The sequence below is a fragment of the Gobius niger genome (genome assembly GCF_951799975.1).
Source record: "Gobius niger genome assembly, chromosome: 5".
Lineage (NCBI taxonomy): Eukaryota > Metazoa > Chordata > Actinopteri > Gobiiformes > Gobiidae > Gobius > Gobius niger.
This window is the reverse complement of record NC_136856.1, coordinates 36808945-36881033: the sequence shown is the minus strand read 5'-3', so window position 1 is coordinate 36881033 and position 72089 is coordinate 36808945. Positions and strand designations below refer to the sequence as shown.

The 72089-nt window shown below is 44.5% G+C and overlaps 1 protein-coding gene across 2 annotated transcripts; it reads left to right on the top strand.

Moving 5' to 3' along the window:
• The first annotated feature begins 29064 nt into the window (after window positions 1–29064).
• pcdh10b (protocadherin 10b) lies at window positions 29065–59069 on the top strand. Of its 2 annotated transcripts, none has more exons than XM_079556108.1 (5): window positions 29065–31839; window positions 36134–36192; window positions 38626–38732; window positions 49481–49810; window positions 58268–59069. In XM_079556108.1, exons 1-5 carry the CDS (start codon window positions 29347–29349, stop codon window positions 58285–58287), a joined length of 3009 nt encoding a protein of 1002 aa, XP_079412234.1. In that variant the 5' UTR covers window positions 29065–29346; the 3' UTR covers window positions 58288–59069. The 2 variants fall into 2 exon arrangements, with proteins under 2 accessions (XP_079412234.1, XP_079412235.1); XM_079556109.1 differs by having other exon boundaries at window positions 29070–31839; window positions 49481–49635.
• Window positions 59070–72089: the final 13020 nt, after the last annotated feature.

Here is a 72089-nt window from a genome sequence, read left to right as displayed (position 1 = left end):
CAAAACGCTGCTTGTTTTGTGAAAATCCGACGCATTTACATCAGAAACCTGCTGTAAAGGTAATAAGTGGTGGCTGTAAACAAAGAATGTGTGCGTGTTTGTGATATACAGCAAATTCTGCAATCTGGCAAATGTGAGAGGAGTTTGTCTGTGTGTGTTTGAGAGGAATACCCACTATTTAACCAACTTCATTTGTGCAAGACAAGAGACATTTATTTAGGGGGTATAGCTAACCTAAATGAGATGTAAATGAGCCCTATTGTCGCCCCAGCTGCAGAGAGGTGAGCACTGCTTTTCTTTGAAAGCCATTTACTCCCTTCAACCTTTGTTGAGCATCTACAAAAATGGTCCAAATATTCTCAGATTTCCATGTGTTACACAGGGGGTGGGTACCGTTCGTTTTTTTTCGATACCACTACTTTAACGATACCTGATTTTCGGTACCGGTGCTTTAACGATACCTGATTTTTTCGATGCCAATGTTATTTTAATTGAGTTAAAATAATGTGCATAGGAAAAGTATCGTTCAGGAGGAAGTACAAACACGGCACAATAGAAATAGGCGCAGCAGCGTCACCTGTAACTTCATTTTTTGAGCAGAATTCCCACAAAAGCCGTGATAAAAAGAGAGAAAGGACATTATTACCTTCTGAGCTGAAGGAAACGACCAGATCAGGACACGTTTTCTTTCAGATAAACTTTTCTTAACACTGCGCTGTTCGACGAAGTGAAAGCTCCTCACACGTCAAAGATCTGTTACATAGTGAGAGCGCTCACTCTGTCACTAACAATGCACCATAACTGTTTCAAAAATGGCTAATGCAGAGTGAGCGCTCACCTTTTCCAGAAACAATCTTTGATCCCAAATGCTCCAGTGCAGCTGGAGTTGTAAACAACAGCAGTAACTTCAGGCTCTGCGGGGCTAAAGCTAAAGGTAAAGCCCATGTGTTTCTGGTTGTCACTACCGTGTTGTCACTGCTTTTCTATTTGTCTAAGAGCTCTAGTTTCTTATTCAGTCCAGGTTTAGTCCTGGTTTTTAACCAGTTTAGTCCATCTCTGATAATGACTGAAGTGTGAGTAAGTTACAGCTTTGCTTCGCTTCTGGATTTGCGCTGAAGCTGCTCATGAGTTCAGGCTTTTTTAGACTCATTGTGGATCATTTATTGACGTTTGGAGAGAAAAAGTACCAAAAATTAGCACCGAAAAAGAAACGTTTTTCGATACCACCTCCTACCGGAGCTTTTCGGTCGGTACCAAGTAGGTACTGTTTAACGGTACCCAGTCCTAGTTGCACATCGCTGGAAAACTTGGAGACGACACTTTAACAATCTGCGAATGACTCAAAATGCCCCAGAACTGATTTGTGTCCCTGGTTCTAGTGACTGGTCACAATTGCTTCGAGTAATATGAGAGTTACGAGGATGTTTTTCTTTCTTTCGACTGTTCGTCATTTTCCATTCTCCGCATCATGGGGCTAAAGCTACAAAAGGATTCTCTGCAACATCCCCCTGTAGAGCCATGACAGTGAAGTGCAGCATGTTTGGTTCCCATGGTCACCAGTGGAGCTCTCGCCTGCCTCATTAGGTGAGATAACCAGCTCTTCAGGTTACACGTTTGTTTCAATGATGAAGTTGCTTTCCCGGGATTTTCTTTTCCTCGCAGTGGAATGATTTTATCTTTTTGTCCTTCCGTATAATGGAATAGCTGACATTTGTGGGGGTGAAGAGTTGGAAATAAGTTAGGAATGAGTTTGGGATGAATGTGCAGATGAGCTGGCTGTGAATAAAGGTGAACAAAACCAGATTTCGTAACACCATGAAGGAATGAAAGGGGGCATAAAGCTTTCGGAGGCCCCTGACTGTATGCCACGCTGGTGTTCTGTCACTGCCACTCTGAGAAAGAGAGAGTGAGGGTATGAGGATTCATAATTAAAGTGTCTCACAGGACCCTTGCTCTGGCTGCCCCACTTCCATATTCACTCAAAGTGGCTCTTTCTGTTTCCACAGTCAGGAGAATCTGCTTTAGAAGATGTGTGTGCGCCTGCTGAGCTCTGTTCTGCTGCTCCCGATGTGGCCTTTCCAAAGTTTCACCGCTCTCCACAACTGACCCAACTTTAGAGAAAACAGGGACCAGACCCAAGCTCGGTCGGCCCAGACTTGGACTGAACACAGGCCCTTTTTATGCAGCTATGATCACCTGCAAACGCAATAGTCTTGTTAGTTTTTTAAATGGCACATTGCATCATTGTGTTGTGTTAAAAGCACTTTCAGCCGCTGCATTTATCATTTATGTATTTCGTGTGTATACGGCGGAACTGAACCAGTGTGCACATGTTCATAAATGACCAAAATACACCAAAATATACATACATACTGCATTCAGACTGAAGGCGATGGAGACTTTTCTGTTCTGTTTTATTGCCATAATGGTTTGTGCAGCCCTGTGAGGAAACCCCTGTTGTGATATCGGGCTGTACAAAACCACTGATTGATTTAGACGTCAGGGGCGAGTGATTTTGAATGTGCTCTGAAGCGTAGGAAGGAGCTCTTGACTGAAAAAGAACTGCTGTTATGGTTCTAACTAGTCCCTCTTTGTTACTGCCATGTCCTCTGGATCTTCAACTATAGCTATACACACGATCTACACAAGGATCTCCCTAGTATTTAAGCACATATCCAGCCCATACGTCCGAATAAAGGACTATTATTTGTGCCAGTGGACAATGGTTGTTCCAGGTTAGCCGCGCTAGCTTGTTACAATCGCCTACAGCTCATTGTTGATGAAAAAGTCTGCAATAAACCACAAATGCATCAAGCCCGGCTCAGTGTGTGATCATCTCAAAGGCTGCTTTATATAGTTACCGACTGTATTGACGTTATTAGTGCATAATACTTGTTTTCAACTGATCTATGCGCTGCTAAGGAGCTAGTTAGCGGGTTAGCAGCTCGGCTACAGACTTATTTTTTGACATGGCTGATGTTCTCACGGTGAAAACACAGACTCGATAAAGTTGTATTGGGCAGAGAGATAATCAGAGGCTGTCAGTGCTTATGAAATGGCTGCTTTTTATTATAGTCTCCCAGGGACAGCTCACGGTTAGCTATCCCGCCCGGCCTTCGAGGCTCCGAGCCGGGCGGGAGACCGTACAGCGGGGCAGTGCGTGGCTAAAAGTGTCCGCTGAAGGCAGGAGGGGAGGCGGGAGGCACGAGCCCCAAATGTAGGGAGTCGGAACAGTCGAAGTCTGCATCATAAAATATCAGCTACAGAATTGTATTCCTCTCTTAGCAGAAGATGAAGCCAGCAGAGTGAGCGAAAACGCTCCGGCAGAACCGGAACTTGCGAAAACGATTGTTACCCATAATGCACCGCAAAATTCAGTCACTCCCCCGCCCATCGGATGAAATTTTGGGAGAGCAGAACGCCCGAACTACTATGCAGCCATGTTCTCTCACAAAAATGGGAAGGAAAAAAACTCTGAAGAAGTCACAAATTGTTCATGGCTGGTCCGAGGGAGGCAGCCCTCTTGAAATTTCCAAAAATATTGGGACGGCACCACAGAACCAAGAAACATTTTGTTGCCAACAGTCAACATGGTCTTAAGAAGTGAGTTTACAGAAAAGTAAAGGGAACGGTCAAAGACTGAATAAAAATCAAGCACAAGAACCACCAGAAAGCCTTTATCTACCGATGCCGCCATTTTCAGCAGCTGTGACCGACCTGAAGTGGCCAGAAGTACAAGTGTTCAGTGTCATTATCACTGTGAGAACACTGTAAACCTGACCACTATTGATCAAAACCCATAAGCTGAAATCAATGGGCGAAGAACTGGTGGCCAGGGACGACTTCAAGAGACACTCGGGAGCATTGATTTGAATGAGACTTCAAACGTCCCAAGAACTGCTTTAAAGCCTGACTCCAAAGAGTTTTTCTTTTTCTAAAAATCGCTATGACCCATGTGACTGCGCTGGGGTAGGTGCCATATTTTTAACCACGCTGTTTTTGTTTAAAAGCCCAAACATTGGAAGCCTTTTCAGTACATTGACAGAGCTCCAGAGACTGTAAATCAAGCTCTGGAGCTCTGTGGAGGCTCCGCCCACCCCGTGAGTGCAGGACTTCCCGCCTTTTTGCCCTTTTAAGGAACATGATTAGGAGACAGAGTGGCCATTAAGGTTCCCACACGACTCGGGAACCTTTTTCAATGACTGGAGCTGAATGGGACCCGCTCATCTTTATTACATTATATCTATGGCGGAAATGTTCAGACTGGGTCAGGAATGATCTAATGAGTCACTGAGTCCACAAAACCTTTGAAACATCTGTCTTTAGAGCATTTCGGATCCAGTCCAGCCAAACATTTTAGTTCATGCGTCTTGATCAATGGCGGTTGTGTTTACACTTTTCTCACATTACTTCCCATCTTGTGTGAGGGAACATGGACGCATAATAATTCTGCACTTTATTCAGAGCGTGGACCTGCTTTCATTGCAGTCCCGTATTATTACAACAACAAAAAATGCTCCTCTGCCCCTCCAAACTGAACTGTGTCACTAGCCTTGCAAGAACTGCCCCCCGCAGAAGCCGGAGGGGCAGTTGTCGCGAGGTTGCGTATCTGCTGGCCGGGAAACTACAGTATCTTGACTTGTCTTAGAGCTCGGTTGGGCTGGTGGGGACGCTCACAATGGGGGCTGGAAATGTTCTGTATTTTCAAATCCAAAACTCGACAAGCATGCCTGCTTTAACCACACCTGCTTTCTCTCATCACAAACATCGGCATCGCCTGGGACGCTTCAATCCAACAGCCTTTCAGTTTTACACCGTTTGAAGTCTGAAAATGTGAAGAAAAAACAATATGGTGACAAAACAAAACAATTGTGCACACTGTGTAGTGCTTTCCCAGAGGCCGATCTGTCTGTCGGGGGGGCCTGGGTGCACTGCAGGCCGGGGGGGAAGGGCTACATTCTGCTTTTGTTTGCCCATCTCTGCTTTAGCATCAGGTCACACTTACAGTATGCACACACACCAGTGTATTCAGTGTCCCCAGAGACAGAGGGACAGAGCCGGGACAATGGGCCGAGTGGTCAATACGTCTGTGAAACATACCTCATGTCCGCCGCCATCCTCTTATTCTCATTATGTGTGCACACTCTGACGTGCACTGTCCCATGTGGGCGCTCCGCGGATGGAATGTAACAGCTGGTGAAATGTCAGCCTGGCCTTTTCTCTGAAGCCGCCTCAGAAGAACATTTCTTTAGAGAACAGGCATGTTTGTTTGGAAAGAAATGACTTTGTCTACACATGAAGCGTGCAGATAGTCGGAGCACAGACGGACAGGAAGTTACTAATGTGGGCCTGTTCTTTGGTTCTTTCAGTGTGCATGAAGAAGGCTCTGTTCTTCAGGACATCACACACTTCTTTTGCTCTGAGTGTAAAGCTGTGGTTTTTTTAACTGCTGCAGCTGCAGGATCCACTTCATTTTTCTCTTTTTATTAAGGTTTTTATAATGTTGAGAAGAAAACTACAAAAAACAAAACCACTCCACCCTCCCCGCATTTTTCTCTAGGGTTGGGATTATAAGCAATAACGTTGCTAAATGCAATGAAAAGAACACACCATTAATTGATTGTAACATTTCTTCATAATCAGGATCATTGTTTATGAAAATGATCGGCAAAAAGAACGTGCCCCAGAGCACATGGCTAATAAACAAAGTGTGCACTGGCACTACTCGGAAATAAATGAACAATCATCCATGAGGTGATGCAGACACTGTTTCTGTGATTGTTAGTGTTTGTATTGTCTGCAGAGCTGTCACACTCAGTGTTGTATATACTTAGCATCTTGTAGCAGCCACATGCAGCCCAGCGTCTAAATGGTAAATGGTAAATGATCTCAACTTATATAGCGCTTTTCCACCTACATTAGGCACTCCAAGCGCTTTACAGCAAGGATCCACTCACCCATTCATACTCCAGTGTACGCAGACACTGGAGGCAATGTGGGTGAAGTGTCTTGCCCAAGGACACAACGACAGTGTGCATTTTCAGGAGGTGGGATTCGAACCCCCGACCTTCCGATCATGAGACGACCCGCTCTACCATCTGTGCCACTGTCGCCCCCAGTCTACAAGAATGTGGTGAGCCTAGCTCTTACCTCCGTCATCATTTTGTCCAAGACTAGCTGGTTTGAGAGTCTCCATCCTGTGACTTTGGAGCTTGAGTCGTCCCTTTCCTGGTCGCGCAACAGCACCATTTATTTATTGGGTACGGTTTCCCCTACCAATAAAAACATGTACAATAGGCCAGGATGAATCATGTGTGTGTGTGTGTGTGTGTGTGTGAATGAATGATGGTGGTCAGAAAGATGGTTAACGCAGATGTGCACAGTTGCGACAGCACTTCTGTCAGTCTCCCCCAGGGGGAGCTGAAGCTACAGTGCCTCTCGTGAGTATTCATACACCTTGAACTTTTGCACATTTTGTCATGTTTACAACCCTAAACATAAAGATTTTATTTTTATTTTTTTACTGAACGTTCACACACAAGTAACAGACAACTGTGAAGTGAAAGCAAAATGATACATGATTCTGTTAATTTTCAAAAAATAGAAAAGTGAAAAGTGGGGCGTGCATAAGTATTCATACAGCATAGAGTGCATTAAATTGCCTTTAAAACATTCCTAATGACTCCAGAATGTTCACACCTTGGCCTAACGGTTAAATAGAGGCCACCTGTGTGTAATCTACTCTCAGTATAATTTCAGCTGTTCTTTTAGGCCCTCAGAGCTGTGGTCGGAGTGTGCCGGTCACTAAACAACATCATGAAGGCCAAGGAGCACCAGAGAGGTCAGGGATAAAGCTGTGGAGAAGTTTAAAGCAGCGTTAAGTTATACAAAGATTTCCCAAGATTTGAACATCTCCCGGAGCAACTGTTCAATCCATTGTTCGGAAATGGAAAGAGTAAAGCACCACTGCCAACTTACCAAGACGTGGTCCTCCACCTAAAATATTAGAGCGAACAAGGAGAACACTGGTCAGAAAGGCAACCAAGTGCCCCAAGATAACTCTGGAGGAACTGTGAAGTCCTGCCGCTGAGCTGGGGGAATCTGTACATGGGACAACTATAAGTCGTAATCTTCACAAATCTGGCCTTCATGGACGAGTGGAAGAAGAAAGCCATTATTGAAAGGAGGCCATAAGAAATCCCGTTTGAAGTTTGCTAGAAGTCATATGGAGGACACAGCTCCATGTGGAAGAAGGAGCTTTGGTCAGATGAGACAAAAATTGAACTTTTTGGCCCAAATGCAAAATGTTATGTATGGAGCAAACCTGACACTGCTCATCGTCCTGAATGCACCATCCCCAGTGTAAAATATACGGGGGGGAGCATCATGCTGTGGGGCTGCTTTTCCTCAGCGGGGACTGGGGAGACTGTAAGAATAGTTGAGAACATGGATGGAGCCAAATATAGAGACATTTTGGAGGAAAACCTGTTGGAGTCAGCAAGAGAACTGAGGCTGGGGCGGAGATTCACCTTCAGCAGGACAATGACCCTAAACACAAAGATAAATCTACAATGGAATGGTTTAAAGACAAACATATTAATGTGATAGAATGGCCCAGTCAAAGTCCTGACCTAAATCCTATTGAAAATCTGTGGAAAGAATTGAAAACTGCTGTTCACAAACGCTCTCCTTCAAATCTGACAGAGCTGGAGTTGTTTTGTATAGAGGAATGGGCTAAAAATTCAGTTTCTAGATGTGCAAATCTTGTACAGTCATACCCCAAGAGACTTGCTGCTGTTATTGCAGTAAAAGGGGGTCCCACAAAGTATTCATTCATGCTGTATGAATACTTATGCACGCCCCACTTTTCACTTTTCTATTTTAAAAAAAACAACAGAATCATGTATCATTTTGCTTTCACTTCACAGTTGTCGGTCACTTGTGTGTGAACGTTCAGTAAAAAAATCAAAATAAAATCTTTATGTTTAGGGTTGTAAACATGACAAAATGTGCAAAAGTTCAAGGTGTATGAATACTAACGAGAGGCACTGTACATACGTGGCTTCCTACCACCAAGTGTGGAGTGAATGGAGTAATTGTCTCATGTAAAGCGCTTTATATATAAAGCTGTATAAATAAAGTCCTTTCCTTCCTTTTCTATTTAAGCTTGACTGTGGTGAAACTAATAATATTTTCCATGTCCATGAACACAGTGAACACAGAACATTTGAACATTTCCATTTGTCGTTCAAGGAGCTGACTGTGGTCATCAGTTCGAGCACTGTGTTACCTTAACCCTGGAGATCCAGATGAAGTTCATTTAGAGGAGATGTCCTGTCCACTGAGAGACAAGCTCCATACTGTCATCATTACGAAGAAAAGTCTATTGGCTTTGGCATTTTTCTGTTGGGTAAGAAAAAAATCCAGGTTGTTAGATGGCCCAGAATCGTTCCAAAAGTCTCCCTTTAACATGTCTGCTATCTGCCTATCATTATCACGATCATTGTTTGGCTGTTAGTTAGTTTTTTTCGCTCTCTTTTATTGCTATAATTATGACTTTTTTGGTTTTACTGCCTTTGAAAAGCTCTTTGAATTGCCAAGTGGTACAAAAGATGCTTTATCATTATCATTATCCGCCATCTCACATTGTTTTGGAGAAGGTCATCATGGGCAGCATTTACTTTAACTGCAATAAAATGAATTAATGCTAAATACACTATGATCAACAAGTAATGATTTGTTTTTACACCTCCCTTGGTCAAGAAAGTTCACAATAGGTGTTGATGATCATGTATTAATAAAAAAATTAAAGCGTCACAGAAGTCATCCTTACCTTAGCATTAATCAATAACTATGAAATAAATGACTTCACTCCACCACACTACTACACTTTTCAGCCGTGTGTTATTTCCATCCGTGCCATTACTGTGCTGTCAAAGGAAAAGTGCGCCCTATACTGAAGATACTATTGATGTGAGTTTCCCTGAGACCCCCCAGCTCAGCCCCCCCTCTGCACAGTCGCTATGTGGGCCGTGGTTCTGTGCCAGTGTGGAGGCTGAGAGGAGGGGCCTCTACCTGCTGACCCTGTTCAGTTAATTAAGCCCGGCGTGTGATAATGGAGGAGTGATGAGGCCGAGGGCTAACACACTCCGCTTATTCAATTAGTGCAGCTCTCGGAGGAACCGTATTTGTGAATCTCTCGGAGGGACGTCCCGGTGCTGGGCAGGACTGAGCTAAATCTTACATCAGACTCTGCATGGAAGGATGACTTCATACCTGTAGAAGAAGTCTTCATATATGTACAGGAAGTGTTCATACATGTACAGGAAGTGTTCATACATGTACAGGAAGTGTTCATACATGTACAGGAAGTGTTCATACATGTACAGGAAGCGGCTTTCCACTTTCCAACCCAGTTACGCCATGATCCTGCCCCCACATTCTAACTCTAACCAAATACTTTTTCCCGAACCTAAACCCTAACCTTAATCCTAGCCATAAACATTTGTAAACAACTATATTAACTTAATAAAGCCAACTGAAAAAGCTGCATTTGGAATGACATCAAGTCAGAATTTGCGGTGGCGTGACTTAGGGCTTCACTCGGTTGGAAATCGGAATGAGCCGTACAGGAAGTGTTTCCACATGTACAGGAAGTGTTCACACATGTACAGGAAGTGTTCACACATGTACAGGAAGTGTTCATACATGTACAGGAAGTGTTCACACATGTACAGGAAGTGTTCATACATGTACAGGAAGTGTTTCCGCATGTACAGGAAGTGTTCACACATGTACAGGAAGTGTTCACACATGTACAGGAAGTGTTCATACATGTACAGGAAGTGTTCATATATGTACAGGAAGTGTTCATACATGCGCAGGAAGTGTTCATACATGCGCAGGAAGTGTTCATACATGTACAGGAAGTGTTCATACATGCGCAGGAAGTGTTCATACATGTACAGGAAGTGTTCATACATGTACAGGAAGTGTTCATACATGTACAGGAAGTGTTCATACATGAACAGGAAGTCTTCATATATGTACAGGAAGTGTTCATACATGTACAGGAAGTGTTCACACATGAACAGGAAGTCTTCATATATGTACAGGAAGTGTTCATACATGTACAGGAAGTGTTCATACATGCGCAGGAAGTGTTCATACATGTACAGGAAGTGTTCATACATGTACAGGAAGTTTTCATCCATGTACACATTACTTATTAACAATACTGGCTTGTTATTATGTTGTTCATTTGAGAAAATCCTCAGTCCGTGATGCTCACAGCAGGGCTCTTGGATTACTTTTTACAGAATAATAAAGAGCCTAATAATAAAGTAGGACTACGCAGAACTAAACCAGGATTAAGCCAGGGGAAAACACATGCAATATCAGGACTAAGGCAGGACTAAATCACATCTAAACCAGGCCAAAGGCCAAATACAGAATGAGAGAGTTACATGTGAGGACCAACTGAACCAAGACCACATCTCAAACAACATGACTATCTCCTGCTCAGCCACTACTCCTCTCAGCTGAGTGGACAGAGGACTGACCATAGACATAATATTAAGGATTGACCAAACATCTGAGCCGCTGTTCTGTCCAGACCTCGTGCTTCATGAAAAAAAGCCCCTTGGAGATGACGCGCTCACATTCATCTCCAGCCTCTCTCTTTTACCTGTTAACTTCACAAAGTGCATCCGTGCGCTTGTACATTTCCCACAAAGACGTACCGAGTGAAGTCAGAGCAGAAAGGAAGCAAAAATGCACCTGTCAGATTCATGATTCAGATGTTGTTTGGCTAAATTAGAGCCCAGAGAGCGAGGTTTAGTGTATTTACCGGTTGAACACGGGCGCTGTTGGTGCAGAGCAGTTTTCCAAAACTCACGCACCATCAGTTTTATCGTCCACTTTACAAACATCCACAACTGAACTGGTGTTCCTTACCTGAAAGTATCAGGTCAAGCCCTTTACACCGGTGAACACACGCTGCATCTGCTGCGGACCGCGAAGAGTCCTGCTTCTGCACAGGATAATCCGACCAAAAGTCCAAAAACACTGTCCTTGTGCTTCGTTTTAGAAAATCTGTCAGTCCGTCCAACGATCAGCTCCTGTTTTCTCTGTTTACCGTTTTACAGAGCCATGTTTCCATTTGAGCCCGCGCTGTAGGAGATGATGGTACCGGAGCCGCAGGCACTGCTACGCAATGTGACGCGAACTCGCCGCGGAGCGACGCGAATGCGGCGCGGATAATGCCGAATTTTTTTTTTTTTTATGGAAAATGAGGCGCGGGTTAGATTTTATTGTTTGAGTTAGCCCGAACTAGTATTTTTATTGCATCATGTGTGCCTGAAAATGACAAAGTTGCAATATTTTTTTTTTTTGGCCATGCAAGGTGGGGGAACACCGTTCCCGCCCACTTTAACCCCTGTGTACAGGAAGTGTTCATACATGTACAGGAAGTTTTCATCCATGTACAGGAAGTGTTCACACATGTACAGGAAGTCTTCATGTATGTACAGGAACTCTTCATACAAGTAAAGTTCAAGTATAGTTTATTGTGTCCATAGGGAAATTTGTCCTCTGCATTTGACCCATCCCTTGATGCCGCGGGGGGAACCCTTCTCCAAATGTGGAGCCAGGGTGATGGTCAGGATCACCTGGCTAGAGGATTAACCTATTGTTCATGTTTTGGATTGATGGGGGTCATTATTTGTATTGGAAACAATTTGAACATGGAAATAATAACACACATGTGGCTCATGGCTGCTCAGCCTGTGTGTGCATGTGTCCTGAAACATGCCTGTTGAACACAGTTAGCACTCGGCCTCACAGTGAACAGGGGTCTGGTTCTATCCGCAGCAGTAAAATGGTTTCTGGCCTTGAACCCCAGTTTGAGGAGCATGTCTGCCAACAAGAGATGCACTCGCACTTTGGTTCCTGGAGCGACGCTAATTAGCGCCAAAGCAACACGAATTAATTTAATAAAGCAATATTTCAATTAATTATTGATCAGGGTAATTAAGAGTGGGGGAACAGGGGGGAGGGTGATTAAGACCACAGTAAATGAGTTTAATTAGGCTGAGCTGAGCACTGAGGCGGCAGGCGCGCTGCTCCGTCTGAACCTGAGCCTTTTAGTCCGTGCGGGCCCACGCTTTTAAAGGCCTCCCGTGAACCTACTGGAGATTTTGTTTTCCATCAATTTTGCATTTTTAACCATTTTCTAAGATCGTGATAAAGATGTGTTCAAACACCAGCCAAAAAAGAAGAACCCCCCTCTTTAAGAAGGGGAACGACCTCGAGCCCACAGTCTTCTTTATTCTACATACAAATAGTGCAACAAATAAATGTACGTGGAGGGTCACCACTAACTCTACAGAGAAAGGTTCTGTCTGGTCAAAACACCACTGAGCCGTGTTGTGTATTTCTTTGGCCGCTCTTCCATTTGCTCCACAAGCTTCAGTTAAGGCGAGACATGGCAGGTGAAAGCATCAATATTTCACACAGTGGTCAACTTTTGCTTGGTTTCTCCCTTAACATCTACAGTATCTACAGTATGGGCTGGAAAGGCTACAGCAGCAGCCTGACAAAAAGGCAAGGCAAGTTTATTTGTAGAGCACAATTCATACACAAGGCAATTCAAAGTGCTTCACAGTTGCATGAATACAAGAAAGAAAATAGAATCAATAAAAACATCAACATAAAATTAATCAATTACAGTAAAAGGCAGGGGTGCAGATAAAATACTTTCAGTCATATGCATCGGTAAAAAGAACTGTTTTCAGCCTGGATTTGAACATTGTCAGAGATGAGGCCTGTCTCACATCCTCGTGAAGACTGTTCCAGATTTTAGCTGCATGAAACTGAAACGCAGCCTCAACGTGTTTATCATTGACTCTGGGAACCACCAGGAGGCCCCTCCCTGAAGTTCTCAGGGCCCGAGATGGTTCAAACGGCTCTAACATGTCAGAGATGTACTTTGGAGCTAAACCATGAAAAGACTTGTACACAAGCAGAGCTGTTTTAAAGTCTATTCTCTGAGTGACAGGAAGCCAGTGCAGAGACCGGAGCACTGGACTAATATGGTCGTATTTCTGTTTTTTGTCAGGACTCGAGCAGCAGCGTTCTGGATGTTCTGCAGCTCTGACAGTGAGCAGCCGTTACAGTCGTCTAACCTGCTGGAGGCAAATGCATGGATAAGTCTCTCTAAGTCTGGTTTTGACACGATTCCTCTGATCTTAGCAATGTTTCTCAGATGGTAAAAAGCTGCTGATGTTATTGCTTTGATGTGGCTGTTTAAGTTCAGGTCTGAGTCCATGATTACTCCTAGATTTCTAACCTGATTTTTTGGTTTTAGAGAGAGAGACTCCAGGTGACTGATATAACTTTGTCTTTGTGCCTGTGGGCCAAAAACAATGATCTCAGTTTTGTCTGAGTTTAGCTGGAGAAAGTTGTTTTGCCTCCACAAACTGATCTGTTGGATGCAGTGACAGAGAGTATCTACAGGCCCATGTTCACCAGCCGTCAGTGACACGTAGATTTGATCTGCATAGTTGTGGTACGACACATTGCTGCTGACACATTGTCAGCAGCCTGACAAAAAGCACTTTTACATCTTTACCTTTATGACACTGCAAAGCAAACACATTGTATTAGTGTTTAGAAGAGTCACAACAGTAAAGTGAGGAGTGTTTTCTCTCCATCTCTCTCTCAGAGCTACATTATCATGTCAGTTAACTTAATCTTTATTAAGGCACATATGCGAACACATGATCCATAGTTAAATTAAAAATAGAGAATATGGAAATGTATAAAAATACTGAAAATAATTACAGCAACACTGACAGTAAATATAAGCCCCATCAGTTCTCTAACTGTCGGTCACAAAAAGGCCTGAGGTCAATGACTCCACATTATTTACATGAGCTGATCTGAGACACACCAGAGTCTCTAAAATGGCATTTGGAGAGTGTCCAAGTCGACACATTCATTGATGTATTTATTATATGACAGGGTAGCTGAAATGAACACAGTATAAAACAAGTTTGTAGCTGAAGCTTGGTGTAGCAGCTGATATCAGCTCCAGCTCCTGGTTGGGCCTTTCCACACTACATTAAAATGACATTTTTTGTACATTTTGCATTTATTTCTAAATAGACTCACAGACAGAAACTGCCCAGCCAGCAAAACAAACCCACTGATAACCCATGTGGGCAAACCCAAGCAGAGCCCACATTGTTTTGCTGTCTGGGTGGACCCTTTGAACCCTCAAAACATGGCAAGATCCCATTTTTACAGATTATTCACTAATAACGAACTAGGCAGGACATCCAGAATCCCTGTCGCTCAAAATATTGAAAGTGTTTGCAATTTTTATGCATAAATGCCTTTTGCATTAAAACATAAAAGACAGTAAACAATGCGACACAGTTCTGTTTATGTCCGCAATCTACAGTAAAAGGTTCCACATTGACGTCTGTAGATTATTATTTTCTCCCTTTCATCTGCACCGGGCGTCTCCAGGCTGACCTTTGTGGTGACTGACCTCACCACAAACACCAGGTAACTCTGCACACGCACCACCCGTTTGCACGGCTTGTGTCTTTACTGTCGCTATTGAATTAGACGGAGACCGCGCCTAACCTTTAGTCTTTGTCTGGGTCCATTTCAAGTGAAGGTGAAGCCATGTTCTCCCCGAAATGTGTCAGTGATAATTGTCAGAGGCGTGGGGGGAGGGCTCGGGGAATAGGGAATACATATGAGAGTAACTCAATTAAAGAGGCAATCCTTTGGCCCGGAGAGAACTGGAGCAAGTCAGAGCTCTGAGGACACGCCGGAACAGAGGAGACACTTTTACAAAGACACACGACTGGAAAGGTCATGATCACTACTCGTACTCCAGCAGAACATTTGGTTACTCTTTACTCTTCTATCAGAGTCTGCACTTGTTTGTTTAAGGCCAGATTGATTTTGAGGTGCATTGAGTTGCCTTGTGTGCAAAATGTGTGGTATAAATAAACATGCCTGGCATTGCCTTGATGTTTCATGCTGTGGTCGATGTAGAGATTTTTTTCTAGTTTTCTCCCTTAACATCTTGTCAGAGTATAAAAAAGACTAAACTTACCCTGCACCATGCTTATTTTATGATGTTTTGTCACTGGCAAGGCGGAGATAGAAGAAGTGACTACATGGCTCTGCAGAGCTGGCTCTCCCCCACACATTCATTCACAAATATCCACAGATTTAACATCCACGTCACACAACTTTGTCTCATCCAACAACCTCACACACTTTCTCCACACTTTCCAGTCTTGGACTTTATAATATCGTCTTCTTTTTCATTCCTAGCCTTATTTATTCAGCTTTGAACCCCCCCAAAAAACAAGTACATTTTTGTTTTTTTCACTTTAAAAAACAAATTCTAAATTCCCTCTGAAAAAGTCTTTGTCACTAATATGTCACAAAATAAAACCATACATTTAAATCTGGGTCTATCCGTTATTCCGATTTTGTCGCTGAAAATATAGGCAATTCCTGCACTACCTTATTATTTTTATATGAAAACGAAAAATGACAGAAAACTTGCTATACATTTTTTTGGTCATATTTATATCAGTAATGTTAAGCAATGGTTTTAAATTGACATCTTAAAATGTATTTATTTTCTTTATTCACCTGTGGTGTCTCTTGAAGGGCCTATATCATGCAAAATCGACTTTTGGAGCTTTTAACCATGTTGTTATGCTATTTTCTTATGAAAAACACCCCCAGAGTGGTTTTAGGCTTCATTCACGCAGTTCTCAGCAATCCTCCTGAATCCTGCTCTCTGAGCAGCTGCTCTGCCCTCTCCTGGTGAACGACTGACCTGTTCAGTTGTGTCGTCAGGAGCTCTTTCTAACCTACTCTGGACACACCTGCTCTTTTTTCTTACCTAATGACAATGTCAGAGAAATCGCATTTACGATGACGGGAATTCATTCAACCTTCCTAGAGAAGAGGCCACTCGTCAGAAGTTGTGTTTTTCCCTCAGTGACTTTCACCAAAATAGTGTTTTTCTGTGACTGTCTCTGATGGATGTTTGGTGAACCTTCACCAGAATCAAAGTGGATTCACTTTTAACACCAACGCGAGTCCCATCATGTGAACAGCGATGGACCAGAGCGGTGAGTTTATCAAAATGTGTGTTAGCTTGTGTGTGTTAGCGTGTGTGTTAGCTTGTGCGTGTTAGCGTGTGTGTTAGCTTGTGTGTGTTGGTGTGTGTGTTAGCTTGTGTGTGTTGGTGTGTGTGTTAGCTTGTGTGTGTGTTAGCTTGTGCGTGTTAGTGTGTGTGTGTTACCTTGTGTGTGTTTGCGTGTGCTAGCTTGTGTGTGTTAGCGTGTGTGTTAGCTTGTGTGTGTTAGCTTGTGTGTGTTAGCGTGTGTGTTAGCGTGGGTGTTAGCTTGTGTGTGTTAGCGTGGGTGTTAGCGTGTGTGTTAGCTTGTGTGTGTTAGCGTGTGTGTTAGCTTGTGTGTGTTAGCGTGTGTGTTAGCCATTTATGAAGCTGTGTTGCAGATGTCAAAACTGCATTGTGAAGTAACTTCACTTTTTGCTGCGTGTTCATATTTCTACTAGCCTGGCCTTAGCCATCCATAAACTCTGGTCAATTATCATCTCCCTACATGTTACGTCTGGGCTTGATCTCAGTGGCCGCGTTTCATCAGTTGAATTTCAACCTATCATTCAGTGAGCGGGGGAGGCGGGGCTTGTAGATGACGTCAAACATTTGCACCACATTTGCTGGTTGTAGTTTGGCAAAGGCGGCGGATTCAAAAGTAATGGAAGCTCTTCAATCTGTTCTGGCTCGGCTCCAAAATATCCAGAAATTAAAACTGATGCCTTGGAATGTGCAAGGAATGTCCCCAAGAGTTATGATTGAGTCAGGATAGAGTTATGATAGAGTTATGATAGAGTTATGATAGAGTTATGATAGAGTTATGATTGAGTTATGATAGAGTTATGATTGAGTTATGATAGAGTTATGATAGAGTTATGATAGAGTTATGATAGAGTTATGATAGAGTTATGATTGAGTTATGATAGAGTTATGATAGAGTTATGATAGAGTTATGATAGAGTTATGATAGAGTTTTGATAGAGTCATGATAGAGTTATGATAGAGTTATGATAGAGTTATGATAGAGTCATGATAGAGTCATGATAGAGTTATGATAGTTATGACAGAGTTATGATAGAGTCATGATAGAGTCATGATAGAGTTATGATAGTTATGATAGAGTTATGATAGAGTTATGATAGAGTTATGATAGAGTTTTGATAGAGTCATGATAGAGTTATGATAGTTATAATAGAGTTATGATAGAGTTATGATAGAGTTATGATTGAGTTATGATAGAGTTATGATAGAGTTATGATAGAGTTATGATAGAGTTATGATAGAGTTATGATAGAGTTTTGATAGAGTCATGATAGAGTTATGATAGAGTTATGATAGAGTTATGATAGAGTCATGATAGAGTCATGATAGAGTTATGATAGTTATGACAGAGTTATGATAGAGTCATGATAGAGTCATGATAGAGTTATGATAGTTATGATAGAGTTATGATAGAGTTATGATAGAGTTATGATAGAGTTTTGATAGAGTCATGATAGAGTTATGATAGTTATAATAGAGTTATGATAGAGTCATGATAGAGTCATGATAGAGTTATGATAGTTATGATAGAGTCATGATAGAGTCATGATAGAGTTATGATAGAGTTTTGATAGAGTCATGATAGAGTTATGATAGTTATGATAGAGTCATGATAGAGTCATGATAGAGTTATGATAGTTATGATAGAGTTATGATAGAGTTATGATAGAGTTATGATAGAGTCATGATAGAGTTATGATAGAGTCATGATAGAGTCATGATAGAGTCATGATAGAGTCATGATAGAGTTATGATAGTTATGATAGAGTTATGATAGAGTTATGATAGAGTTATGATAGAGTCATGATAGAGTTATGATAGAGTTATGATAGTTATGATAGAGTTATGATAGAGTTATGATAGAGTTATGATAGAGTTATGATAGAGTTATGATAGAGTTATGATAGAGTCATGATAGAGTTATGATAGAGTTTTGATAGAGTTATGATAGAGTTATGATAGAGTTATGATAGAGTTATGATAGAGTTATGATAGAGTTATGATAGAGTTATGATAGAGTTATGATAGAGTCATGATAGAGTTATGATAGAGTTTTGATAGAGTCATGATAGAGTCATGATAGAGTTATGATAGAGTCATGATAGAGTTATGATAGAGTTATGATAGAGTTATGATAGAGTTATGATAGAGTTATGATAGAGTCATGATAGAGTTATGATAGAGTTTTGATAGAGTCATGATAGAGTCATGATAGAGTTATGATAGTTATGATAGAGTTATGATAGAGTTATGATAGAGTTATGATAGAGTCATGATAGAGTTATGATAGAGTTATGATAGAGTTATGATAGAGTTATGATAGAGTCATGATAGAGTTATGATAGAGTTTTGATAGAGTCATGATAGAGTCATGATAGAGTTATGATAGTTATGATAGAGTTATGATAGAGTTATGATAGAGTTATGATAGAGTTATGATAGAGTCATGATAGAGTTATGATAGTTATGATAGAGTTATGATAGAGTTATGATAGAGTTATGATAGAGTTATGATAGAGTCATGATAGAGTTATGATAGAGTTTTGATAGAGTCATGATAGAGTCATGATAGAGTTATGATAGTTATGATAGAGTTATGATAGAGTTATGATAGAGTCATGATAGAGTTATGATAGAGTCATGATAGAGTTATGATAGAGTTTTGATAGAGTCATGATAGAGTCATGATAGAGTTATGATAGTTATGATAGAGTTATGATAGAGTTATGATAGAGTCATGATAGAGTCATGATAGAGTCATGATAGAGCTATGATAGAGTTATGATTGAGTTATGATAGAGTCATGATAGAGTCATGATAGAGTTTTGATAGAGTCATGATAGAGTTATGATAGAGTCATGATAGAGTCATGATAGAGTCATGATAGAGTTATGATAGAGCTGCTTCACTCACTCGGGCGCATTACATACGTCACAACCAAACGCTAGAGAAAATCAGATCCAATCGTTTCAAAGGAGTTCCCACCTGATAACGGAGCTCAGTTGTGAAGGTCTCCTTGTACGAGACGAAGTAAGTACGAGGGTATGGTAAAACCAGGCTATATTTCTACTACTGTACTGCAAAAGTTGTATGAGCGGAGAGAGGGGGCGGAGTTAACTGAATTGAAGCGTTTTGTCTTCCGACTTTGAAAAATACCTCCAGAAAATACTTGAGTGCTCCATATTGGTAGAGGCAATATATCATATAAATGCTGTTCTTTACTTTGTAATGGCTAAATAGCATGATACAGATCCTTCAAGTATTTTATACTCCTAACCCTGAGGTTTAGGAATCTGGGCCTTATTACATTATGTACCTTCAAAATCACTACACATTATTCCATTGTGTATGTACTACTTTGGTACATGTTAGCACAGAATGTTACATGGTACATTGCATTATACTGCAGTTGCCAGGTTGAATGTATCAAGGGTAGCGTGAAATAAAGTGCTTCCAGTTATTTTAAAGTCATGTTATGGTTGAGTAAAGGATTTGATGGCTCCCTCTGGTCCTGTCAGTGCTATCTGAACTCTGGTCTCATCCATCAAGAGGTTTTCCAAAACAGAGCAGCCTTTGCCTGTCCTATATTTGAGTGCTTGAGCACTACTTTTGTAATAAATAGATACTGTAGATAGATAAATGGATAAAAAAAAGTCATTGTATCTTTTCAGAGACATACCTGAAGTTGAACTGTCCATCCATCTTCTTTGATCCGTTGCCAGGTTGCAGGGGCAGTCCAAGCACACGGGTCACTCTGTGCCCACGCCTTAAGGCTCCTCCCACAAGGTGCTGCCAGTCCAGGTCTGACCATCACCTTGGCCCTTCCTCCATGGGAGGGGACCATTTGGTTGCTCAAACCTGTCCACCACGAGAAGGTGTGCGGTTTGAGGGAAGGAGTTGAACTTTATTTCTTTGTTTTTGTGCATGTCTGAGTAAAATTCCTGCATATTGTCCGGATTGAACTGAATCTGTATAAGCTTCTGACTTTGCTTTGCTCACACGCTACGGAACATGAAGACCATGTCAGTGGGAGATTAGTTGATAGACAGTGGTCATCACCCTAATCATTATGCACATGACATGAAGTACAGATAAGGTACAAACACATAGCCACAAACAACTGACTCATTGGTAGGCGGTCACCCTCTCTGCAGAGGAGTGTAGGAGGTACCGTAGGTGGCTGTGGACCCACCACACAATTATTTCAACTTATAAACATCCTGAGACAACGCCAGGGGCATTTTGCCCCAAATTTAAGTAAAATAAAGGTAACCCATAGGCAACAAAGGTTCGTTAAAATTGACAGAACAAAGACAAAACATGGATTTATTATATTATACTTTAAATTATACTTTAAGTTAAGATAAGTTAGATGGTTTAGTGAAATATCTTTTGACAAATTCAATTCAGTTCATATTAGGTTTACACTCATTAGATAGTCCAGCATCAGTCCCACTTTTAAGAGGAGTTGAAGTTATCACAGCAGTAACAAAAAGGTACAATCAAACGGGCACGCCATCAAAAGTAAGAGCTATATGAAGTCTACTATAGCACAGGCTACAAGCTACATGATGATACAAAAGAGAACAATGCTTAGTGAGCTCCACCTTCACCAAACCGGTTCTGATCAAATGATCTGCTTTTTCACAAAGGACAAAGGACATGCTTCTCACGATTTCACCAGTGAGACAGTTTCAGTGATTTGTAAACGTATTTAAACGTTTTTAATATAATGCTTTACATTTAATATACAACAGCTGCCATTAAATTCAGAAGTATCTTTGAATCAGTCTAATGCTGATCTCATATAATACTGTTCCACAAAAGCCCAAAGGGAGGATTCAAATTCAGCTTGAAATCTCCGATCATTTAGGCTGGCAGAATGAATCTAGCAACATATGCCTCGTCTCAACAAACGGGAAAGTGAACAAAAACATGCCTTTTCATGACTGAGAAAATGTAAAATTGGGCCACACCATGAGCGAGAAGTGTGAGGGTCTTAGAAGAGAGACATGAATAAGTGATGAGCATCTTGCCGACTCGACTGAGCCCTCGCTGTCAGAGGACTCACACACAGGCAGCTGACCCTCTTTGCTTTGGTTTCTCTGTTCATTATCACATGGAAAACTGTGCTTTTGTCTCCGGCACCAGAGCCAGAGACAGCCACAAGTGTGAGCCGCATCTGTCGGCACAGTTAGGACTAGGTCTGTGAAGAGTAAAGTAACAGTACACATGGGATTTAGGAATAAATAAATCAGTGGCAAATGTGGTGGTTCAGTTTGAATCTCACAAAAAACAACAACAACAACGATATCTCTTCCTTAATCTGCTGCTGAATGGTCATGAATGGTATAGTGTTGATCACATGTTTGAGATCCTTCTGCCATAATCCATAAATCAGTGGCGGCTGGTGGTTTTTCAAACAAGAGAAGCTCATGAAAGTTTCTATTCATTATCACAGACCTGCATCAGGCGCCAACATTGTGACAAAATGTAACAATTGAATTAGGCCTAGTGTTTAGGGGAAATGTAGTTGGCTATTTCTGCAGCGACTAAACCAAGTCCATACAGTAGCTACAACGCGAACAAGGTTTAAGCTGGAACAAAGAAAACCTGGGACTAAACCAGAACTAAACCAGGTCCAAACTGGGACTAAACAAAGAAACCAGGTCCACATTAGGGCTGAGCTGTTGTGCTTGTGTCATGCAGAAGTCTCTTATCCCACTAAAGGACATTCTTTTGAAAGCCATCCATGACTGAAGCAGAGACTGAAGTCTATCCTGCCATGTTGGTCTCAACAGCTTCAGTTTCCTCTTGTACAGTGCCTCTCGAAAGTACTAATACACCCTGAACTTTTGCACATTATGTCGTGTTTACAACCAGAAAGACTTTATTTAGAATTTTTTACTGAACGTTCACACACAAGAAACAGGCAACTGTGAAGTGAAAGCAAAATGATACATGATTCTGTTATTTTTCTGTTATTAAATTGCCTTTATAACATTCTTAATGACTACAGAATGTTCACACCTTGGCCTAACCATTAAACAGAGGCCATCTGTGTGTAATCTGCTCTCAGTATAATTACAGGTGTTCTGTGAGGGCCTCAGAGCTGTGGTCACTAAACAACATCATGAAGGTCAAGGAGCACCAGAGAGGTCAGGGATAAAGCTGTGGAGAAGTTTTTTTTTTTTTTTTTTTTTTTTTTTTTTTTTTTTCTTTTAAAATATAAGCTGTGGAGAAGTTTAAAGCAGCGTTAAGTTATACAAAGATTTCCCAAGATTTGAACATCTCCCGGAGCAACTGTTCAATCCATCATTCAGAAATGGAAAGAGTAAAGCACCACTGCCAACTTACCAAGACACGGCTGTTCACGTAAACTAACAAACTGAACAAGGAGAGCACTGGTGAGAAATACAACCAAGTGCCCCAAGATAACTCTGGAGGAGCTGAAGAACTGCTGCTGAGCTGGTGGAATCTGTACATGGGACAACTATAAGTCGTATCTGCACAAATCTGGCCTTCATGGACGAGTGGAAGAAGAAAGCCATTATTGAAAGGAGGCCATAAGAAATGCTTTGGTCAGATGAGACAAAAATGTAACTTTTTGGCCCAAATGCAAACGTTGTGTATGGAGCAGACCTAACACTGCTCATGGTCCTGAGTGCACCATCCCCAGTGTCAAATATATGGGGGGGGCATCATGCTGTGGGGCTGCTTTTCCTCAGCGGGGACTGGGGAGATTGTAAGAAGAGTTGTGAAGATGGATGGAGCCAAATACAGGGACATTTTGGAGGAAAACCTGCTGGAGTCAGCAAGTGAACTGAGAAAACTGCTGTTCACAAACGCTCTCCTTCTAATGTGACAGAGCTTGAGTTGTTTTGTAAAGATGAATGGGCTAAAATGTCAGTCTCTACATGTGCAAATCTTGTACAGTCAGACCCCAGAAGACTTGTGCTGTTATTGCAGCAAAAGGAGGTTCCACAAAGTATTCATTCATGCTGTATGAATACTTATGCATGCCCCAATTTTCACATTTCTATTTTTTGAAAAATAACAGAATCATGTATCATTTTGCTTTCACTTCACAGTTGTCTGTGTCTTATGTGTTTGAACGTTCAGTAAAAAAAACAAAATAAAATCTTTATTTTTGTTGTTGTAAACATGACAAAATGTGCAAAAGTTCAAGGTGTATTATTACTTTCGAGAGGACCTGTAGCTTCACAGAGACAGCTAATGCTAATGCTAATGCTGCTTACACCTGTAAGCCAGTCAGTATTACTGGTGGGTGTTACGACACCTTTGCTTTGAGGCCGAGTTAGCCAATCAGAGGTTGCTTGAGGTCTGCCCCGATGAAGACCTAATTGGTCGAAACACGTTGGTGTCCCTCCACAAAAAAGGATTTTTACTGTCATAAGATGGTTGTGCCTTGGACCTTCTTTCTCCTTTTCAACAAAGGCTGCTTTAATGGGATTTCCCATCGAGCTTCAGCCGCTCGGAGGGACAGGGAGAGGACAGGGAACACCACACTGAAACACCTGATTAACTACTGACTTTCTCACAACATTTAATTCTTTATCTTCATTTAATAGGCTACATGCATATGCAAAATAAAAAGTATTTCATTTGGCAACTTTTTTTGAGGGATATTTTGAAGGAAGCTCCCTTGTGAGTAGCCGCCACTGCCTTAAAGTTAGAACATATTCACAAAGCCATCCGGACTTCAAATATTAGATTTTGTTTGGACTGGCATCATAATATCTTATACAGTGACGGCTGCTATAAACGGTGCCTTGAGAACTGTTTTTACCGACTATCTAAAAGTCCCTGTCCTTTGTGCAGTCAAATAAACTGCACCAGCCAGTGGAGTTTGGCATCTTGCTATTTGTTCAGAAGCAAGACATGCCTTGCCTTTATTTAAGACTTCCACACAGCAGATTTGTGTGTGCTTCAGACTCCAGACGGACTTCAGGCTGCGTTCACATCAGCGCAGGCGGCGTATGTATCTTTGAAGTACATTGAAGCCTGTTTTAGAACGCTTTTGGGGTATTTCTAAAGTGGTGGGCTTAAATGATGCAGTGCTGCCGACCCAAAATATTAAGTCTGGATCCCTGTGCACTACACACACGCCGGCTTCCATCAATGCTTCTCCTCTCTCCCGTTCCCCTATCGCTTCGACTGCCTCTGTTCCGTCTTTACTATTGTGTCTGCATGAATAAACAGCAGCCGGTCAGTGAAGATCGTCCTGCGTTCAGACTAGCTCATCATGTTTCCAACCTCCCCAATGAAATCAAAACAAACACTTTCTCTATGACTTGATCTCTTCTCCTGAATGTGAGCTCATCTGTTGGATTTGCTAAAACTCATCGCTCATGATGATGCTAAAGGGATAGTCTGTAAGTGTAAAACAAATAAAACATGTGCTAATCCATTCCATTGAGTTTGAAATGAGTGGGTTTAGTTTCGGTCTATTTAGGCTGCAAAGTCACAGATACAATGGGAGGAAAATTTATGTGAACGCTTTGGAGTTTCTCATGTTTCTGCACAAATTGTTCATAAAATGTGGTCTGATCATGACCATGTGTAAACAGTGTCTGCTTAAACTAATACCACCCAAACAATGTGCATCATGCTGTTCAAAAATCCACGCTTAGGAATAGTTTCTATAAATGGAGACAGTTTGGCTTCACTGTTGCTTCACTTCCAAGGAGTGTCCGTCCTGTAGAGATGACACCAGGGGCACAGCACAGAAAACTTAATGAGGTAAAAGAGAACCCTAGAGTGTCAGCTAAAGACGTACAAAAATCACTGGCACAGGCCGACATCTCTGTGGACACATCTACAATATGTAAAACATTGAACAAGTATGGGGTTCATGGGAGAACGTCGCGGAGGAAGCCACTGCTGTCTAAAAAAATATTGCTGCACGTTTGAAGTTGCGAAAGAGCACTTGGATGCTCCACAGCACTACCGGCAAAATATTCTGTGGTTTGATGAACTAAAGTTGAATAGTCTGGGAGAAGCATATGTGACATTACCAGTTTTATTAAATGCCTTTTATGAAACTGATTCATTTTTAACTACTGAGACGGTCAGCAGATGGCGCCATCCACTCATATAGTGTAAAAGCCACCAAATGCACTTCCTCTGGGTCCTCGCGTAGCCGGGGGCTATCGAAGCACCGTACCGGCCGAGTAGGGCTGGACGAGGGCGTGGGACGGTGAGATTGGCATTGCCTCGTGGTTGGCCCTCTCTTATGGTCAGGCTACTTTAGCTAACCTGTGTTATTTACATCTCGGTGGATCTAAGCACGCTGCTTCCTCCCTTCTTTTTGTTTAAGACGAACTGGAAAGATAATGTGCGTGTATCGTGTGAACTGAGTTATGTGTACAAACTGTGCTAATCGAAAGCTAATGTGAAAATACTTGGCATTCATTTCATTTGTGCAGATCTTGAACACAATAAAGCCCATGAGCTTATACGTCGCATATTGGGCTGATATTGCTTTGTTACATTTATATATGAATCATTTGCTCAAATGAGGCGTTAAGCTTTAGTCTTTCCAAAGATTTACCCCCTTCCGAATGATGAACATACTGTAGGCGGCACAGACCTGCTGTGTTTTTAGGTTCATACATCTTTCATCTGTCGCTGAACATCTTCTGATGATATTTAACTTCATTATTGCCTGGAGGGTTTTGATTTAAATCAAATCCTTCACTTTTAATGCACGCGACCTTAGAAAAAGAGGGTTTGTGTGATCACGCAATCACAGGGTTGAATGAATTGAAATGGTTCTAATAGTTCCACATTCAGCACTCAGTGAGCGGAGTTAATGAGCTAATCTTACAACCATTTATTTAATAATGTGTTCTTTATAAATACCAGAATTATTGACATTATTTTCTGTTTTGTCTGTCGTATTACATTTATATTTACACACAGCAGGTCAGAGTTTTACTCTTACTCTGACAACACATCAAAACAGAAGGCAATCCATTCTGCTGTTTTTAGGGTGAGCGCCTGTCCCTCTTTTGGTCACAGCCATTTCTTCCTCTTTCTCCAGTCCCACCTTTCAAATATTCCGAGTCATGAAAGGAATTGTGCCAAAATGAAGGCCTTAAATGTCACTGAAAAGCATTAGTTGGTTCAAGTCGGTGTAAAAGCTACATGTTTTGTTCTTTTATGCCATAAATCATTCCCAAAAACTGGAACATTGCAGCCCCGTTATGGATCTTGAAATTTCTCAAGGGGCCCCATAATAATAATTGACTCTATTCTAAGGAATTTATTATTATTTTAGAGCTCAAATTAAATGAAAGGCAACCTCTCCCAATGCCTGTAGCTAAATACTGGTTTTAAGTTGTACACTATAGCAAATAAATGTACTTTTCATTCAAAATGATTTTTAGGGGGGCCTGGACCCCACTTTGAACCACTGCTATAAATGAATTAAAAATACAAAAAGTGTGTCACGAAGCACATTCAGCTGCATGTTCTTATGGAATGTTCAGTTTTATTTGTCTGTTGTTGTTGTTGTTGTTGTTGTAATTTTATTCCATCTCCAAATGCTTACAAATGCTAAATGAACAGATTTGTTGTGTAGCGGACAGCAGGGGGCTCCCTCCCAAAACTATTGGGTGAGGCCGCTTCCTGCCTAATGACGGAAGCGGCCTCTTTAAATCTCCCCCGTGCCTGGCACTCACTCTCAACTGCTGCTGGCTGGTGACAGGTGCGTTTTTAACTCCTCTCGCTTTTAGTATTTTTAATGTTCATTTATCTTTCTGGTTTTAGAGCTTGTTTTAATGAACTCCGGTGGCGGCTATTTTCCCCCGTTTTTATACCAGTTTTAAGGTGGGACAAGCGTTTAATATTTTGTTTACATTTATTATTTTTCGGTTTTAACGTTGTTCCCCTTTTAATTGCAGATTTTAGCCTGCTACTGTTTTGTTTAGAGTTTGTTTTAGGGTTTGGTTGCATTTGAGTTTGTTTTTGTAGCCTTTTAAACCCTTTTAGCTCTGCTCCAGTTTTGTATAGCAGTCCCTGGGTCTTTTAGCCTTTAGATTTCAGTTCCCTTGGATGTGCTTGGGTGGGGGATTCGGCCCGTTTTCTCTGTTTTGCACTTGGGATTTTTGTTATTTAGTGTGTGTGTGTGTGTGTGTTTGTGGGTAGCACTTTCCGTTTTGTTTGGGGTGGGGCTCCCCCCTCTCAAGCCATCCAAGTTTGGTTATTTTTCTAACGTTTATTTGTGTTTCAGATTTCCTTTGGTGCTGGCCCAGGGGCTGCAAGGTTTTATTGTAATTTTGCACTTTTTAACATTGGCCATTCTTAATTTAAATTTTAATCATAACAATAAATACTTTTAATATCGTACTCCTGGTCCTTTTAAATAAACTTTTAATTACATATTTTAAAAGCACTGTCTCTGCCTGTTTTTACAAATCCTTATCTGCGTGTCCTCTGGTTTTATCCTGTTTTTAAAGTACCTCAGGTCACAGTTGCATTTGAAGCATTAAAAAATAACAATTTTGCATAAAATGTGTAACATTGTGTCCTAAGAGTATTCACTGACCTAATTCTATTGTATGTTTGATGTTGGGCCAAAACAGTGAAGGAAAGGCTTCAGTGCTGATCTTTCTGTGATTTCAGTTTCATTTCTTCTGTGTGTCTCTCCATGTCTCATCGCATCACATGATCACATGACTTCTCCCATTTTCACTCTTTGAGGTTGTCACCCCAGCAGCTGTTTTATTTTTCACCTCAACCTAAACTTATAAAAACAACGGGAACATCAGAATTCATGCTTCTAAATATAAACATCACACTCTTGGATGACGACGTCTGTAATAAAACGAGCAGGAAATAAACCTACTCGCCTCATTTGGTTGATTTATTCTTTTTTCTTAAACCCACTCGGCTGCGCGGCGTCTCATTGCACGTGGAGTACCCCGGTCCGCCACTAGGGGGAGCAGTCGGTCTTCGCCTCAGCCCCGCAGAGCCGCTGTTACTGTTGACTGAGAACAATTGAATACTGTACCGTGGCCCGCTTCAAACGCGCCGGGGCCAACACAGCAGCGCACTGATGTGGGCAACATGAAAGCGGGCGGGGTCACAGGAGGAATTACACTTTTATCATCTTTATCCGATATTCATTTGGTTGTTCACTCTCATTAAAGACGCAGAATAAAAGTCTTCGTTTTAAAGCGAAAAGAGAGAAAAAACACACACAAGAAGCGTAAAAGCGCCGGAATAAAGAGAATGTAAGACAAGTTTGGGGCTCTCTGAAAATCGATGCCAATGGAATAACATTATTTTGTGGAAAACAGTAACATTTACTTGAACACTTAGGAAACACAGTTGAAATGAGACCATTTACATTGAAAAATAACTCCTTGTTCCACTGGCATCTTATTTAAAATCGTCCAAACTACTCCAAAAAAAACATTCATTCTCTTAATTCAAGCACTTTTACTCCAGTTTTCTTATTCAAGAGGGTCATTTTCTTGTTCTAAATGAGCTTAACACACACAGACGAAACTGATGTGAGTTCAGAATAACAAACTGGATGCTCCTGCACACACGGGTCAGGTTTCAATTTACATGCCCTGAAGCAACGTTCCCTTTCTGTCTTTATGCCGTGCGTCTGGAGAGGGCCTGAGCTTTACGCATACAGTCCGCCCGTACTTTACGCACAAGCGCGCTGTATTTGGTTATCAACTTCTCGGCTATATCTGCCTACAGACAAGAGAGAGAGGGAGAGGGGGGAGAGAAAGAGAGACAACGGGGCGGGCCAAGTCCTGACAGACTGCTCTTCCGTCCAATCAGCCCGCGCTCTGAGTCTGCGTGCGAGCCGCGGGGGCAGCGGGGGGAGGCACGGCGGCGGAAAAGAGGAACAGTGATGTGAGCGTCCTCAGTGGAGAGTGGACCTCAGCAGCGCAGCGCAGAGCAGAGCGGAGCGGAGCCAGCCTCATGCAGCCTCGGTGTGGATCGGAGAGTGCAGGGGAGGTGACAGTTGGCGGAGCTCTCTGATGGGACCGCCTCAGAGTGGGACTTTGGAGCTGGACATGTGGAGTGCGCAGTGACGTGCCGTGCGCTCGGATCGTTCCGCTCGTTTCACCAAAGTGCGCTTTTTTCCTCTGGCGATGATCGCGCTGCTGCTCGCGCTGTGCCTCGCGGATGGAGTACTTGGACAGATCCGTTACTCGGTGCCGGAGGAGGCGGACCACGGCACGCTCGTGGGGAATATCGCGGAGGACCTGGGGCTGGACTTGACCAAGCTGGCGTCCCGCCGCTTCCAGGTGGTGCCCAACTCCCGCAGCCCGTACTTGGAGGTCAACCTGGAGAACGGGGTGCTGTTCGTCAATGAGAAGATCGACCGGGAGCACATCTGTAAGCAGACCGCGAGCTGCCAGCTCAACATGGAGGTATTTCTGGAGGACCCCCTGGAGTTGTTCCGAGTGGAGATCGAGGTGGTGGACATTAACGACAACCCGCCGAGCTTCCCCGAGACGGACATCACGGTGGAGATCTCCGAGAGCGCCAGTCCGGGCACGCGCTTTCCTCTGGAGAGCGCTTTCGACCCGGACGTGGGCTCCAACGCTTTACGCACATACGACATCACCACCAACAACTACTTTCACCTGGACGTGCAGACGCAGAGCGACGGGAATCGCTTTGCGGAGCTGGTTCTGGAGCGTCCGTTGGACCGGGAGCAGCAGGCGGCGCACCGGTACGTGCTCACGGCTGTGGACGGTGGGCAGCCTCCGCGCACTGGCACCGCGCTGCTGGTGGTCAAAGTGCTGGACTCCAACGACAACGTGCCCGTGTTTGAGCAGCCCGTGTACAGCGTGAGCCTGGCGGAGAACGCGCCCCCGGGCACACTGCTCATCCAGCTCAACGCCACGGACCAGGACGAGGGTCCAAACGGGGAGGTGCTGTACTCCTTCAGTAACCACATCTCCGGCCGCGTCAAGGAGCTGTTCAGCATAGACCCGCGCACTGGCCGTGTGGAGGTGCGCGGGGAGGTCGACTTCGAGGAGAGCGCTCTGTATCAGATCTTTGTCCAGGCCAAGGACCTCGGACCTAACGCCATTCCTGCGCACTGCAAAGTGCTGCTCAAAGTCACGGACGTGAACGACAACGCCCCGGAGATTACCTTCAGCACCGTGACCGAGTCCGTGAGTGAGAAAGCGGCCCCGGGCACCGTCATAGCTCTGCTCAGCGTCACGGACAAAGACGCAGAGGAGAACGGGCAGGTGCACGTGGAAATTCTGGGTGATGTTCCTTTCAAACTTAAGTCCTCCTTTAAAAACTACTACACCATCGTGACAGACGGCGCTCTGAACCGGGAGCAGGCGGACCACTACTCGGTCACTGTCGTGGCGAGGGACCGGGGCTCCCCCTCTTTAGCCACCAGTAAATCCATCCGCGTACAGGTGTCAGACGAAAACGACAACGCGCCCACGTTCACGCAGCCTGTGTATGACGTGTACGTGACAGAAAACAATGTGCCAGGGGCGTATATCCACGCCGTGACTGCCCTGGACCCTGACGTGGGCCCCAACGCGCAGATCAATTACTCTATTTTGGAGTGTGACATCCAGGGCATGTCAGTAAAGACGTACGTGTCCATTAACGAGGACACGGGCTATGTGTACGCGCTGCGCTCCTTCGACTATGAGCAGCTCAAGGACTTCAGCTTCATGGTGCAGGCGCAGGACTCGGGCTCCCCTCAGCTCTCCTCCAACGCCACCGTTAAAGTCATCATCGTGGACCAGAACGACAACGCCCCCTCCGTGCTCGCACCTCTGGGGAAGAACGGTACGGCCCGGGAGCCCCTGCCCCGCTCCGCAGAGCCCGGGTACCTGGTGACCCGTGTGGTGGCCATGGACGCAGATGATGGAGAGAACGCCCGTCTGTCCTACAGCATCCAGAGAGGCAACGAGAACGCCATGTTCCGCATGGACTGGAGGACAGGGGAGCTGCGGACCGCCAGGAGGGTCTCCCCCAAGCGGGACCCCCACCAGCGCTACGACCTGCTGATTGAGGTGCGGGACCACGGCCAGCCGCCCCTGTCCTCCAGCGCCTCTGTGCAGGTGGTGCTGGTGGACAGTGTGCCCGAGGGCCGGGGGCTGGACCGCGGAGGAGCTAAGACCAAGGACGGTGCCCTCGACCTGACCCTGATCCTGATCATCGCCCTGGGCTCGCTGTCCTTCGTCTTCCTCCTGGTCATGATCGTGCTGGCCGTGCGCTGTCAGAAGAAGCAGAAGCTCAGTCTGATCACGTGTCTGACCAGTGACTGCTGCCTGGGCCCCTGCTGCTCGCGCCAGAGCCGGGGCCGCAAGAAGAAGCTGAGCAAGTCGGACATTATGCTGGTGCAGAGCGCGGTCAACGTGAGCGGCCCCACGGCGCAGGTCCCGGTGGAGGAGTCCGGGAGCTTCGGCTCTCACCACCAGAACCAGAACTACTGCTACCAGGTGTGCCTCACGCCTGAGTCGGCCAAGACGGACCTCATGTTCCTGAAGCCATGCAGCCCCACGCGCAGCACGGAGGACAACCCGTGTGGAGGCATCGTGAGCGGCTACACGGACCAGCAGCCCGACATCATCTCCAACGGCAGCATCCTGTCCAGCGAGGTAAGGCCCACACACAGACACAGAGCGAATGGAGGCTCTTTTAGGGAACATCGAAAAGCCCGAGTTAAAAGCATTAACATTTGTGAGTTTTTTCGGTGCTTCGTGCATCTAATTCTCACTCTCATTTTGGTTAATGAGTTTGGAGTAAACTAACACTTTAAACCTGCTCCCTCTTTGAATAAAACACACCCACACGTTGGTTTATCGTGACAGTGTTTTCATTTCCATTGTTATTTGAGGAATTAGGTGGAACAAAAATAATGAAGAAATTGTATTTGCAAAGAACGTGTCTCTGATACAGGGGAAAAATGAGCCGCACAGACAGGACTGAAGAGAGAGGCTGTGCTACGCTGGGCCGATAGGCTAACAGCTCCTTTGGTTGGTTGTGTAATCAGTGTGTTGTTGTGAGTGTTGCGCAAGGGGAAATGTCACTCTCCAGCTGCGGCGATGTTGATGAGCTCTCGTGCGGGGCAGAGCACTGATATGGTGCACATGTCTCGTGTGTTACCCTCTGTGATCAGGCCCAGAGGCTGTGTGTGTGTGTGTGTGTGTGTGTGTGTGTGTGTGTGTGTGTGTTTGTGTGTGTGTGTGTGTGCGCGCCCCGGGACGACCACACACGCCATGGTCACAACACACCGCACCGCCGGCCAGTCAGGGCCCAGTCACACCCGCGGGCAGGTCCGCCTGTAGGGCTGCACAGTGGAGGTATCTCCAAAGCCCAGCTCTTCCCCAAAACTGGCATTTATTTTTATTTTTAGTGCCCGTGAGTGTTTAAACAGTGTGGAATTATCATCAGAGTATCATTGTCATAATAGGTGACGCAGTATCCTCACGGCGAGAAGCCACACTACATCGCAAAATCACTCAGGCCCTGCATCTGTCTGAGATTCACATTTGCTCATACAACTTAAAGAAAAAGGCTGTTTTGTTTGCTTTGTTTTGTCCTTTGATTTAGTCTCTTTTCTTGTGGGAGGGGGGCGGGTTTCACACAATTTGCCCATGAACAAATCCGACATGATTTATTTTCTACGGTTCCATTCGACCTCCCCTTCCCCCATGTCAAACAAAACAACTGCCGATCGTAAACACACCTTTAAAATACATAATTGTTTTCAGCTAAAGTGCATCAGCAAACCTTGAAAAATAGCAAAAGCAGTGTAAAAATACATCAAATTTGTTCTCGTTTTGTCTCACACTGAATACAAAATGAGGTGAGGATTACGGCAGTGGTTTGGAGACGCAGATCCACGAGGGCCATTCTTCACCGAGTTCTGCTCTTGGCGATGGCTCCTTTTTTTAAAACTTTTGGACGGTTCTTAATTGTGCGGATCCCCGTCCATATTCTCTCCGCTTGATGCCGATGACTCCGGCGTTCTCACCCGGGCCGACGTCGTCTCCACGGCCACAGGAAGCCCCCCCCCCAGCACGGGCCCGTTTGAGAAGCTCCTCACTCGGGCTTAAATAACGTGTTGTGACCGCGCAGTCGTTGGTATTTCTCCAACCTTTGTTTGTTTTGTTAATCCAGGCTGTGTGATTTTATTTTTTTTCCTCTCTCCCTCTCGGCCGTCGTGAATTCAGAAGTGTGTGTTTGAGGATGAGCAGCAGTTGAAATGCTTTAAATCTGGCTTAACAAGTGAGATATTTAAGTCGCACCAGATTAGTTAACTCTCTGTTATTACAGCATAAGGTCAGAGTTTTAAACGTCATTAAATGAAGAGAAGACGCCCTCTTAACCTCTTGAACCCTGCCTGAACCGGGCAGTTCAGCTTTACCCAAATGGAACATCAACATGGCATCACAAAATGTACAAAAACTATAATTACAATTGTCAAAAAACGCAGCAAAACGGGATCCGAAAAACAAATTGGCGACCAAAAAGTCATGAAAAAACGACAAAGCTGACGACCAAAAAAAAACACAAGACGTGACAAAAAAAGTGGAGAAAACCCGCCAGAAATAAGACAAATAGTGACCACAACAATAACGCAAGGAAAAATGTTACATCAGGTGTGTAGGCTTTACAGTTAAGAACGTTTTTAGGTAAAGCCGAACTGGAGAAAATGTGCTCGGTTGAGGCGGGGGTTAAGAGGGAAACTTTCACCTGGAAACAATAAAAGACATATTCTTCACACTAACATGTTTAGTTGTTCACTGATTCACTGGTTGGATGTTTCTCCGCACATTTATTTGGATAATTGTCATTTCCCACATTGGTGCGACAACATCTCCACAGAAGTCGCTCCAACAGACTTCAAACTCTTCAGCCTTGAACTGGACAATATTGTGACGGTTTGCTCAAAGGGATTTCGTAATATCTAATTCCCAGCCTGAGTTAATGAGGTTTTAAAACTCGATCCAAAATCCCGTCTGAATTAGTCTTTGTGACAAAAATCAAACCACACGTTTAAACCTGGCTCAATACTTAATACTCAGATTTCATCGGCACAAATATAGGAACATTTTGGGCATTTTTAAGCATAAAAGTTTTGTATTTCCTTAACAAGAAAACAGAAAATGGCGACAAATAAAAAACGTCTTATATTTATGCCAGCAACAAACATTTAAAGTTTCCCTTTCCACCTGCAGCGTGTCGCCTTGACTGACTTTAAATGTCATTATTGGATCATAACCGGCGTGAAATCTAAATATTCTGCTGCAGTTGTGTCTAATTTTGTTTTTGAATGTGGAAAGTTCCCCTCATTCCTCTGTGGGACGGGGTGTTTGCTAATGTGCTTAAGAGATGAAACAGGCACAGATTTGATCTCATTGAAAACATGGTCTTTGGACATTTATCACACTGAGTGCCAAAAATATATAATATTTATTACAAAACTAGACTCTCTAATACACCGTGTGTGTGATTTTGGTAACTCTGTGATGAACAGAAGTGAAATAAATGACGATCAAAAACTTGTGAAGGATCTGGATATTTTATATTTATTATTGCGTTTCTTTTCTTCTTTCTTTTCTTATTGTCTGAGGGGTCGTGGTGTGGTGTAGCGAACAGCTGTAGAGCCGACACTTCTCTCTCGCCCATTGGAGCGCGTTGGACAAAGCAGAGCAGAAAGATCGAAATAGATTTTAACATTTCTCTGAGTTTTTAAATGGTTCAAATCGGTCCAAGGACGGCTGAGAAACACCCTGTTAAAGTCTTCAATCCGAGAACCAGGCTGTTTAAATGCACACGCCATGAAAAAAAAAGGGCGATGATGATAAATTGACTTGAAGCAGAGATATTTGCCTCTTCCCATAACGTTAGTATCTGTCCAGAGAGGAGAGTGTTGCATGAAACCTCCGTTATCTCTGAATCGAGAAAAAAAATCTGTGATTTTGATCCAAACTGGCCTCTGTTTAGCTTTGGATTTCTCAGGAACCGAGGCACGTAGAATCAAACTGTTTTCACCTACGGAGAGCTTAGAGTCTCGCCTTTAAAACGAGTGTGTCCATAGCTATTACATAGAATACACTGTGGTGCTACAAATATCATGAAGAACGGTCTGGATTGTTTGGCACTCTAAAGCTAAATCCAAAAACAGCGCGGCCTCAATGTGTTAAGGACGACATTTGACATTTGGCCTCACACCAGGGTAGCGGTTAAAATGCAGGTTCATGCTGCCTTCATGTGCGCTGGGATAGACGAGCCTTTCCTGTTGTCAAGTGGAAATCACCAGTGCATTGTGTTCACGTGAGTTGGTGCTCACTGGAAACAAGTCACTTCAGAACATTGTCCTGCTGCTGCGTCCAGACAGCTCAGAGGCCTGAACACGTGACATCGCTGTGCTGAAGGGTCAAAGGTTATCTCATCTCGGGAACTCGGGGCGTTAAAAAATCCTTTCCCAGTTTCCCAGAGGAAAATACGAGAGGAGGTGGTGTTCATGTGTAATTTTCCCCTCTCTCTAACATTATCATGATGACAGGCCGCGGCCCACACAGAATATGTTCCATTATTAAACGTTTATAAAAAAACAATGCAGTTTGGCCCTGTGACGGTAAAGAAAATCACAGAAGCCCACAGATCTTACCACTTTTTAAGGACGGATAAGGCAGTTTGGTGTAAATCCGTGATTCCAAACCTGCTGCCACCAGAGCGAGCGGCTCATGCATTTTAAAGGACTTCTGTCACATCGTATAAAGCGAGGGCTCCCACTGCTCTGAAGATCAATCTGGTGTAAGACTGGGGTCACATGACTGCAGGAACCATGGAGTGTGTGCGTGCGTGTGTGCGTGTGTGTTTATTTGTTTTCATAGAGGACCACACTGACCACACTGACCACACTGACCTGTTGTGTTTCAGGCCAAACACCCGCGCTCCGAGCTCAGCTACCTGGTGGACCGGCCCAGACGTGTCAACAGGTAACACACACTTTCATAACAGAATAAAGAAGAGGAAAAACAAGGCACTCTTCACTCAGCAGTAATCTACACTAACATAATAATTGTACTTCATTTTAGTACAGTGTGCTGTAACAATGTGTAATAACTTGTAGCTATGGGTTAGACACAATGGAACAATGTGTATTTGCAGTTTAGAGGAACACGCATTATTCCATTGTGTATGTACTACATAGGTACACGTTACCACACACTGGTACAAAGCATATTACAATGGACTATATTCGATTAGGTACAATGTATCAAAGTAGTGCCCAATAAAGTGTTACCTTTTTACATACAATTACATACATATATACAATTAAATGAATCATAAATACAGTCTCGACATTGTTGTTGTTGTGAATGCCTGTTCTATTGATGGAATACCTTTACAGGTGTGCAGAGGCTCTAATGGTACACGGTGTTAGCTAATCATGTTAAAGGGTAACACTTGTGCAATTATGCTAGCACTGCTGAAAACTGTTGTGCTGATTAGAGGAGCTACAGAACTGGCCAGAAAAGGGGTCATTTATTTAAAATCTTTGAAATAATTGTGTGCTGAACTTAGACGCTGAACCCGCTCCCTGAAGTGCGGGGAAAATGAACACACAGAACTCAACGCGTTCATTATACCATGAATCACATAGAGGCGTTGTGTAAAAGCTGCAAATACTGTATTGCATAAATACTATTAAAGTCTAGATTCTTCTCATTAGAGTTCACATTGGAGAGACTGAAGCCCAAGCGATGACACTCAGACCGTGTTTGTAGAGCTCTAAACCCTACAGAGAAAGGAAGTGTGCTTGTTTTCAAAGGTCACTGTACAGCGGGGCTCGGGATGTTTCCATTCGAAACCTCTGAGTCACGATTATTGTGAGGAAAACTACAAAACAAAGGAAGAAAACACAGAGAATCTCAAATCCTCTTCAGTGCTGTCTAAATGTTCACAACAAAAGACATTTTTTTATTTAACGGCTGGTTTCATCGAAAACCTACGGAACGTTCTGTTGTCTTCTGTTATCTTTATGATTTTATCCTTATGTGAAAAAAGAGAATAAGATAATCAACAAGCTAAACAATATCATTTTCTAAAGAAAGCAAATGAATGTCTAATTGATCTTCTAAAATAAGAGTTCCTAAACAAATTAACCCATTGACTAATTTCCAACCGTGTGCGCACAGTTTCACCGTGACATAGGAACCGCTGCTGCGCTTGGTTCTTTTGGGACTCTTCCATTTGGCAGTTTTCATGAAAATGGATATGATTTGCTTTGGGGAACAGGTTTCTGTGGTGTGGACCCCGGCAGCTGCATATCTCTTTGTCTCGGGACAGTGTTTAACTCACAGTGAGTAAATAAGGCAGCTCAGGGGGGGGATACAAAACAAGTAGGAAAACTTTATTTATCCGCTAAATTGTACTACTTCAAACCAGTATTTAGCCTATACAGTAAAATAATGCTGTTTATGTAAATTCTAACAAATGTCTTTACATTGGATGAATCATTATTATAGGGCGGAACTCCAGACCATTTCAGATCGATCAGGAGGCCGCCATGTCCCACACTTTGGGAATGGCTGCTCTAAAGATAAGAGCCACATTGCTGTGTGGAAGATATGCAAATTTACAATCTTAAAAAAAGTTGCAAGAAGTACTGCTAAAATATAGAAATAAAATGTACTTAACCCCTTAACTCCCACCTGAACCAAGCACATTTTCTCCAGTTTGGCTTTACCCCAATCCAAAGGCTTCTGGAAAAAAAATGATGAAATGTGACAAAAAAAAGTGAGAAAACGTTGACAAAAAAGTGAGAAAAAATGGACGAAAAAATGACAAAAATGTGACAAAAAAATGACAAAAATGTGACAAAAAATGTGATAAAAAATTGACAAAAAAATGACAAAAATGTGGCAAAAAAATGACAAAAATGTGACAAAATGTGACAAAAGAAAAAAAAGGGAAAAAAATCGACGAAAAAATGACAAAAATAAGACAAAGATTGACAAAAAAATGACATAAAAGTTACAAAAATGAGTTGAATACCCAACAAAAAAATGATGGAAAAAAAATCTGATGACGTGAGGAAAAAGATCCTCTCGTTTCAGGCGGGAGTTCAGACGTTAAAAACTGGTGTTAACTGTTTTCTCCACTTCTGTAATTTGTTCAGGATAATTGTCTTTCTGAGGGACAAAGCGATGTACATTTAAACGTTTGCAGCACATTATGCATATTTCTGATGGTTTGTAAAAATATAAAGATATTCACTTTGGTCAGGCGTCTCCAGCCCCGGGCAGGAGCAGTTTTAGCGCTTGAACATGTGAGGCTGCGCTGATCAAATGTTATAAAAGTGTGTGGTCTTTGTTCAAACTGTACATGTCAGTGTGGCCCTGAACGCACCACGCTCTGTGTTTCAGCTCAGCGTTTCAAGAGGCCGACCTGGTCAGCTCCAAAGACAGCGGTCATGGAGACAGTGAGCAGGGCGACAGTGACCACGACGCCACGCACCGGGGCCACTCCTCTGGTGAGTACTACTACTACTACTACTACTACTACTACTACTACTACTACTGCTGCTACTACTACTGCGACAGTGACCACGACGCCACGCACCGGGGCCACTCCTCTGGTGAGTACTACTACTACTACTACTACTACTACTACTACTACTACTACTGCTGCTACTACCACTGCGACAGTGACCACGACGCCACGCACCGGGGCCACTCCTCTGGTGAGTACTACTACTACTACTACTACTACTACTACTACTACTACTACTACTGCTGCTACTACTACTGCGACAGTGACCACGACGCCACGCACCGGGGCCACTCCTCTGGTGAGTACTACTACTACTACTACTACTACTACTACTACTACTGCTGCTACTACTACTGCGACAGTGACCACGACGCCACGCACCGGGGCCACTCCTCTGGTGAGTACTACTACTACTGTTACTACTACTACTACTACTACTACTACTACTACTACTACTACTACTACTGCTGCTACTACTACTGCGACAGTGACCACGACGCCACGCACCGGGGCCACTCCTCTGGTGAGTACTACTACTACTACTACTACTACTACTACTACTACTACTACTGCTACTACTACTACTACTACTACTACTGCGACAGTGACCACGACGCCACGCACCGGGGCCACTCCTCTGGTGAGTACTACTACTACTACTACTACTACTACTACTACTACTACTACTGCTACTACTACTACTACTACTACTACTGCGACAGTGACCACGACGCCACGCACCGGGGCCACTCCTCTGGTGAGTACGACTACTACTACTACTACTACTACTACTACTACTACTACTGCTGCTACTACTACTGCGACAGTGACCACGACGCCACGCACCGGGGCCACTCCTCTGGTGAGTACTACTACTACTGCTACTACTACTACTACTACTACTACTACTACTACTACTACTACTACTACTACTGCTACTACTACTACTACTACTACTACTACTACTACTACTACTACTACTACTACTGCTGCTACTACTACTGCGACAGTGACCACGACGCCACGCACCGGGGCCACTCCTCTGGTGAGTACTACTACTACTACTACTACTACTACTACTACTACTACTACTACTACTACTACTGCTGCTACTACTACTGCGACAGTGACCACGACGCCACGCACCGGGGCCACTCCTCTGGTGAGTACTACTACTACTACTACTACTACTACTACTACTACTACTACTACTACTACTACTGCTGCTACTACTACTGCGACAGTGACCACGACGCCACGCACCGGGGCCACTCCTCTGGTGAGTACTACTACTACTACTACTACTACTACTACTACTACTACTGCTACTACTACTACTACTACTACTACTACTGCGACAGTGACCACGACGCCACGCACCGGGGCCACTCCTCTGGTGAGTACGACTACTACTACTACTACTACTACTACTACTACTACTACTACTACTACTACTACTACTACTACTACTACTGCTGCTACTACTACTGCGACAGTGACCACGACGCCACGCACCGGGGCCACTCCTCTGGTGAGTACTACTACTACTACTACTACTACTACTACTACTACTACTACTACTACTACTACTACTGCTGCTACTACTACTGCGACAGTGACCACGACGCCACGCACCGGGGCCACTCCTCTGGTGAGTACTACTACTACTACTACTACTACTACTACTACTACTACTACTGCTACTACTACTACTACTACTACTACTACTGCGACAGTGACCACGACGCCACGCACCGGGGCCACTCCTCTGGTGAGTACGACTACTACTACTACTACTACTACTACTACTACTACTACTACTACTACTACTACTACTACTACTACTGCTGCTACTACTACTGCGACAGTGACCACGACGCCACGCACCGGGGCCACTCCTCTGGTGAGTACGACTACTACTACTACTGTTGCTACTACTACTTCTACTGCGACAGTGACCACGACGCCATGCACCGGGGCCACTCCTCTGGTGAGTACTACTACTACTACTACTACTACTACTACTGCTGCTACTACTACTACTACTACTACTACTGCGACAGTGACCACGACGCCACGCACCGGGGCCACTCCTCTGGTGAGTACTACTACTACTACTACTACTGCTACTACTACTGCTACTGTTACTACTACTACTACTGCGACAGTGACCACGACGCCTGCTACTACTACTACTGCTACTACTACCACAACAACAACTGCTACTACCATTACTACTATTACTACCACCATAACTACTGCTACTTTTACTGAGTGTTACTACTACTGCACTGATGTTCATTATTTGACTTCCTCAATGACATATAGACATAGGTATTAGTTACTTTCTTACTATACTGTACACAAGGGCCATGAGTGAGTCCCAGTTCTGTCCTTGGAATATGGAAGTCTCTCCCTCACTTCATAAACATGAACATAAACTTTAATTCTTTATAAAAAACTCCTCTTCCCTGGCGTAGAGCTGTGTTTCGGTCTGATCCTGTCAGACTAAGGAGTAAGTCAGTCCTCGGTTTGTCTTCCCTGTGTGTATGCGTGTATGTGTGTGTGTGTGTGTGTGTGCATGTGTGTGCATGTGCGTGTCTGTCCTGATGCTCCGGGGGAGGAGCTCGGCTGCTTCGCTGGCCCCTGACACTGTGGTAAATATGAGCGCTCTTAATGATGTGCCGCTCGGAGCTGTGAGGACGTGCGGCGCGTCTAAAGAGGCGCGGCGTTGGCACGGCGACTCGGCACCGGCCCAAGCGCGGCGTGAGTGCTCGCGGCGCACAGAGGAGCGCTTCATTTGTCCTCGCAGTTAATGCTCCTGGGCACGTCCCTCAGACTTTAGCGCCTCACCCGACAGACAGGGCGCATTCGGACAACGCCGACTCATTTACTTTTAATTCAGAGTCCGAATGCTGAGCGGCTGAAGGCCTGAGCCCCCGCAGTGGTCAGTTTAAAGGCCGTTATCGCAGGGAGCACATTTTTAACCAATCAAAGTGTACTCTTGTATACTGGTCATTTTTATGTCCATATGGCAAATACGACTCAACTTTAAATACTATTAATTTGCGATGTAACTCACCATATTTTCTAGCCTTTGTGGATCCCTCTGTCGCCCTGCTCTGATGACCTACCGCCCCTGGCCCTGCTGTTCTTTAAGGCCCTAAACTGGATTATTTTATTACGAGCAATGAGAGAAAAGAAGAAGTGCTGTGTCCAAACTTATTCCTAACGTTCTGAACACATTTTAGGGTCCCAATTAATAACACATTGAGTGCCAAAAACATAACAACTTCTTTTTGCTGGGGGGGTTTGCAAAACTGGACACTCTAATACACCTGGTGTGTGATTTTGGTTGCTCTGTGATGAACAGAAGTGAAATAAATGACGATCAAAAACTTGTGAAAAGTCACGATCTGGACATTTCAAATGTATTTTTTTGTTTCTTTTTTTGGTCCGAGGGGGCGTGGTGTTGTGTAGTGAACAGCTGTAAGGCCGACATTTCTCTCGCTCTCTGGAGCATGTTTGACAAAGCAGAGAAGCTTCCCATGTACAGATCAAAACACTTGAGATTTTAACGTTTCTCTGAGTTTTTAAATGGTTAAAATTGATCGAAGGACGGCTGAGAAACATCCTGTTAAAGTCTTCAATCCGAGAGCCAGGCTGTTTAAATGCACACGCCCTAAAAAGAGATCGAGAACACGCGGTGTTTCAAAACGTGTCAACAATGTTGTTGTTGAAAATTGACTTGAAGCGGAAATATTTCTCTTCCCATAATGTTAGAGTCTGTCCAGAAAGGAGAGAGTTGGAGAGAGGAGTTAATCAGGAAGGAGAGTGTTTCATAAAACCCCCGTTATCTCTGTTTCTAGGAAAAAATGGGGAATTTTGATCAAAACTAGCCTCTGTTTAGCTTTGGATTTCTCAGGAAGAACGTAGAATCAAACAGTTTTCACCTACGGAGAGTCTCAGCTTTCAAACGAGCCATAGCATGTGTCCATAGCTTTAACACAGAATATCCGTGGTGCTACAAATATCATGAATTATGGTCTGGATTGGCACTCACACAGCTAAATCCCCAAAACAGCGCGGCTTCGATGTGTTAACAGGGAACTGTTTATTGGCACATTTCACAACTTGCAGGGTCACTTTTCAGGGCCACTGTCCCAGAGATGCAAAGAAATGAGCCTTCGAGTGTAGGCTTCAAGACACTGCAGCCTCCACAAACTATTACAAGGATGTGGAAACGTTTTATCCTGCATTTTTGTTGAGGTGACTTGGGAGTGTGTGTGAGCTCGGGACGCCGCTGATGCCCCCCATGCCGCTCAGTGGGATTCAAATAATTCAAAGCATCTCGGCCAGTACAAGTCTGATTTATGTCAAGTAAAGGCTGGTTCAGACTTTGAGACAGAGCACCCTCTTCCGTGTGCCTTTAGTTGGATAACACATGCATTATCACCTTTGCTGAAGTACTTTGGTCGCGCTTCCTGTTCATAATGAGCTGATTGACCAGACAGTCCGGGAGTGAGCGGGAACAGTGGTTGGGGACGGACGTTTGCTGTTAGGAGACACACGGCTGGGTGAATACGAATATAAGAAAACGATCCTTTTTGGGCCAAAAAACGAGGACATGTCTGGGGAAATGAGGACGTCTTCTTGATCCGATGATTGCAGCTCTTTGCCTGACAGTGGTGCTCGTGTTCCTGCATCAGCCGAGGCTAAAGGTGCAGCTAATGCCGGCGACTTTGTTCTGTGACGGTTTCTTTAAGTGGATTATTCATAAACCCTGGCACCTGTTTTGATTCCGTGGAGCCGTGCCCCGTTCAGAGACCTGTGGCTGACGGCTGTTCTCCTCTCTCTGCATCGAGCCGCCTAATGAACATCGACGCCCTCGGCTTTTCAAGGTGCGTTGAAGGACGTTTTGAGCGCGTTACTTTTTAAACTTGAACACAGGTAAACCGGTCACTGCAGTTGTTCAATGCAAGGGAACAGTGCGGGCGTTCTGACTCATCCAACAGTCTTTTGACGAACGGTTGAATGAAGTAATCCTTTGTAGCTTTAGCCCTGTGGTTTTAGTTAACAAACTGGCGGAGGAAATTTACAAAATCGACAAAACCTATGAAACATTTAGTCAACCGAAAAGCGTTAGAAGAAGCATTATTCAAATTTGCATGGCTTCAGGGGCTTCTCCTTTTTCTTTGCAGACTTGTTCCTGGGATGGTGAGTTTCCGCTGGCTTGAGGCTCTTTGGTTGAAAGTAAAGAAGTAAAAATTCAGTTCCTTTTGTTCGGTTTTGTGTTTGGGTCGTGGATCCTGGGCCGTTTTCTTCAGAGATGGGGCATGACCGCAACACTTTGGAACCGAAACCATTTCTGACCGAGTGCTGCGGTGCCAATCTGGGTGGAAACATTTCTGCTGACTGGACACATCGGCCCCGTCTTTTACAAATGTGACCAGCCTCTTCACGTTTTACTAGCCACCAGTTAAATCGCAAGGCTCAGGGGATGATTACTTGCTGCTTGCTGTACAGACTCTGTCCCTCTGCCCGGGGCCTCGGTGGTGTTCAGCGTAAACGTCCTGGCTCTGTTGAGTTATCTGTCCCCTCATGAGGCATTACACCGCACTCTTGGAACAATATCAAACAGTGATTTTCCTGACCAGTATCGCGATTAGATTTGCTTCTTGAAGTTGGACAAGACTCAGATTTGAACTGCTGAACTACCCCGTACCGTTCAGTGCTGGTGTGACATGTGGATCGCTTGGTGTTGCTGGGACGTCGGGACGTTGGTGTCACTGGGTATGGGAGCAGCCCGTCTGAGATGGTGTGGCGCTGATCCTTTGTTTGCTCAGGATAATAGTGGATTAGCTCTGTCCCGTGAGCAGACTTGACAGCAGTTCTTCTAAATGAGTTTGTCCGCTGCAGCGAGCCATGCCACACGTTAATGAACGCTCCCGCTACAGTGGCATCGCCTCTTTTGGAAAACTGTTTCTGTGTAGGCCTCACTGTGGGGGGTGCGTTTCTGAGTATAGCCCGCACACCACACTGCCCTTCTACCCTTGTTTTGTTGCATTCTGACTGCCAGTGTGTCAGACCGTGGTCGATCATCACGTTTGGACCGTCTTCCCCCTGGGCTGAAGAGAGCCGCGCTGATGCTAACGTGACGCGATCAGACTGACCGATTGGTCAGCGGCGAGAGAAGACAGCCCTCTGAAACATGCATGTAATTTGTGATTTCATATTTGACAACATAACGCGGATTTAAGAGGTCATTTTGCCGATCTCTAGCATTCGCTGCTGTTAGCATACCTTGATAGTTGTCATTTAGCTGCTTCTTTCCTCTTGGCTGGTACTTCTGAATAATCAACCTCATCAATAGGTGGTACATGTTGTTCTCATCATGGCCGACAGACTACAGACCCACTACAGAGAGCTGCTGTAATACATTACAGGTACAGTGTATAAAAACATTATACAGCTATTTCCTACAGCTATAGACTAAAGGATGCAATTATTCATTCATGAAATGGTGAATAGGAACTATAGAGCTCAACAGGAAAGGCTCTGCCCCCGGTGTCAGAGTAGAAATCCCATCGACTTTTCAAAGAATATAATATAATATATTAATTGTTTAAAAGGACGATAGCAGCGACTCAGCTATATGGTAACTCTTTGACTTAAAACACACAATTTTAAATTGGAATTTAAACCGAAAAGTTATTTAAAAGATTTCACCACATTACCAAGTATTTGGCGTGTTCCTTGGTTGGTCGTTAGCACATAGCTGATTAGCCTAGTTTTTAAACTCTTTTTTGAAAAGCATGTGGAGATTTAGAATATGATGTCATACATTTGCTCCCTGTCCTCTCATCTGCGACAGGACTGGGTTCAGTTTAGGAGCAGAGTTACCGCTGTAACTGCGCACTGAGGGGGAGGGGGGCTGATAAAGTCCTCCTCCGCACGTTATCGCCGCGGTAACAGCTCGCTGATCTCTAATTCATTTCTCAGACCTCTGCATACCAATTACCAAATGAAGGTTATTATGGGCTCTTTAGGTCGGCCTGTGCAGCCCGCTGCTGAATACTGATGTGGGCCCCCACCCCCAGACAGCCTCTCATTGCCGGGACTCACACCTCTGAGGCCCACACCTCAGGGGCCTGATCTCAATGATGAATTAATAATGTTAGTCTGGGAGCCAGACCCCCTCCTCACCATTATTTTGCTCCCTTTATGTAACTATTATGTTTCATCAGAGTAAACCTCGGGCCATTACAGGGTGAAACATTTTGTTTCAATGGGTGTTCTCTCCTCGCTGGGCAACAGGTCCTCTCTGACCGCTGGGTGTTCTCTCCTCTCTGAGCAGCAGGTCCTCTCTGACCGCTGGGTGTTCTCTCCTCTCTGAGCAGCAGGTACTCTCTGACCGCTGGGTGTTCTCTCCTCTCTGAGCAGCAGGTACTCTCTGACCGCTGGGTGTTCTCTGCTTTAAACACTGATGTATTTGCGCTTGGAGCTTAATATCGAGTGTGGATCCTGTTGTGAAGAGCCTGGCACTTGTCCAAGCTGTTAGTGACGGCTCTAACAAGGCAAAGTCCCAGTGTGCTGACCGCGCAGCACGCTCTAATCTCCATCTGAGAGAGGCTCAGGCCACACTGCGGACACTTCAGGCATGCAAACAGAGCGCATACGCACACGCACTGCTGACGAACAGGTAAACAGAGCTCTTACACACTACTGACAAACAGGTAAACAGAGCTCACACACACTACTGACAAACAGGTAAAAAGAGCTCTTACACACTACTGACAAACAGGTAAACAGAGCTCACACACACTACTGACAAACAGGTAAACAGAGCTCACACACACTACTGACAAACAGGTAAACAGAGCTCACACACACTACTGACAAACAGGTAAAAAGAGCTCTTACACACTACTGACAAACAGGTAAACAGAGCTCACACACACTACTGACACACAGGTAAACAGAGCTCACACACACTACTGACAAACAGGTAAACAGAGCTCTTACACACTACTGACAAACAGGCAAACAGAGCTCACACACACTACTGACAAACAGGTAAACAGAGCTCACACACACTACTGACAAACAGGTAAAAAGAGCTCTTACACACTACTGACAAACAGGTAAACAGAGCTCACACACACTACTGACAAACAGGCAAACAGAGCTCACACACACTACTGACAAACAGGTAAAAAGAGCTCTTACACACTACTGACAAACAGGTAAACAGAGCTCACACACACCACTGACAAACAGGCAAACAGAGCTCCTACACACTACTGACAAACAGGTAAACAGAGCTCTTACACACACTACTGACAAACAGGTAAACAGAGCTCTTACACACCACTGACAAACAGGTAAACAGAGCTCTTACACACACTACTGACAAACAGGTAAACAGAGCTCACACACACCACTGACAAACAGGCAAACAGAGCTCCTACACACTACTGACAAACAAGCAAACAGAGCTCTTACACACTACTGACAAACAAGCAAACAGAGCTCTTACACACTACTGACAAACAGGTAAACAGAGCTCACACACACTACTGACAAACAGGTAAACAGAGCTCACACACACTACTGACAAACAGGTAAACAGAGCTCACACACACTACTGACAAACAGGTAAACAGAGCTCACACACACTACTGACAAACAGGTAAACAGAGCTCTTACACACTACTGACAAACAGGTAAACAGAGCTCTTACACACCACTGACAAACAGGTAAACAGAGCTCACACACACTACTGACAAACAGGTAAACAGAGCTCACACACACACTACTGACAAACAGGTAAACAGAGCTCTTACACACCACTGACAAACAGGTAAACAGAGCTCCTACACAATACTGACAAACAAGCAAACAGAGCTCTTACACACTACTGACAAACAGGCAAACAGAGCTCTTACACAATACTGACAAATAGGTAAACAGAGCTCACACACACCACTGACAAACAGGCAAACAGAGCTCACACACACTACTGACAAACAGGTAAACAGAGCTCACACACACTACTGACAAACAGGTAAACAGCTCACACACACCACTGACAAACAGGTAAACAGAGCTCACACACACTACTGACAAACAGGTAAACAGAGCTCACACAAACTACTGACAAACAGGTAAAAAGAGCTCTTACACACTACTGACAAACAGGTAAACAGAGCTCACACACACTACTGACAAACAGGTAAACAGAGCTCACACACACTACAGACAAACAGATAAACAGAGCTCACACACACTGCAGACGTGTAAACTGTGGACGACATACAGTGAAATCCGAGGGCTCTTCTGCCTCTGATAACACACAGCATTGTGAGAGCAAAGCGGTCTGACCAGTTCTGTTCCATACCTGCACAAAGCATGCTGGGTAAACCGATCCTATTGAGAGGGCGCTCTGTGATTGGTCGCTGCAGTGCTGTGTGCGTGGGTGTGTGGAGCACCTGCAGCCGGCTCTTTGAAGCTCTGAGCATTGATGCAGGGTCACTCTTTCAGAGGTGGCTGGCCATGAAAAGGCTTCTGTGTAACGGCTCACAATACAGGCTGTTAACCAAGTGCTGGTGAAGATCACTCCACACACCAGAGGAAACCTGTTCATGCAGGTCTGAAACTCTTCTGCTGTATTTCATTGCAGAAATGATTAGCATGGACCAAAGGGACATGTCCCGACTCCCACCAATATTTCAGTTCAACCAAATGATTAATAAATCTTCTAATTGTGAAGGCGAGACATCAATTTGAAACATGAATGTGAAAACATTTATTTTAATTTATTTAATGCAATATCCTGAGGATATAAGGGATTTTATGTTATGCACTTATTTGAACTGGGACACACTGACCAAGACGACGTGAGGAAAGGGGCTCAAGTCCCAGTTTATAGCATGAATGTTAATTTCGGGCAGGCCTATGATAAAAAAAAACTAAATAACGATATGGATAAATATGTTTTCAGATCATATACAATATGAAAGCAATCAGAAAGCTCCGAAAATCTATGTCAGCTCCAGGTGCTACATGTTAAAGGACAAAAGTTTAAAATAAGGAAGAGCCCGGTTTGAAATTTTAACTATTAATTAAAGAAACTGCGGCAATTGACAGGTCTGAAGCCATTTCCCAAGTTTACACCAAACCTACCCCCTCGCTAATCCCAGTGTGTTCTGAACCTGGCCTGAACAGAGTGTTCCACTGGTGTGGTCCCTCGAGGCGGTGTATTTGCCTGCGTCGCACCCTGTTTCCGGAGGCTTCCGCCGGGCCTTGACCTGCTGCGGGGAGGCTTCCGCCGGAGCATTTGAGTATGGAAATGTGTGGACGCAAATGCAGTCGTGGTGAGGCCGTGCGGCGGAGTGGCTATTGTGGTCACGACAGCAGAGCCACAGCCCGTCCACAGCCTGTCCACAGCAGTGACCTGTTAGGAGGACGAAGGTCACTGATGTTCATTTCGAGAAATTGCAAACGTAGTTTTGAGAGACAGTACTTTTCGCTTCACTGCTATTCAGAAAACTGTCTTGCAGTGTCCAGATATTTGGTTATTGAAATATTTTTAAATCTTCTCAAAAAGAATGATCACAGACTGCAGAAAAACCCAGCAATTAGATGATGACATCTGGACTGAATATTTTTGGTGTAGCTGGGACACTGTGTTCCATGGTGTAACTGAGTGTGCCATGTCTCCACAGGGGCGGACCTGTTCTCCAACTGCACAGAGGAGTGTAAGGCGCTGGGCCACTCGGACCGCTGCTGGATGCCCTCCTTCGTGGCAGCGGAGCGACAGGGCTCTGACTACCGCAGTAACCTCCACGTGCCCGGCATGGATGCCGTGCCCGACACTGAGGTACTAGCCTGCTCTGAGCTCACCGATGATCACTCATTCTCCACCTTTGGCAAAGAGACGCCCCTCAGTCACCTCCATCACCACCTCCCCAGCCCGCAGCATGGCGCCCCCCAGTGGAGCGAGCTGGAGGCCTACAGCCCCAGCTCCAGAGCGCCCTATGCCCCCGCATATTTAAGTGAGTATCCAGGGTCCCCCTGCTCCCTTTGTGACCAACTGACCACTGTCTGACTTTATGATGGATGATAGGAATGAATGAGTGAAAACAATGAATAATACATTTACAATATTGATTCAACAGTTTACTAAACCGCTTAAACACCGTGTTCTATTCGATTTACACAACAAATGGCCAGCAGTTTGTTTGTCTTTTCATCAAATTGTGTCAAAAAAAAAAAAATGGGCCGAGCAAGCAAACATCATGAGCGCCGCCTGAGTCGTTTCATTCCACACACAGTCTGTGTTGTGAAGCTGCGTGTCGTGGCCAGTCCGTTTGGATCTGCCCGCGCACATACACCACACTGACTGAAGAACCCAAACTACGCCAACGCGCTTCTTGCTCGGACATTGGCGCATTGGGCAGAAAGAAAGAACTACACGGCGGGGCAGCTCACAAGAATAACTCTTTTTCATAATTAAGGAAGATGCGGCTCTGACAAAAAATAAAAAAAATCAGCCTTTTACCTTTTCAGTGTAGCCGCCTCTGAGCCTCTGGCACAGACGACTGCCAAGTCAAATGAGTGTTTTGTTTGGAAGAGAAACTCTGTCTCCTGCTCCTCGGAAATGAACATTTCAATCCTGTTGATTGAATAACCATTTTACAATAGAGCCTATTTAAATGCTTTGGATTTGGTGTTGTATCAGACCTGCATGCACACATCTTAAAGGGATATTTCAGGATTTATACATAGGGCCTCATTTCCTAGTTATCCAGAGTGTTGCTGATTTCTGGAGATATTTTTTTTGTAATTCATGCAGTTCTCATATTTGAAGAGTTTCGTGGCGCTAGGCTAATGCAAGGCTAGTGCATTTCTATGGTATCAGCTAGCCTGCATTAAAAACAGTGTGACCCGCTCCACAGTGCACCTGAGGCAAATCACTTATAACACCAGACTAACCATATAAATGTCTGTGTCGATAGAATCATTTTAACCATTTTGCATTTAAAAGACCTTATATTTGAGCAGCATCAGCTTCGTGGTTGTATAAGCTACACAGCGGCGGAGTGATCTGCTAGAAAATAGACCCTCAAAATGCGGTAATTCATGTAATACAAGGTCAATTATATTCCAAAAAATATTCTATGAACACAGACATTTATATGGTTAGTCTGGTGTTATAAGTGATTTGCCTCAGGTGCTCTGTGGAGCGGGTCACACTGTTTTTAGTGCAGGCTAGCTGATACCATAGAAATGCGCTAGCCTTGCACAAATATAAGAACTGAATTCCATAAAATAAAAATATCTCCAGAAATCAGCAACACTCTGGATAGGAAATGAGGCCCTATGTCAAAAAATCCTGAAATATCCCTTTAAAGCCTATTTTTATTTTAACACTGTGAAATTACTTTCCTAATATATTGTGGCATTGCATTGTGACCTGAATTTTAAGACACCTTTTGCTGAGATGACGGCAATTTGGCAAGATTATGGATACGCCTAAAAAAATAATACACTCTTTCTCGAATCTAGAGCACTCTGACTAGAATCAGTTGTAGCTCTTCTTTTCCAGAAGAATAGACCCTTTGAATCCAAAAGACAAAGACACCTGAGCTAAACAATTCCCGGCCTGTGCCATCCACTCATGCCTGTGGTCACCTGCATGCTTCCATTCCCCTGACACACACACACACACACACACACACACACACACACACACACACGCACTCTCTGTACGTGCACGGACACACGCACAGTCACGAGCCCAGACCAACCGCCCGAGGACTTCTGTGAGTGAAACAGCACAAAGCCATAATGAAGTGGGCTGCTGCCGCGGCGCCGTTCTGTGTGGAATTAAAATGGCTGCTATCGTAATGCGCTGGAACTCAGAAATGTCGGCTTTTAATCAGAGAAGAGGGCCGTCCGACTCTCATTTCGGTCTGGGGCCGCGGATCAAAAAACACTCGGAGATAAGTGCGTGCCGGAAAATGGGCAGTTTCCCTAAACGCGCCGCTTCAACGACCGCAGCACAGCCACAGGACTCTGCGGCTAATAACATCCCAGCGCTCTGGTTCTCAGGGCGCTTTCTCGTCGGTGACCGTGTTTTCTCCTCCTGATGGTTTGCTCTTCTGCGTGGGAGGTTGCTAATGTCTCAGGTGTCGTACAGCTCGGGTACATGCGCTCCAGGATCACTCATTTAATGCACCGCTCTCATCTCAACTGGATTTACACTCACTGTTTAGCTTTATTCCATTTTCTACAATTGAAGTTGTACAACTGAACCTGTGCTGGTATCTCACCAACACTGATGATTAGGATATACACAGCGCCATTTTGGATATCCGGGGCCTGTGCTTAATGCTGACATAACACAACATTAACACAGCCATTTGAGCTTAAGCCCAGTGTTTGGCCTGGATTACTGAAGTCATGTGCTGTATTAGCCCAGCAGACGTCAACATTTGCCAAATAAATCCTGATAGTGGAGGAGATTAAGGAAATGTTTGCCGAAATTTAGGATGATGTTGTCTTTGGTTTTTGTTTGAGCGCCGTTTTCCCAACTGTGATAGACCTTAGTTAGAGTTGACTGAGTTTGTGAAGAGCATGGACTGTCGGTGGCACAATATTCACTGCTAATGGTAAACTGTCTCAAATTGTTTGATTGTGCTTTTGTCAGTAAAGAACCTGACTGGATCAAGTGCATCTCGTTTAAACCAGTCACAACCCAGTCTGAAAATGCCACTTAACAGCAGAGGATTGAAGAGGTGGAATAGTGTATTTAGTTTGTAAGAAGGTCATTGGTGTTTGTAAGTCAGTAGCAGCACCTCGTGGTTTTCCCTATTTGGTAGGGAGAGTGCATGTTAATGAACGGAGGAGAACATGCAAACTCCACACAGAAAGGCCCCGTCCAGGTGGGAATCGAGCCCGGACCTTCTGGCTGTGAAGTACGAGCGCCAACCACTGCGCCACCGTGCCGTCCAGTTGGAAACATACATAGACTTTGGGACAGAAATATGAATTTTGCTGTAAAGTATCTTGACATGATTAGGCTTGTGCTTAAACAGCATTATCGGACCTGGGGGCCCCAACAATTTCAAATATGAAACATTTTAGCAGACGAACAAGCTGTTCTGAGAGAGTAGGACACGGAGAGCTTTGCAGAGTCATGTTGCACTTGTGTCGTAAGCTGACTCATTCTGCCCCGCTGAGAGGTTAGCTTCACTCAGGTGCTAAACAGCGAGTGCAAATCAGAACATCAAATATTCTGTTTAGTGAGCATTTTGTGCCTACGCTACTGTTCACAGGTTTGGGTCACCCAGACAATTTGTATGTTTTCCCTGCAGTCTGGTGTGGAATAGCCTTCATGTCTCAGAACTAGAATAAACCGTGGAGTTTCAGAAGAAAGTTCCCTTTTTATTTCCATTTTGAGAGTATAATTTAAGTCACACAGATACTTCAGTTTTTTTAGTCAGCTATGATAACATAATTGAATAAGGGTTTTCTAATCATCAATTAGCCTTTAGATCACATTTAGAACTCTGGAGTGATGTGCCTTTTACATCTATGACAGCCATTCAAAATCACCAGTTTCCAGATAGAAAAGTCATTCACCGCATTAACAATGTTGGGAGTTGGGACCCAACAGACCAGGACGACCCGCAGAGACCCAAAAGGACTACAATGGCTGATATAATGCAAAATATTGTATTTTCCCACAAATGATAGTTCATTCTAACATACACGGAAAGACATACCAGTTGAGAACCACTGGTCTAGACTGTACTTCTGATTAATTTACTGTTATACTCATTGAAAAAAAATCTCTTAAAGGGGCTAGATGCAAGTTGGCCATTTTGTACTCAATGCTGCCACCTCAGGTCATACCTGTAACTGCACCTTCTATATCAAGCTCGTGCATGACGGCAATTCAGACCCGAAGTAAAAACTTTCTGAGTGACAGTGCAGGATTTTAGAGGCAGTTGTGGTGAACAGGCCTGAGCTCATTAAACACATTAGGACGTTGAAACATGTAGGGGAGGAAAATACTTCATTTTTACATTTTTAAACTCTGTATAGTCCCTTTAAAAAGACAAAAATAAGGACAAAAAAAAAACATTTTAAGTGACCACAACATTTGAACGGCTGTGTAATTTATTTGATATTGCATGTTTTACGGTTGATGTGTGAAGGAGAGAATGCCTCGGGAGTAAAAAGTGGTCGACTCTGCTGCTGATCTTGTTTTGCCCATGAACAAACACTTGGTAAATAACCGCCTCTGTGTTTGCAGTGAAGTAGTTTCAAATCACACATTGAAATGCTTTTGTTTGAGTCTATCCAGATTGGTCGGCGCCTCACACTGTGCTGATGGCGAGGCCTCTGTGGAGGTGCTGATGGCACCCACATAGTGTCTGCGATTCCCACGAACAGTGCCCTTGTCCTGGCTCCGAGAGGGTCTTAGAGAGGGGTCTCCGAGTGGATCAGAGCGGCGCTATGCTAATGAGAGCCGGCTCTGAAGGAGGACAATAGCCTGGGGCAGATCAGGGCGGGTGAGGGGGGGGGGGGGGGGGGCAGACAGGGCGGGGGCAGTGAGCACCGGAGGAATGCCGCTAAAAGGCTGAGGATCCTTAATCTTACGGGGGATACACAGAGCTGTTTGTTGTGGGGCCCGGGGTCAGGGAGGGGCTCCGTGATTACCCCCGTCGGACTCACACTCCGGGGGGCAGTGGGGGAGGTAGGGGGGGGACAGTGGGGTGTTTGTCTTTTATCTGTCGCTCCGCCCCGTGTGCTTGTGCTAAATAAATTGGCCGTGTGATATTGGGTTATAGCGATCCACTGACACATTTCCCACAGGCCTGGCACACAGCAGCCTTTGTGAGGCCAGTCCGGGATGTTCCACTTCCTCCACCCCCCCCCCATCTAACCTCCATCTCACATGCCCACACCACCAGCATTACCCATGACGCCTGTATGCCCTGGACCATGCTCCTGTCAAAACATTCTTTTGAGTTTTGTCTAGTGCTTCTCCACAAAGTGCCATGAGAATTGAATCAACAAAATGTATAATACTTTAAGGGGCTTCTTGGGAAATAAAAAGGACCAGATTTGTAGCGATGCTCAAACAGTGTGATTTGGCACTCTTTGGATTAAAAATGTCGAATTCCTAATTTCCGAAATACGTGTTAGGTCAGTTTGCGCATGGTCAGCCAGGCTCACACCAGTGTGAACAGCTGAAAGTTGGGACATGGTTATGGTTGGGACCGCGTAAATTAGCCAGAACTTAAAAAATATTTTCATGACAGGGGAATGACAGTCTAAAAGCATCTCAGTTTATCATATATGGCCAGGCTGTAAGACCATACCATCTCTGTTGTACAGTCACATGATTCCATAATCAATAAATATGCTGATCACATTTGCTAATGCTAACACGCTCATAAAAACATTCACTGAGGAGGATCTGCTCCTGCTAAAACATCATTATTGTTGGGAAAGACTTACCTTTACAGTAGAAGAATAGTTGTCAGAACTTTGGTAGAATGGAGTGGAACAGCTGTAATCGGGAGCGCACATGGCTACTTATTATTCATAACAAAAGGATGTAGTTCAGCCGCCGATTTCAGCTGTTTGACTCGATTTTACTCGAGTCTGGTCTAGTCTAAAGGCAACATGTTTGCACTGTAAGCCTTTCCTAACAATATTGATGTTCGAGCAGACCAGACGCTCCTCACTGAGAGTATTTATACGCTGCTGTGGGCGTTAGCACTAGCCGCGTTAGCATTATTGAAAGTGTTGCAATTAGCCTGTTTATTTATTATGGAATCATGACTGTACTACAGAGACGGCATGGCCTTCCAGCATGACCATATATGATAAATGGAGATGTGATTCCCCTCACGCAAATATTTCTACAGTTCAGGCTCATTTACAATGATGTGAGACGGACACCTGCCCCACTTCGGCCGTGGTTTTGATTCTGTGTGCAAAGTGACCTGACATGTATTTTGGAAAATAGGAATTATGACTTTGAAGAGACTAGATGCAAGTTGGTCATTTTATGCTTACTACTGCCACCTCAGGTCTTATGCATAACTGCAGTTTTAACCTTTTTAAACTCTGTATAGTCCCTTTAAATATTTCATCTGACATGGTTAACTGCGTTCAGTGCTTTGCTGTGGAGTTTAGTTTGGACACACATTAGTTTAGCTCATTTTACTATATCTTGTTCATTTTATCCCTATTTGATATTTTGCATGCCTAGTTTGTGAAAGTACCTTCACTGAACAAGACAATAAAACCTATTCTGATTCTGAAGGACCTGTCTGTAACATGTCTGTGTGTTACAGAGAGGAAAAGGCTTTAGGACCTGTCTGTAACATGTCTGTGTGTTACAGAGAGGAAAAGGCTTTAGGACTTGTCTGTAACATGTCTGTGTGTTACAGAGAGGAAAAGGCTTTAGGACCTGTCTGTAACATGTCTGTGTGTTACAGAGAGGAAAAGGCTTTAGGACCTGTCTGTAACATGTCTGTCTGTGTGTTACAGAGAGGAAAAGGCTTTAGGACCTGTCTGTAACATGTCTGTGTGTGTGTTACAGAGAGGAAAAGGCTTTAGGACCTGTCTGTGACATGTCTGTGTGTGTGTTACAGAGAGGAAAAGGCTTTAGGACCTGTCTGTAACATGTCTGTGTGTTACAGAGAGGAAAAGGCTTTAGGACCTGTCTGTAACATGTCTGTGTGTTACAGAGAGGAAAAGGCTTTAGGACCTGTCTGTAACATGTCTGTGTGTGTGTTATAGAGAGGAAAAGGCTTTAGGACCTGTCTGTAACATGTCTGTGTGTTACAGAGAGGAAAAGGCTTTAGGACCTGTCTGTAACATGTCTGTCTGTGTGTTACAGAGAGGACAAGGCTTTAGGACCTGTCTGTAACATGTATGTGTGTGTGTGTGTGTGTCTGTATAGTCCCTTTAAATATTTCATCTGACATGGTTAACTGCGTTCAGTGCTTTGCTGTGGAGTTTAGTTTGGACACACATTAGTTTAGCTCATTTTACTATATCTTGTTCATTTTATCCCTATTTGATATTTTGCATGCCTAGTTTGTGAAAGTACCTTCACTGAACAAGACAATAAAACCTATTCTGATTCTGAAGGACCTGTCTGTAACATGTCTGTGTGTTACAGAGAGGAAAAGGCTTTAGGACCTGTCTGTAACATGTCTGTGTGTTACAGAGAGGAAAAGGCTTTAGGACTTGTCTGTAACATGTCTGTGTGTTACAGAGAGGAAAAGGCTTTAGGACCTGTCTGTAACATGTCTGTGTGTTACAGAGAGGAAAAGGCTTTAGGACCTGTCTGTAACATGTCTGTCTGTGTGTTACAGAGAGGAAAAGGCTTTAGGACCTGTCTGTAACATGTCTGTGTGTGTGTTACAGAGAGGAAAAGGCTTTAGGACCTGTCTGTGACATGTCTGTGTGTGTGTTACAGAGAGGAAAAGGCTTTAGGACCTGTCTGTAACATGTCTGTGTGTTACAGAGAGGAAAAGGCTTTAGGACCTGTCTGTAACATGTCTGTGTGTTACAGAGAGGAAAAGGCTTTAGGACCTGTCTGTAACATGTCTGTCTGTGTGTTACAGAGAGGACAAGGCTTTAGGACCTGTCTGTAACATGTATGTGTGTGTGTGTGTGTGTGTGTGTGTGTGTGTGTGTGTGTGTGTGTGTGTGTGTGTGTGTGTGTGTGTGTGTGTGTGTGTGTGTGTGTGTGTGTGTGTGTGTGTGTGTGTGTGTTACAGAGAGGAAACGACTTTAGGACCTGTCTGTAACATGTCTGTCTGTGTGTTACAGAGAGGAAAAGGCTTTAGGACCTGTCTGTAACATGTCTGTGTGTGTGTTATAGAGAGGAAAAGGCTTTAGGACCTGTCTGTAACATGTCTGTGTGTGTGTGTGTGTGTGTGTGTGTGTGTTACAGAGAGGAAAAGGCTTTAGGACCTGTCTGTAACATGTCTGTGTGTGTGTGTTACAAAGAGGAAAAGGCTTTAGGACCTGTCTGTAACACGTCTGTGTGTGTGTTACAGAGAGGAAAAGGCTTTAGGAAGTGTCTGTAACATGTCTGTCTGTGTGTTACAGAGAGGAAAAGGCTTTAGGACCTGTCTGTAACATGTCTGTCTGTGTGTTACAGAGAGGAAAAGGCTTTAGGACCTGTCTGTAACATGTCTGTGTCTGTGTGTTACAGAGAGGAAAAGGCTTTAGGACCTGTCTGTAACATGTCTGTGTGTTACAGAGAGGAAAAAGCTTTAGGAAGTGTCTGTAACACGTCTGTCTGTGTGTTACAGAGAGGAAAAGGCTTTAGGAAGTGTCTGTAACATGTCTGTCTGTTTGTTACAGAGAGGAAACAGCTTTAGGACCTGTCTGTAACATGTCTGTCTGTGTGTTACAGAGAGGAAACGGCTTTAGGACCTGTCTGTAACATGTCTGTCTGTGTGTTACAGAGAGGAAAAGGCTTTGCTAGCTCCTTCCGCGTGGACATCCCAGACACAGCGTGACTTTGCACAATCACCCCCACCTCCCCGCGGCCCCGGATACTTCCAGGGGCTCCCGGGGGCCCTTCAGCGGGACCACTGCCAGTCTCTGAGTACAGTTGGGAGTACGGGGACTGCCTGGAGCTGCCTGGAGCTGCCTCTCTCAGCCGGTCTGAGAACAGCCGTGTGAAAGGCTGTGGCGGAAGGAGCCATCAGACTGACTTGCGGGGATCTTGTGGATCTGTGTGCCTGTTTACAGCACTGGACTTTAAAATAAACTGAGTTTTTTTTATCAATGTGTACAATGAGAAACGGCTCGCTTCCACTGCGCGCCTCGTCCGGTTCAGCCCGACCACGCTCACGCCGACCTGCCCTGGGACCACCGTGGTGTCTTGTCCTGTGAGGAACAGCCATACGCCCAGAAGGATGCCAAAGGCTTCAGTATGGTTCACACCACAGGGACCCAGTCACTATCACTGCTGCACCGCACACTCATCAACTCTGCACTGGACAACTCTGATTGTATGGACCGCCGGGTGGATGAGCCTGGGAGTATGGCGGTGCCCTGACATGTTTTTGGAACAACAAAGTTGTTTGTTGGTCATAATCATTGTAAATTTGCATTTATTTATGTTGAAATATATCCTAAATGGTCAAAAGGGTGGGGAAGTCATTCTAAAATGTTCTTACGTCTATATGGAGGGCTGCACGATTCAGGAGGGATATCATAATGCGACTTTATGACAAGTATCATTGAAACCACTTGGCTTCCTGGTGTCCCATCCCAATTCTCTTCACAGACAAAGTAATGGTTAAGCTGTAAATGAGGAGGAGGCCAGAGGTGCTGGATCTCGATCGTGTATAGTAGTACCCGGTCCTCTTCAGAAGGAACGGGCAGAGTAAGACGAATGAGGAGAATGAAGTATCCAGGGCACAACTGGATGAGGAAAATATGCTTTTATTCGGACGCCAATAAAAGCATATTTTACCTCATCCAGTTGTGCCTCGAAGACTTCATTCTCCTAATGGTGAAGCTGTATTTCAATGTATGGTACATTTCATGACTGATGTGATTTCTACATCACTGACACAGTAAAGAGTTGGTTCAGTGGCCACTAGATGCATATTCAACCCCACAAATGATAGTACTATGATTTAGCGTGTACCTAAGAAGCCATTTTTACACAGAATACAAATCTCAGGCTTTGACAACATTTAAATGCGGTCAGTGGGTTGACAACAGCCAAGGACATCTTGATCCGTCATAATTTGCTTGATTTGATGCCTAACGTCAACAGGAAGTATACTTTGAACATGGACATGAAAAGGTCTCTGGAGGAGCCCACTTGTTTACTCTGCGCACACGTTGCGTTTGATTGTGGTGAATTGTGCAGCCCTACCAGCTGGTCTGAAGTTTGGCGTCGCGGCGGAAGCGACCCACACCCTGCTGAGAGGAGCCACAGCAGCACGCAGCCCTTTACATGTACAGGACCCCCCACACACACGTTACTATCAGCCTGTGTGCTCCGGGTGCTCTCCGGGCGCTCCCCTCTCTGAGCGGGACCACCGGGCAGACGGGCCACGCTGCCGGACACGCGCCGCTGAGTACAACACAACTGCTTTAAAGCTCCTGTGATATGTGCCATTCAGGCCAGAGGTGGGTAGAGCAGCCCGATTTACTCAAGTAGGAGTTCCTTTGAAATAGGGCTGGGCAATGAATCGAAATGTAATCGAAATCGCAAATCCCTACTTTGGTCAGTGTCAATAGTCGCCATGGGACCGACGGTTCTTTGGCAGAAAAAGCTCAGAGTTTTGGAGTTAGGACGAGACGACTGGAGGTTAGTGTGTGTTAAATCACACAGGAAAGAATTGTTTTTTTGTTTGAGCTGAGGTTTGTACAATTTTTGTCTTGAGTTCATGAATCAGCCACATGTGTTTGTTTTTATAATGAAAAAATAAAATTGAATAGAAAATCGAGATTGATCAATATGAGGAAGAACAAAAGAACATCACGTAGTTTTGCCACATCGTCCAGCCCTACTTTGAAAGAACATGACTCAAGTACAAGTCCGACTTACATTTCACTGTTGATGTGAAAAAACAACAATATAAAATCAGCATTTACAAGTCGATTCTGTTTCTTCATCCAGCTGACATTTTATAAAACAATAGGATTTTAATAACAAAACAATTCTTAAGATCAAGTTCAAATTGTCACTTCCAGACAAACACCAAGAGTACTGTCACCGCAACATATTATTATAATGTATAGTGACGTACAGTTAAAGTACATGTACTTGAGTAAATGTCACAGAGTACGACCCACCTCCACATCAGGACACAAACAGTAATAGTAGCCAGTGTTTAAATCAGCCTAATAACAATAGCTGCAAGACTAGATAGATTGTAAAGACACAGAGGAGACGGGGTCAGAGACGGGGTCAGTGACGGGGTTAGGGACGGGGTCAGGGACCCGGTCAGGGACGGGGCGTAGCAGAGCGTCCCGGGAACGCGCAGGGAAACATGGAGGAAACAAAACCACCGGCAGCTTCTTTATACGGCGGTCGCGCAGTGCCCACATCAATACTAAAAAAAAGTTTGTATATTTTGTGGAAAGTGAAAGCTCTTTTTCCGGGCTGTGACTGTATTTCCTTTGCTTCTTTTGTTCACGCGAGCAGAGCTTTTACTGCGCTCCCACAGTCGCGCTCGATGCGGTCAAAGACGGCGGACAGTGGCGGCGCGCGTGTGTCCGGCAGCCGTCGCCCTCGCCGACCTGAGCAGAGCAAGTGCAAGGGCCAAAAACAACAAGTGTCAGTAGTTTCTATCATGTTTGCCAAGTGTTTACTGTACTCTTTTAAACCTTCAAGCTTAATATAGAACTCTATATCAAACCCTCTGTGTCTGTCTGTGTTCTTGGCGTCTTTGACTGCGGAGTCCGACGATCAGTGAGTCACTTTAAACAAGCTCTGTCCAGTCTCGTGCTTAGGGAGGGGCTAAACACATGACTCCGCTAACTTTGGGTTCATTTGGTTTACACAGAAGTGCACAAGACACTAATTTAGACTACAATGGCAACAACTGGACTGGGGACAGCGGACTCTCAGAGCGTCACATACCAGCAGGGAAAAGTTGGTTTAGTGTTTAGTTAAAAATAGTTCTGAGGGAATTTTCAGAATCTAATTTGTAGCCTGATTAATGAAGCTTTGAATGTCAAACAAAGAATAATTACTCTAATCTTATTCAAAGATTAAGCGAGCTATCTAATATAATCTTTTTATCTCATCACAAAATAAATCCGTAAATGTAATCCTGGCTCTGTCAATTTTCTAGGTCAGTTTTTACACTTAAAGGTGCATTATGCAACTTTTTATATGCGTTTTTGACCTTGTAGTGACCCAGCGGCGGTTTGAGTGGTCAGCATGGCGCCTTTACTTTCCATCACAGTGGTCTGTTGGACACTCCAGGACCAATAAGCCGAATGCCCATCTCGGGTCGCCCGTTGCTTTATGGGTAATGGAATTTCTTTTGGCTACCAAACAATATCGATAGCTAGAGTAAAGCAACGAAGAAAGCTCTGATTTGGACTGCTGAACTTTTTATTTCTATGGTTTTAACCTCTGGAGAGTCGATGATCTTAAGTGTTTTTGTCGTCGTCGTGGAGCTTGTTACAATATTAGCATAAAGTCTATTTTACAAACCAGGGCTAAGTAACGGAGATAAACTGAAACTGACAGAACTCAACGTTCCTATGTAGAGATGCTTCAAAAGTGACATGAACAAGTACTATGTGAACATGGATAAGCAGGTGGACAGTAAATGAAATATGTTACTATTATTGTGACCAGAGAGAGCCACATTCACATATGTCATCTAATTTTACTTTATTTATATTTGTTTATGAGTGATCTGATGGTGCAACAGAGCTAATCGACGCTAATTTGACAGATGGAAATGTAGCCACTATATTTAACATCAACACCGTTTTCAAACTTTTCCCTGTGATTTCAAGATGAATTGAAATGATTTAAAAAGTGACTGTCGTCCCACTGTCCACTATGATCCGCTATGGTCCCCTATGGTCCGCTATGGTCCGCTATGGTCCCCTATGTTACGCTATGGTCCGCTATGGTCCACTATATGGTCCGCTATGGTCTGCTATGGTCCGCTATGGTCCGCTATGGTCCGCTATGGTCCGCTATGGTCCGCTATGGTCCGCTATGGTCCGCTATGGTCCACTATATGGTCCGCTATGGTCTGCTATGGTCCGCTATGGTCCGCTATGGTCTGCTATGGTCCGCTATGGTCCGCTATGGTCTGCTATGGTCCGCTATGGTCCGCTATGGTCCACTATATGGTCCGCTATGGTCTGCTATGGTCCGCTATGGTCTGCTATGGTCCGCTATGGTCTGCTATGGTCCGCTCCTGCCTGTCACTTGAGACGTAGTCTTTAAAGCAATGCCTGTAAGCCTTACAGTTCACGGTTATGGCTCTTCTCACTTTCTCACCTGATTTCTTTTCTTTTATAATGGTTAGCTGTGGTCCAAACTCATTCCTAAGACATTTCTTACATCACAAATCTTCACATGGATCTGTTCACACTGTCACGGTTGAGAAAAAGGCTGAAGTGTCTGCTTGTACAGTGTACGGGACAAAGTAATCAGGTATACGGCCTTTAACGTTCCGATTTTTAGTATATGAAAGCACTACATTTCCCCCCCCCCCCCCCCCCCCCCCCCCCCCTGTGGAATCCAATTAGTTTTGTCCTTCAGTGTAAAGCTGACATTTGTACCTTTGCGCTGCGTCTAATTCTAAAGCCTTTTTATTGAGTGAACTACCAGCTTGTTGTTATTGACGTTACAGTGACTTCCCTGAAAGCTGTGAAACGTGTTAGGAAAGTTAGGATTGACTTCTAACCGCCGTAAATTTACATCAAAATGTTGTTTACCAAAAAAACAACAACAGAATAAACAGATTTTGAACTAAAGAAGTGATGCTGTTTGGGTGGGAGATGTTTGGGCAGTTCATTCTGTGCCCGTGGAGGGAACAGTGCCCTCAGCTCTGATTAGGTTTTGACAGCAGGCTGTATTAATTATGAATGTTGGAGTTGACCTAAATATGGGCTTACCAGTGGTAGGCTGTGATTACGAGTGTAGGCTGTAATCCATTTGTTTCTCTGGCCTGTTTTGTGCTGCATGTGTGTAATCCACCTAGATTATGGCATTTACACATGGTCCATGCTGCCGCAGATTAATCTTTCACACAGAGGCCGGGCCAGTGCAGGTCCAGACTGTGGACCAGGGAATAACACGAGAACAACGCTGTTTGAGACGTCACGACCAGACAACGAGAAGAAAAAACGGAATATTACGAAAACGTCTCTCTCCGACGCTGGAACACGGTCCAAAGGAATTCTGTTTTCCTTCGGACCATGTTCCAGCGCCAGTTAAGCAGAAAATAGGCCTTTGAGCGATTCATTGTTGCTTTCACAGTTGATTTCAGATGAAGCCCCGGCTGGACCGCTTTACTGTACATGGATGCCATACAAACAAGCTAATTCGAACCAGGAATAATCATCGCCACGTATTTGTGTTCGTATTTGTATTTATTTAAAAGGGACAATGCATTTACACAAAGTACAGTATACTTAAAATGCAGGATTATAGCTCACGCTAATTTCCATCCTCTGTCCCCAACTGGACCAGGCCCGGCTACACCACACACCACTCACTCTGCAAAGCATTAATCAGTCCTCAACATCCATTCTGCACATTCACCCCTGCACTCACTCACACAGTCCTACACCCTCTAAAGCCCACACACTTTCCACCCGCACCCCCATACCCACACACTTTCCACCCGCACCCCTATACCCACACACTTTCCACCCGCACCCCTATACCCACACACTTTCCACCCGCACCCCCATACCCACACACTTTCCACCCGCACCCCTATACCCACACACTTTCCACCCGCACCCCCATACCCACACACTTTCCACCCGCACCCCTATACCCACACACTTTCCATCCGCACCCCCATACCCACACACTTTCCACCCGCACCCCTATACCCACACACTTTCCACCCGCACCCCTATACCCACACACTTTCCACCCGCACTCCCATACCCACACACTTTCCACCCGCACCCCTATACCCACACACTTTCCACCCGCACCCCCATACCCACACACTTTCCACCCGCACCCCTACACCCACACACTTTCCACCCGCACTCCCATACCCACACACTTTCCACCCGCACCCCCATACCCACAAACTTTCCACCCGCACCCCCATACCCACACACTTTCCACCCGCACCCCCATACCCACACACTTACCACCAGCACCCCATACCCACACACTTTCCACCCGCACCCCTATACCCACACACTTTCCACCCGCACTCCCATACCCACACACTTTCCACCCGCACCCCTATACCCACACACTTTCCACCCGCACCCCCATACCCACACACTTACCACCAGCACCCCATACCCACACACTTTCCACCCGCACCCCTATACCCACACACTTTCCACCCGCACCCCTATACCCACACACTTTCCACCCGCACTCCCATACCCACACACTTTCCACCCGCACCCCTATACCCACACACTTTCCACCCGCACCCCCATACCCACACACTTTCCACCCGCACCCCTACACCCACACACTTTCCACCCGCACTCCCATACCCACACACTTTCCACCCGCACCCCCATACCCACAAACTTTCCACCCGCACCCCCATACCCACACACTTTCCACCCGCACCCCCATACCCACACACTTACCACCAGCACCCCATACCCACACACTTTCCACCCGCACCCCTATACCCACACACTTTCCACCCGCACTCCCATACCCACACACTTTCCACCCGCACCCCTATACCCACACACTTTCCACCCGCACCCCCATACCCACACACTTACCACCAGCACCCCATACCCACACACTTTCCACCCGCACCCCTATACCCACACACTTTCCACCCGCACCCCTATACCCACACACTTTCCACCCGCACCCCCATACCCACAAACTTTCCACCCGCACCCCCATACCCACACACTTTCCACCCGCACCCCCATACCCACACACTTACCACCAGCACCCCATACCCACACACTTTCCACCCGCACCCCTATACCCACACACTTTCCACCCGCACTCCCATACCCACACACTTTCCACCCGCACCCCTATACCCACACACTTTCCACCAGCACCCCATACCCACACACTTTCCACCCGCACCCCCATACCCACACACTTTCCACCCGCACCCCTATACCCACACACTTTCCACCAGCACCCCATACCCACACACTTTCCACCCGCACCCCTATACCCACACACTTTCCACCCGCACCCCCATACCCACACACTTTCCACCCGCACCCCCATACCCACACACTTTCCACCCGCACCCCCATACCCACACACTTTCCACCCGCACCCCTATACCCACACACTTTCCACCCGCACTCCCATACCCACACACTTTCCACCCGCACCCCTATACCCACACACTTTCCACCCGCACCCCCATACCCACACACTTTCCACCAGCACCCCATACCCACACACTTTCCACCCGCACCCCTATACCCACACACTTTCCACCCGCACCCCCATACCCACACACTTTCCACCCGCCTACCCATACCCACACACTTTCCACCCGCACCCCCATACCCACACACTTTCCACCCGCACCCCCATACCCACACACTTTCCACCCGCACCCCCATACCCACACACTTTCCACCCGCACCCCCATACCCACACACTTTCCACCCGCACCCCTATACCCACACACTTTCCACCCGCACCCCCATGCCCACACACTTTCCACCCGCACCCCTATACCCACACACTTTCCACCCGCACCCCTATACCCACACACTTTCCACCCGCACCCCCATGCCCACACACTTTCCACTCGCACCCCTATACCCACACACTTTCCACTCGCACCCCTATACCCACACACTTTCCACCCGCACCCCTATACCCACACACTTTCCACCCGCACCCCCATGCCCACACACTTTCCACCCGCACCCCCATGCCCACACACTTTCCACTCGCACCCCTATACCCACACACTTTCCACCCGCACCCCTATATCCACACACTTTCCACCCGCACCCCCATGCCCACACACTTTCCACTCGCACCCCTATACCCACACACTTTCCACCCGCACCCCCATGCCCACACACTTTCCACCCGCACCCCCATGCCCACACACTTTCCACCCGCACCCCCATGCCCGCACACTTTCCACCCGCATTATCACAGACTCATGACAATCCATCTTGTTCAGCTCGGGCGGATTTGTTGGAGTGAGTCCCGCCGGTGGGGCAGGCCAATCGCACGGCAGTATTTACATTCGCCGACAAAAACAATCAGTTTCATTAGCGCTTGTTAACAGTGTAGCATCAGGCTGCAAAACCCCAAGGTGCAGCCACACTCCCAGAAACACACTCTTTTCAACTCAGCGCTTGATTTGCTATGCTTTGAGACTTAGCGGTGTTTGGCTGAACGGAGTTGTGCTTGATCCAGTCATTAGCAAATTCTCCACTAAAAGTTTGTCTTCTTCTGGAACAGTTTTAAACTTCGTAGACTGTGCTTCTGTTATTATTACATTATTTTTCTCACAACGCCCCAACATCAAGCTCAGGGGCCAAACCAGTGGGGGGGTCCGCCCCTTTACACCCGTCTCCAGTTGTGCTAGTGGCAGGCCGTGATATTGCAGCCAGCAGCCCAAAAAGCCCTTTTTGTCATAGACACTCATGTAAAAGGAGCAGCCTGTAAAATGGTCCACAGGGCATCTGGAGTTTCAGACTATGGCAAATATATTTCTTAAAAATTACTATTTTTAGGACATGGACTTTTTTTCTTAGAAAAAAAATTGTAAAGCATCAAAAATACATTTTAAAAAGTTTTCTAATGACGTGACGTCACCAGGGCCGTAGACGTGCGCGAGCGTGCGCGTGACGACTCATGAACGAGCAGAGTTCTCCCTCGTGTGATTTAGCGGCTGAAGTCTGAGCAAAACAAATGAACGGACTGGACTAAAAACAAGGATAAACGCGAAATAACAAACATCTCAAGTAAGTTTATGTTTCTCTAAGTCTTTAGCCAAAAACTAAATACGAAATGTATGATGAATATAACATGTGTTTATAGCATTGGATTATGGTTAATAAGAAACAACTAGTCTACATGTTATTAAACTCATTTCTGAAAATTAAATAATGGCACTAATAACCTGTAACTGTTTTATTAATTAAAAAAATACAACCAGCATTTAATGTACTTATGTACATGTACATTATTTGTGTAAGTAGAATGAAACACAAAAAAATGCATGATTTCCGCATCTGTCCTGGATCCAGTACAGTACAGTGCAGTACAGATAAATGCTATATAAAAAACAATATCTCACATTTTACCAATGAAAATGTAATATAAAACACTTTTGCAGTGCTCATTCTTTGTATTTCAGCCAAACCATTCTAGTTATGATGTTATACTAGCAAATACAGTGAAGTAACAACTCGATTTTTATCAATTCTATCACAATATCAAGACTTCCAGCACTTACGAAACTTCCCAGAAAAGTGACCGAGCGGAAGTTCATGAGCGCGGCTACGTACGTTCGAAGGTCCGCTAAGCGCCCGGTTGTTCAAAGAGCGGCTAAACTAGCTTTTTAAGCCCCGCACTGACAAACTAACCCCCAAAGTCATCGTAGCATGGTAGCTTATTCGCCTGAAATGGCCTTAAAAAAACATTTTGTATTTAAAGAACGATGATATTAAGAGATTTTACTTTTTGCGTAATGGCGTCCGCTCCGCTCTGAGGCTTCGTCGGCAGCCGTGCGCGCTCACGCTGCTTTCACCCACTTGGGCCGTGGGAGCATAGATACAGATGACGCGTCATACGGGTACTTTGGGCCGTTATGGCGGACGAAACTGGAGTCATGCGCCACTGAGTACCCCTATGTAAAGAGACAGGAGCTGGGACAACATGCCTCTTCCATGTATATATTTCTATGGGCCAAACCCAGAGCAGTCTTGAAACAGTTTAACCTCTTAACTCCCACCTGAACGGATCCCATTGTCTCCAGTTTGGCTTTACCCTAATCAAAAAGCTTCTTGGGACAAAAGCACCAAAATAGCCACAAAAAAATGAGAAGAAAACAAGGATGTAAACGCAACAAAAATGTGACAAAAATTCAACCAAAGAGTGACAAAAATTCAACAAAAATTTAACAAAAGTTCAACAAAAATGTGACAAAAATGTGACAAAAATGTGACAAAAATGTGACAAAAATTCAACAAAAATTCAACAAAAATTCAACAAAAATTCAACAAAAATTCAACAAAAAATGTGACAAAAATGTGACAAAAATTCAACAAAAAATCAACAAAAATTCAACAAAAATTCAACAAAAATTCAACAAAAATTTAACAAAAATTTAACAAAAACTCAACAAAAATGTGACAAAAATTCAACAAAAATGTGACAAAAATTCAACAAAAATGTGACAGAAATTCAACAAAAACTCAACAAAAATTCAACAAAAACTCAACAAAAAAATGTGACAAAAATGTGACAAAAATTCAACAAAAATGTGACAAAAATGTGACAAAAATTCAACAACAAAAATGTGACAAAAATGTGACAAAAATTCAACAAAAAATTCAACAAAAATTCAACAAAAATTCAACAAAAATGGAAAAAAAGAAAAAAGAAGAAGAAAAATCATTCAAAAGGTGACACAACACAGCAACAATGTGTGGAAAAATATCAGTTGTGTGGGTCTTAGCTTTCAAATGAGGTGTTACACAGGCCTATATAATAGCCAGAGGACAGAATGCATTTGGTTTAGGCGGGTGGTAAGAGGTAAATTTATACATCTACAGGGAAAGTTGCCAATGTACATCTCCATTTTGAATTTTATTCCTATATATTTTTTGGAAGCGTCTCATCTTAATTGTACGTTTATCTGTTATGCTATGTTCTAATGCAAGAAGAGCCTTGGTCTAGCAGGGCCTGAGTGTGGTTGGAAAAGTCGTGGAGAACAGATGCCGCCTTATCTGACAGGGCTTTACTGAGACACTGAGCAGACCCACCACTAAACACAAGGGCCCCGGGGCAGAGTGACCGGAGCCTCCCCAGACCACCAGACGTGTCCTGGGGGACTCTGACGGGGGGCACGCATTGCAGACGAAAGAGTGGCTGTTTACATTTGAATTCTTCTCAGACCTGTCAGGGTGTCAGGGATCTGGATTTGCTTAAGGCTAGAATGGCACACATTAGACCGCAGAGCACAGAGCTGAAATATCGACGTTTTCATTGCTGTAGCGGTGAAGGACTGTGCTTCAGGCTGCAGCCCTGTGTGCTGTTTGTAAAGTGCTTCTGTGGCCTACATTCCACCATTTCCAAAGTACTCCAGTCCCATTCTCTGTGCTTTTCTTAGATCTCTTACTCGTGTGCGCACTGAGCAAGGCCTCCACTTACATTTGGCCTGGGAGACTTATACTATCACCCCACAGCAGATCGTTCAGTCACTCTATCACCCCACAGCAGATCGTTCAGTCACTCTATCACCACACGGCAGATCGTTCAGTCACTCTATCACCCCACAGCAGATCGTTCAGTCACTCTATCACTCCACAGTAGATCGTTCAGTCACTCTATCACTCCACAGTAGATCGTTCAGTCACTCTATCACCACACGGCAGATCGTTCAGTCACTCTATCACCCCACAGTAGATCGTTCAGTCACTCTATCACCACACAGCAGATCGTTCAGTCACTCTATCACCCCACGGCAGATCGTTCAGTCACTCTATCACCACTCAGTTACACATTCAGTCACTCTATCACCACACAGCAGATCGTTCAGTCACTCTATCACCCCACGGCAGATCGTTCAGTCACTCTATCACCACACAGCAGATCGTTCAGTCACTCTATCACCCCACGGCAGATCGTTCAGTCACTCTATCACCACTCAGTTACACATTCAGTCACTCTATCACCACACGGCAGATTGTTGTTCAGTCACTCTATCACCACTCAGTTACACATTTAGTCACTCTATCACCACACGGCAGATCGTTCAGTCACTCTATGACCACACAGTTACACATTTAGTCACTCTATCACCACACAGTTACACATTTAGTCACTCTATCACCACACAGTAACACATTCAGTCACTCTATCACCACACAGTAACACATTCAGTCACTCTATCACCACACAGTTACACATTTAGTCACTCTATCACCACACAGTTACACATTTAGTCACTCTATCACCACACAGTTACACATTCAGTCACTCTATCACCCCACAGTAACACATTCAGTCACTCTATCACCACACAGTAACACATTCAGTCACTCTATCACCACACAGTTACACATTTAGTCACTCTATCACCACACAGTTACACATTTAGTCACTCTATCACCACACAGTTACACATTTAGTCACTCTATCACCACACAGTAACACATTCAGTCACTCTATCACCACACAGTAACACATTCAGTCACTCTATCACCACACAGTTACACATTTAGTCACTCTATCACCACACAGTTACACATTTAGTCACTCTATCACCACACAGTTACACATTCAGTCACTCTATCACCACACAGCAGATCGTTCAGTCACTCTGTCACCACACAGCAGATCGTTCAGTCACTCTATCACCACACAGTTACACATTTAGTCACTCTATCACCACACAGTAACACATTCAGTCACTCTATCACCACACAGTAACACATTCAGTCACTCTATCACCACACAGTTACACATTTAGTCACTCTATCACCACACAGTTACACATTTAGTCACTCTATCACCACACAGTTACACATTCAGTCACTCTATCACCCCACAGCAGATCGTTCAGTCACTCTATCACCCCACAGCAGATCGTTCAGTCACTCTATCACCCCACAGCAGATCGTTCAGTCACTCTATCACCACACAGTAACACATTTAGTCACTCTATCACCACACACTAACACATTTAGTCACTCTATCACCACACAGTAACACATTTAGTCACTCTATCACCACACAGTAACACATTCAGTCACTCTATCACCACACAGTTACACATTCAGTCACTCTATCACCACACAGTTACACATTTAGTCACTCTATCACCACACAGTAACACATTTAGTCACTCTATCACCACACAGTAACACATTCAGTCACTCTATCACCACACAGTTACACATTTAGTCACTCTATCACCACACAGTTACACATTTAGTCACTCTATCACCACACAGTAACACATTTAGTCACTCTATCACCACACAGTTAAACATTTAGTCACTCTATCACCACACAGTGACACATTTAGTCACTCTATCACCACACAGTTACACATTTAGTCACTCTATCACCACACAGTAACACATTTAGTCACTCTATCACCACACAGTAACACATTTACTCACTCTATCACCACACAGTTACACATTTACTCACTCTATCACCACACAGTTACACATTCAGTCACTCTATCACCACACAGTAACACATTTAGTCACTCTATCACCACACAGTAACACATTTACTCACTCTATCACCACACAGTTACACATTTAGTCACTCTATCACCACACAGCAGATCGTTCAGTCACTCTGTCACCCCACAGCAGATCGTTCAGTCACTCTATCACCCCACAGCAGATCGTTCAGTCACTCTATCACCACAC

What these genes read in the sequence shown, in the direction of transcription:
- pcdh10b (XM_079556108.1), top strand. Translation starts at nt 29,347, where the DNA reads ATGATCGCGCTGCTGCTCGCGCTGTGCCTCGCGGATGGAGTACTTGGA. An exon ending in GCAGCATCCTGTCCAGCGAG is followed by an intron (nt 31,840 to 36,133) that starts GTAAGGCCCACA and finishes GTTGTGTTTCAG; the next exon opens with GCCAAACACCCGCGCTCCGA. An exon ending in GCACCGGGGCCACTCCTCTG is followed by an intron (nt 38,733 to 49,480) that starts GTGAGTACTACT and finishes ATGTCTCCACAG; the next exon opens with GGGCGGACCTGTTCTCCAAC.